General features: G+C 42.9%; 3 protein-coding genes across 8 annotated transcripts in view; 1 reads left to right on the plus strand and 2 right to left on the minus strand.

Moving 5' to 3' along the window:
* Positions 1–2392: 2392 nt before the first annotated feature.
* On the plus strand, positions 2393–25344 carry TMPRSS2 (transmembrane serine protease 2). 2 transcript variants are annotated; one of them, XM_054221255.1, is made up of 15 exons: positions 2393–2512; positions 8183–8339; positions 9600–9670; positions 10537–10732; positions 11046–11129; positions 13141–13260; positions 14594–14723; positions 15819–15929; positions 16785–16828; positions 17547–17721; positions 19310–19485; positions 20532–20627; positions 21525–21667; positions 22268–22420; positions 22615–25344. In XM_054221255.1, exons 3-15 carry the CDS (start codon positions 9656–9658, stop codon positions 22624–22626), a joined length of 1455 nt encoding a protein of 484 aa, XP_054077230.1. In that variant the 5' UTR covers positions 2393–2512; positions 8183–8339; positions 9600–9655; the 3' UTR covers positions 22627–25344. The 2 variants fall into 2 exon arrangements, with proteins under 2 accessions (XP_054077230.1, XP_054077239.1); XM_054221264.1 differs by lacking the exon at positions 2393–2512 and having other exon boundaries at positions 2781–8339.
* Positions 25345–25366: 22 nt separating this feature from the next.
* On the minus strand, positions 25367–50655 carry LOC128917774 (interferon-induced GTP-binding protein Mx-like). 4 transcript variants are annotated; one of them, XM_054221230.1, is made up of 15 exons: positions 50578–50594; positions 49561–49701; positions 44314–44615; positions 42224–42416; positions 40616–40753; positions 39190–39344; positions 37424–37562; positions 36709–36907; positions 35864–35942; positions 34193–34315; positions 33276–33417; positions 30854–31012; positions 29855–29931; positions 28422–28664; positions 25367–25874 (listed from the first exon to the last, which is right to left on the minus strand). In XM_054221230.1, exons 3-15 carry the CDS (start codon positions 44518–44520, stop codon positions 25641–25643), a joined length of 2088 nt encoding a protein of 695 aa, XP_054077205.1. In that variant the 5' UTR covers positions 44521–44615; positions 49561–49701; positions 50578–50594; the 3' UTR covers positions 25367–25640. The 4 variants fall into 4 exon arrangements, with proteins under 4 accessions (XP_054077205.1, XP_054077216.1, XP_054077185.1 ...); XM_054221241.1 differs by having other exon boundaries at positions 28494–28664; positions 42224–42419; XM_054221210.1 differs by having other exon boundaries at positions 42224–42419.
* A 14315-nt stretch (positions 50656–64970) lies between these two features.
* Positions 64971–70465, minus strand: part of FAM3B (FAM3 metabolism regulating signaling molecule B) — an 11651-nt gene continuing 6156 nt past the window's right edge. Inside the window, exons 5-8 of one of the 2 annotated variants that reach the window (XM_054223335.1) lie at positions 68543–68593; positions 67235–67322; positions 66366–66498; positions 64971–65454 (exon numbers count right to left, since the gene is read on the minus strand). In XM_054223335.1, coding sequence (XP_054079310.1) covers positions 65368–65454; positions 66366–66498; positions 67235–67322; positions 68543–68593 — 359 coding nt within the window. In that variant the 3' untranslated portion in view covers positions 64971–65367. The remainder of the gene's footprint in view (positions 65455–66365; positions 66499–67234; positions 67323–68542; positions 68594–70465) is intronic. The other variant, XM_054223345.1, reaches the window with a different exon arrangement.

Genomic DNA, 70465 nt, shown 5'->3' on the forward strand with positions numbered 1-70465 from the left:
ACCTTGGGGAATATTAACCCAGTTAAAAAAAGAAAAAAGGAAAAAAAAAAAAAAGGAAAGCTTTTACCACGTTGGAGATCTGAAAGGCCAACCCTTTAGTGAGCCAGGCACCGGCCTGAAGGAAGGGAGGGAAGAACTGGGGGAAAGAGGGTGGGAATGCACTGTTCACTGGACCAACTCAGCCCTCTCTGAGAAGAAAAGGTGTTAACAGGGGTAATCAACGAGCTGCTGGCTTGTGCCCAGATCTTCAAGTCTGTAACTAGGCAGAGCGCCTTTCGCTTTAATGGAGCTGCACTGAGCACTCCCCCCACCCCCCACCCCCCTCTTGTAAAGAGTTTAAAACGTCTCTGGCAGGGCATAACACAGCTCCTGAGCACAGCATATTTTTTACCTGTTACTGTGTCTTTCTGAACAATTTTGTTTATAACACCTGAATTGATGTAATACCTTAGAAGTGGCTACATATAGACAAGAACAACTTACAAAGCAATCAGCCTGTGTATTTTACATCTCCCTTTCTCCTTATCTGTAGCCATCATGCAAGACATTTGCACAAATCCAAAGTCAGATCCAGGATATACTTAAGCTCAAAAGAAATACCTTTTTGAAACACAAATTATTAGGTATCCTAATGACTAAGTGAGCTTTGTCTTGAGAGAGGAACTAGACATCATCAGTACAGGAATATGTAGCCTTTAAATGACTTTCAAAGAAAAAAAAGATGTGAATTCCTAAAGTAGAGAAATGTTCATGTTCTGTAGAGCAGAATAGATCTTGAGGGATCTCTCCTTGTGGCCATGATGCCAAGTGACAATTTGAAGGGCCCTTTCCCTCTGTCTTTGTAAGGAAACTTGACAGGGAAACCTGATGACTAGATGTCCTGCTTCAAACCTGAAATATCTCTAAGCTCTGAAGGCCACTGACAGTTACTGTAGATTAAAGACAGGGACATGCCACACAGGTGGACACATTGGAGAACCACAGAAGGTGACAATGCAGTGCATTTTGGTTGTGACTTAGGATGATTTTACGTTTTACTTCAGCTGAAATTTGAGGTCTAATTCCTGCAACTGAATCCATACTGGAAAATCACTGAATCTCACTGATTCATTTTGGGAGAGCATGAGCAGAAACAGCCTTACAGAAAGGTTCAGCTGAAAATCCTAAACTGAAGTTTAAAGATGTTTCAGCTAATACTCCCTGTGTTTTTGTACTAAAGGGTCTGAAGATACATAGTTCTCTTTAAATAAATACATAGAGCTGGAAAAATACTGAAGGTATGATCTTGGCCTCTTGGTGCACTTGATGTAATTCCTTGATATGCATTTGAAAATATAAACAAACCCCAAACACTTGTCATGCCAAACTTGGGTACTTTGCCTTATCTGTACTCTCTGTACAGAGATGGTAAGTATACCAAGCAGCAATATTGAGGATAATTTGGAGCTGTTACTAAAAGTGAGTGGAATTTCTTCAAACACTTATGCACTTTTCCAGTTGTACTCTGAGGTTTTGGGATATAAGTGGATTTTTTTGCAGCAGAGCTCAGCTTTGGCAGAGAAAATCCTCACTCATTTGTAGATCTGCTTTACAGGAGAGTTACCACAAGTGACTAGAGCGTTATAAGTAAAGTGACAATTGAGATTACAGTCATTTTTCAGAGTGCGCCTCTATTAAAAGGCCCTAGAAGGCAAAAGAAAAAGGAAATAATACCCCGGGCTGGGTATTTTATGATCAAACTTTATCGGCTCCTGACCTGCCCTGTTCAGGGAAGCGTTGTGGCTTGTTATTTGCGTGCAACACCTTGAAACGCAGCCTAATGACGACTGATGTGTAAGTCAAAAAAAAAAAAAAAAAAAAAGGCTCGGGCCACTCACCCCAGAAGGCTGAGGCTGCAGCAGCAAAAGCAGCCCCTGGGGCAGCCCGCCCGGAGGATTCGCGACACCTCTGCCCCCTGGGGGGCGGGGGGGGATGTCCTTACACCGGGAGGGAACCCTCGGTGCCGCGGTCTGGGGTAGGAGCGGGGGGGATGCGGGCCCTTCCCGCGGCTCCCTTTGCTTCCCTCCGGCTTGTTTGTTTCGCAAAAGTCCGTGGGGGGAAGAGGAGGAGGAGGGCTGGGGGAAAGGGGGGCCCCGGTCCGGTGCGGGCCCTATCGGCCAGGAAGGTCCTCCCGTGCCCCCCGCCGGCGGCGACACGGCACAGCCGGAACCCACCCCCCCCGCCCCCGGAGGGCTGGTGGGCGCCGTCCCCCCGCCGCCGCCGCCGCCGCCCTCGGTGGGGACCCGCGTCGTCTCCCAGCGGCGGCGGGGGAGCGAGGCGGGCTGCGGGCAGGAAGGGAGGAGGAAGGGGCCGGGCAGCGCATCCACCTGGCGGCACCTGCCCCTTCCCCGCCGCTCCCCCCGTCCGGTGACTCCTCCCCGGCCGCGGCGGCTGCTCCCGGCTCACTGCGCCCGCGTCCCATCCCGTCCCGGCAGGTCTACCCTCCGCTCCACTCCGGCGGGGGCAGTCCCAGGTAGGCGCGGAGCTTCCCACCGCCCGGCCCGGCCGCGGTCCCTTCGCCCCGCACCGGCTCTTCCCTGAGGCGAGCGGAGCCACCACCGGGGCCGGGAGGCTGCCGCGGGCCGGGGGGCGCCGCCGCTCCCGGGGGGTGGTGGTGGGGGGTTGCTCCTGCGGTTTTTGGCTTTTAATTAAGAAACTTCGGCTTTGCTTTTGTGTGTGTGTGGCGGGGGGGGGGGGGGGGAGGGCGGTGCGGATGGGACCGTGGAGGCACCTGAAAATCCCCCGTCCGGCGGGAGGTGGGTGCGGAGAGCCCCGCGGGCGCTCCCGGGGCTGGCGGCGTCGTCTCCCGGGAGCGAGAAAAGGAGGCGCCGGTTGATAAAATCGAGGGGGCGCGTAGGCTCGCCCCGTTCAGCCGTGTTTCCTTCTTCTTCACCCGGTCGCCCCCTTTCCCCAGCCGGTTTCTCCGCTGGTAGGTGCAGGGCGAAAAAGTTGTGCGTCCCCGCGGCCCGGTGGGTAAGGCAGGACGAGAGGTAAGCGGGCACGGAGAAAGTGGCCGGCTGTTGAGAAGTGACTAACACCAACCTATTGTCGGATCCTCGTACTTCTCGAGGTGGGGGCTGTCCACTTTTTTCCGTTGTGTTGAAGGGACACGAGACTGCGACATCAGGCAGCTTTTTTCCAAGGTCACCGAGCGAGTAGTCAATCATACGGAGAATAAACTAGAGCAGCATCTAGTTCTGGGGCCTCTTCGTTGTGTATTAATGTCGCCACTGCTTTGGTTTCTTGCAAAAGCGCTAATTTCTGATTACAGTTGTCACAACTTGTCAAGTAATTTTGGAAGCGTAACTTTGTTGATAGAGTGCCTTCCCGCGGGAGCCATATCATTGAAATTTCTGGGCCAAAGCTTTGAATGCTGAAATCAACCCTGCTCCGCACCTCCCCTCAGGTGGCTTTACTGATGGTCATAGCTTACCAGGACCTCGAATTTCACCTCAGGTTTCTGGGTGGGTGGGTGGGTGTCAGTGAGTTTAAGAGACCATTCTCACATTGCGCCTTTGTCATTTTGCCCTGTTTGCAAAAAAAAGTAAAGTGACACTAATGCCTTTAGTCTTTTATAAAGATCCAAAGGAAGCAGCTTCACCTCTGAAGAATGATTTGCATCAACTAAGGAAGTGTTAGATGGGGGGAAGAGATGGAAGTTGTGTGTGGCACAGATCAATGAAACTGGGAAATGATTGCACTTGTGGCTGTTACTTATGGGTATCGACGTAAATGTAAAGCCAGAAGACCTGTGGACTAAGATAAAATTTGATATCAAAGTAGGACTTAACTTGTCTTTTTTCCTCTTTCCTTTCATTCTTAAATTGTCAAAACCTATACCGGTACATAGGAAAGTCAGCCTAGAGCAAATCTATCAGGGTGGTTTAGCCTGAAAATGGAAATAAGTTGAAACTATGTTCCTGGATGTTGATGGAAAAACAAAGTGAAACAGTATTCTAGAATGCTGGTCAAAATATTTCTCTTGGAGTTTCTCTGGAGATATGGGCTCTTCCTCCTGGCTCAGTCAAGGGTTGGTCCACACTGAGTAGTTCCAGTGCTGTGACTGTAGCTCAGCTGTGTCCGTGCTACTATGTCAGTACTCCTCCCATGTCTTTGATCCCTCAATCTGTCAATATGAGCCTCTCCGTGGAGTGAATTCAGACCTCCTGCCAGCGGGCTTGCTTTTCTTTCTCATTTGCCATAATCCCCTTGGAAGTGATTTACAGCTCCTCAGGATCTGTAGTTCACAGACTGAAAGCAGCTGATCTGGACAAATATCTGAATAAGTCTGATCTGTTAATATTGGTAGTTTTTATTTTTCTGCGGAGTGGGTACTTACTGGTACCATATTCATACAATGTTAATTTGCAACTTGGATATGGTAAACGAGTGTTCTTGAGAGCTCTTCTGCTGTCAAGAGCTTGCCAGAGACTTTTAGTGCCGTAGAGAGACTTGAATTTTACTGCCAAAAGATGAGGTTATATTTACTTCTGCCATGGAAGGAGAAAGGCAGAGGCAGAACCAGGGATGTAATGTAGGGGAAGAAAGCATCCAAATGCCAGGTTGGCTGTTGCTGCATCCTCTAGCAACGCTGTGATCTGTACACATGGGGTGGTGGGTGCTGTGAGCAATGGCTGCCTCTGCAGTTGTTGCCTGACCAATAGGTCTATCTCCTACCACATCGATAAATCTGGTTCTTCTGGGCTTTTTGACTTTTCTATTCCAGAAATGGCTTTTTTTTTTTTTTTGATAGGGTCTTCTGCCACTCATCATCCATATAGCTACACAACAGCTTTTCAGCCTCCTTTCCCACCTCGCCTTTCCTAAGAAAAGCATGTGATGTTTGATTGTTGGACTTTATGATCTTAAAGGTCCCTTCCAGCCTAGATGATTCTATGTACTTTCTATGGGCTGAGTTTCATGGTAACATTTGTTTTCAGAGAAGACAAATAGATGGTTATTCATAGTATGAATACAGTGTCATACAACTGTTTAAAAGAGACTGCTATGCTCAGGGCTTTTTAATGCCTTTTTTTTGTTTTGTTTTTGCATGTGGAAGTTGTATTAATCTTGGTTTGCTAGCCTTGGGAATACTGTGGACTTTATTTGAGTTGCTGGTAGTGCTTATCAAGAGGCACTGTTCTTTGACACCTGTTGATAAGTAGTTCTACAGTTTAATGATATTTTATGAGCTAATCTAGAACAGCTTCAAAGCTATTTCTTAGGAGATCTAAGAATGCTGAAAGCCTATTTGTGCCAATCTTTTATATAAATATTTACACAGTCTCCTATAGTTCTCTGCAAGATGTGTAATGTTACTGCGTAGGCATGCTGAGTAGAGCTTGCCTCTATTGAGAAGGTTATGTGAAAGGTCAGAACGTTGGAAGAAACTGATTTTGACGACTTTGAGACGTTCAGTTGCTTGCCGATTTGTCTTTGGCCACTTCCAGAGGATAAATTTTACCCTGTGGAGTAAATTATATTCATCTTTTTTGATCATGGCAATAAAAATATTCAGTACTACTTCCTGAAGAAGTATCAAGGAAATCTTGATAATGAAATGAGATGAAAATTCTTACTTAGTTCTTTTCTTTTTTTATACATAACTTTTTTTTTTAACCTTTCTATGCTTTATTTGCAAGTTACGATAATTTTTATTGCTGCTTGTTAAACAGGAATCTTGGCCACGTTTCTTTTTGCTTGTCCAGGTAGCAGAGGCAGGAGTCACCCAGTGTGTGAAAAGATCACGTAAAGGGGTCTGAAATCACCTCTTTGTTTTCTCCTTTCTTATTTTTTTATTGTCACTCCTCCCTTTCCTTCCCCCCTCTTTGTATCACGGTTATATTATTTTTAAGGTTATGATGCTGAAACTCCTAGGTGGTCATAAAACGGTTGGGAATCAAAAAAAAAAAATAAAAGCATACTTCCTTACTAGCATCATCAACAAAAGCCGTGATTTGTTGGCTTACCCTTTTCTGAAGTTGAGCTTTGCACTGGAATGACTCCTCTGCTATCTTAATGAGTTTTGCCAGTTTGCTCATTTGCATGTGCTGTATTTCTTTGTCTGGATAAAGGAAACTGTTAATTTTTTGGATGTGACACTATGTTAGTCAGTGTTCATGTAGAGTGTTTGGATGCTTTTATTCTTCCTCATTTTAGAAGCTGAACTTGATTTCATACACTTGTTTTTTAACTGGTCAGTCCTCTCCTTTCTTCCTTGTTTGGCTCTGTTTGTTTTTACGTAGGTCTAACTGTGAAGAAGTAGTTTGGTTTTTTTTTGGTTGTTGTTTTTTCAATTGTTGATACCTATCGTAGAACTTAGCAAACAGCTAATGATGTTTCCATTTCAGGAAGTGGCAAAAAATATGTATTGAAGGAATACGTAAATGCAGGGAGTCCACTGTTGCCAATATAACTCAGGCTTGATTGGCCAAGTTGAATTTACAGTGTTGTATTAGGATATATGAAGGTAATTTTTCCATCTGGTTGACTTAGGGGTCTAGGCACAGAAACAGCATATAGTGATCTCTATATAAAAGCTCGTGGAAACTGATACAGCTAATGGTACTTGTGGAACTCTATGTCTCCAAAGCATGGTACTGCTCTTAATTAACAATTACAACATGGTGTGTACTAAGGAAGTGCCATTGTTATTTCTTGCATGGAGAACTAGGCCAGCAAGTCTGTTTTCATTAACACAATCATGGTTAAATCTTTAGGGTTTTTTTGCCTTTTTGTTCTTTCTCTTGTCTTTTCGGGGTGTTGCCTCCTGGCTAGTGAAGGGCACAAATGGTATAAAGGAGTCATGACCTGATACTGCTGTAAGGAGGCAAAAGCTAAGATATTTCAGGTAATAGCTGCGAGCTGTGAGGCAGTACGTTTCACTGTATTCATCAGTATACCATGCCAGTGCTAGAAACAGTAGCGTTATTTTTTTACTTTCAGAGCTAGGAAACAAAAGCACACTTGATTTTGGACCTTCTGTGTTGCTGGAGGTCCAAATGCTGGTTCTGCTTCATCTATACTGGAGTAAACCGAAGTTTTTGGAATTCAAGGTCTTGGCTGCATACGTGTGATGGGTCCCTTTCGTTATTCAGGCCTACTTTTTCCAAAGCTAGAAGGTATTAACAAGCTGACCGGCAAGGCTCTGGCTCCCTGGGCCCTGTCTCTTTATACCTTCAAGCCTGCTGTGGGGGTGAGCTCCATCCCTGTTTTCTTGCCTAAGGATCTCTGTACGCTTTAACTCCACCAGCTCACTTTAAAGGGCTCTTGAGGTTGGTTTCTCCAGATGTACCCAGTTAAGTGCTGTTATAACTCGGCAGACATCAGGAACAATGACTGGCAGTGGGGGGGAAGGATAGTTGTGCGTTCCCACTAAACTCTTCTGCACCGGAGTGGGTTTATGATACTTTTATGTGGGATCTATTTAAATCTGGCTGACGTGTGAGGTGAGTTAGAGACCAAAGTGTTGGACTGAGATAAGACGGACCAGTTTCTTCTAGCTCTATAGTTGTTGGGATGGGGAACGTTTGACAGGTCAGTTTGTTTCTCCATGACCCAGCTTCTTTATCTGTGAAGTTGTTGCAGTACCCTTGGTGTATGTAAATGTAAAACATTTTGAAGTGTCAGTGATGTATGTTTAAGAAAAAATAGATTATATCATTATTGGATGCTACCCATCGATTTTTGCCTTAAATGTTTGCAAACTAACGGGAACTCACTGAGTTTGCTTTAATCTGTTTCTAATAAACTGGCAAATATGTATGTGTAATACCATGGAAATTTGTATGTACCTATAACTTTCCTGTGTTTTGTGGTGTGATAGTGGAGAACTGTTTTTAATCAGAAGCTGGATGGGAAATAGATTAACAAGAACTAAATTTGGAGTGATGGTTGAAAGCCAGTTAAGCAACAGAGATATTTTTTCCTTAGTTCATTTAAAACAAACAAACAAACAAAAATAAAAGAATGATGAAGACTGTCATCTGCCAATTTGCAAAGCCTCTCAAATTGTAATGTCAAAAATATTTGAGTTTTCCTTTGGTCATAGTACCTGTTGGCTTATGTCAGAATCACCACCTAGCATTTTTCTGCCTGCTGTCACTAAACTTCCTAATCCCCTTTTTTCCCCCCTCCTTTTCAGAGAACAAAACCAACAGTATCTTCCCGTGAGTTGTTACTTGTCCTCTAAGTCTGGGCAGAGCTGCACTTCCTGAGTCTGCTGTCAAGAGCTGAGTAAGAATGGACGAGACATAAAGCAGGAGTCCTGAAGCCTTAGTCACCAATCTGATGGACTTACTGTAAGTAGGAATAAGGCTTGTTTTTCACCTGTCAGTTATGCAAATAAGAGTTCAACAGTGCATTATTATTTACTTTTTTTTTGCTAGCAGATACCAGAATCAGCCTTCCCAAACTGTCACGAAGTATTGGCACGCTCGAGGTGCCAAGCTGCTGTTGAAATCTGCTTCAAAGACATTTGCAGTTTAGTTTTGGGTGAGGCGACATCTTGGTACAGGTTCTAAAACATAACCTTATACTTTGGGCTGAATTATGCTGTATCTTAATGTGACTGCTCTTTATGGTCCTGGCTTTTGACAGGGATCATGCCAATGTGCCTGTGTGCAGGGTACGGCTCTGGAAGCTGGAGAAAAATACTTCTCAGTGCATGACTGAGGCACTGCCTAGGGTTTTGTTTTTTTGTTTTTTTTTTCATGTAGAGTAACATTATGAGAGGAATCAATAGATTAAGTTATTTATTTAAATGATTGCTTGTGGAGGTGTATAGCTGTTTTAGAACTGCGGCAGCAAGCATTTTGTTTCTTGTGTCTTTGCTAATCTGTGGTTTTACTTAATGTTAATGTTTAACTTTAAAATAAACAGCTATATGCTTGAAACTTTGGATGTAGCTCCTCTCTTTTACTCTATTTCTAAAACTTTTGGATTGGTGTGGCATATTGTTTCCCTGCTGTGTTCTCTCCCTATTTTTGGTGTGTTTGCTACAACATAAACCCAAGAAAGCAACTCTTGGCAACACGGGAAAGTGAAAAAGATGTGGCTTGTGGGGCTGCTAGCCGTGGCATTATCAAATGAGTTAGTTGAATTTGTATTTTCTGATGCTTTGTTCATGTTCTCGTTTCTGTGTCATAAACCTCAGAGCGATACATGAGTAAGTGTTGAGAGAGGCAGGAGGACCTGAACTTGGTACTGACACCGTGTGGGTTGTTGCCAGGATATTCTTTAACTCTCATTCTGTCAGCGAGAGTGAGCACTAACTTAATCTTCTCGGTTTGTGTGGCGCTCGTGTTAATGAATAGTTGCCACTGTATAATCCTCAAGGTTGTATTGAGAGGCTATTGAGATCCTATTTCATGCTGCTCCTTAATTTGTACCCTCTTTTGAAGTACTTCCGTATTACCCACCCCCCCACCCCCCCAGATTGGAATTTTTCCAAAGGAAAAACCAATAAGAAAGGTGAACAAAGCTTCTGGTTGTGATTGTTTTTTCTTTTTTGGGTTTTTTTTTTTGTTTGTTTGGTTTTTAATATTTTTTTTTTAATATAGGTTCACACTCTACTTCCAAACACTTGAATTGTTTCAGTACTGCTGACAAAGGGAAGATGACCTCTACTGTAGTAAGTAAACAAAATATTAAAAATATTCCTCTCTGATGTTTTGGGTTTTTTCTTAAGTGAGTTTTTATTCTTCACAAGTAACAGCCTATTGAGTGATGTCCTGGTTGGCAAGTCTTTTAAAATGTGGAGTACTTGTTGTGCTTTCTTTTCTGCAAGAAGGGAAAGATGTAAGAGGCTGGAATTAGCTAGCATTTCAAGTGCTCAGACAGTCCTGGGAGAGATTTATTCTTTTAAAGCTTATTTCAGAGGGATAGATTGGAATGGCTTCTAACTAGTTCTTAAAGCTCTTCCAGGATAAATATTCCACAACCTGTTGTAGGCCAGTGCATTTCAGTAATAGCTTAGGTATACCTGGTGGTGTCATAGCACAAAATGGATCAGTAAGCATTTGTCCTAGGCCTGGACGACTGCACACACAAAGGCTGTTACTTGTCAGCATTTCTTTCAATGCCAGTACTGCCTAAAACTGTCCGTGCTGCTTATTTCTACCTTGTCAGGTGTTCCAGTGCAATGGTTTGTGAGGCCAGCTGGACGGCTGGGCTTAAGAATCCTTCTTAGGTTGAATTACTTTAGATCAGGAAACTGATCTCTTCATATGCCTTCCAGCCTCACTCTCTGTTATTTTTATTATTCAAAGTGTGAGGTATTAGGCATGTACTGTAAATCTCTCTCTCTGTGTAAATTGGAGTCATGGTGAATTTCTGCCTTGGCAGAATGAATTAGTATGGTGAATTTCTGCCTTGGCAGAATGAATTAGTAGGGTTCTGAATGTATATGGCATCTGAAACTTATTTTGTCCTAATTGCAGTCTTGCCGCATGTTTTTCATTTTTCTCCCATTTCCTTCCCCTCAATATTACCATTTAGGGTCCACGGCCATACTATGAAAATCATGGCTTTCAGCCAGAAAACTTGTATTCTGCCAGGCAGCCAGTAGGTGCTAACCCAAATCCACAGTACTTCTCAACAAATGCTCCGTCAGTGCCAAGCTACGTCCCAACGGTTGCAACCCATCAGTCGAGTAGTCCAGTAGCAGGTTCATCGGGGAGAACATGTGCATTGAGTAAGTTTTGTCGGGGTTTCATTACAATTTTAGACTTAAGGTGTTCCAAAGTAAGATAACAAATAAAAGGCGTCTTCCCTTCCAACTCCTTGAAGGCGCCACTTCCCAGTGGATGAAGAAGTAGTAGCTGGGTGGGATGCTGATGCAACTGGACAGGAACCTGGGCGATTTGCAAGAAGGGTGGTGGAATGGAGAAAAGTCTGTCTGGCAAAAAATGTCTGATTTTAATGTCAAGGAAACAGATAGTGCTGGTGGCTGGAAATTACCTTATTTGTGAATCTAATTTCTCCTTTTCTTCTTGCTTTCATTTCAGGTGTAAGGAAAACCATAATCATGGTATTATCCATTTTAATAGTCATTTGTTGTGCAATTGCTGCTTTCTTCATCTGGTATTTTGGTAAGACTTTTTTTGTGTGTTCTGATAGAAAAGATGTATTAAACTTTTAAAGTTAGAAATACACATTCTTACCTTCCATTTTATGCTGAATTAAGGACAGCAAAGCCTTTGTTCCCTATCTCCAAAGAGTTAGACTAATGTTGCTACCTTACGGCTCAGTTTTGGTTGTTGTTTTTTTTTTTTATTCTTTTTAATAAACAGTGCTGCTGTCATTTTCCTTTCCTTTCATCAAGTAAGTATGTTTTGGACATGAAGTGATGTCATCAGCTTTTTGACTCTTCTGGAGCAGCTTGTTCAGTTAGCTTTTCTGGAAAGCTCCAATCTGTCTGGCAAAAGATGGTGCGGTACAACTGTTCAGTGCAGTAGGTTTTAGTAAAGGGTAGTTTGATCTCTTGCAAGGGTTTATGCACTGGGGGATAGCTGGCATGCGACTATGCATAGACAACTCATTCGGAGTGCGCTTCATTAGGAAATCACTGCTGTGCAATTAAATGAAACTTGTTCCAAATTCTGGCTTCACTTAAGTAAGGAAGGAGATTGAAATAATTTTGTATAACTTAAACACAAGAGTGTAAATGGTCCAGATACCCGGCAATGTGCGCCTGCATCCCAGAAAACCAACCATATTCTGGGCTGCATCAAAAGCAGCGTGGCCAGGAGGTCAAAGGAGGTGATTCTGTCCCTCTACTCCACTCTGGTGAGACCCCACCTGGAGTACTGCGTCCAGCTCTGGGGCCCCCAACATAAGAAGGACATCGACCTGTTGGAGCAAGTCCAGTGGAGGGCCATGAAGATGATCCGAGGGCTGGAGCACCTCTCCTAGGAGGACAGACTGAGAGAGTTGGGGTTGTTCAGCCTGGAGAAGAGAAGGCTCCGGGGAGACCTTATAGTGGCCTCAGTACCTAACGGGGAGGGACTCTTTATCAGGGAGTGTAGTGATGGGACAAATGATAACAGTTTTAAACTGAAAGAGGGGAGATTTAGATTAGATATTAGGAAGAAATTCTTTACTGTGAAGGTGGTGAGACTGGAACAGGTTGCCCAGAGAAGCTGTGGATGCTCCATCCCTGGAAGTGTTCAAGAGCAGGCTGGATGGGACTTTTGAGTAAACTGGCAGGTGTCCCTGCCCAGGGCAGGGGGGTTGGAACTAGATGAACTTTAAGGTCCCTTCCAACTCTAACCATTCTATGAGTCTATGGTAAAATGGGATCTCTCTCGGAGCAGGAGTAATTCACATCTGTTTGTTTGTTTCTGTGATGCATTTACTTTGAAAGTATGTTGATGCTGTGTGAGCTCATCCTGTCTCACCACTGTAAGCCGTACCACAGATGATATGTTTGCCTTGGAAGTCATCCCCAATTGGGGTGTCTGAGTTCTGAAGCTGGGCTACAGCAATTCTGTTTGGCTTAGGTGAAATTTGTCTTGTGCTATCTTAATTTCTCTTTCAATGAAAGCCACTTTTCAAAGGAAACTAAAAAACAATTTGCTTTGTTTTTAGGAACATCTTCTTTCTGCTCTGCAGGAAAAGAAAGGAAGAGAAAAGGGAGTTCATTTAAAACTATTAGGATGACACTTTGTGTTCTTAGGGCTTTTTTTTACTCACTTTGATTTATACAGGGTGAATGTAATCTTGTTTTAAATGGCAGTGAAAACACAAGGATGTAATTGGAATAATTGCTTTCTTCCTCCTTTGCTGTTTATAAGTGTTATGCTTTGTCAGTGTAAAGCTGACTCCTTTTAGACAACTTAATGGTGCTTGCTTGTTCAGGGGAGGCAGTGGACAAAATCCAATCAGCTGCATCAGTGACTTAATCTGACAAGCGATGTAAAGGACAGAGCAATACATCTGCTGTTGTGTCAGGCTAGGTCTCCTCCCACCTCTGAGTTTAAGAGCTGTTTCTGATGTTCTGCTCTGTCGAAGTGGAATACTCCTTATGATGAGTGTTGGCAGTAGTTGCCTGAGGCTAAGCTGATGTTCAGCCTAAGGGCTGTGTTATTCTCTCTCCTGCAGTATGCAATCGTTGTGTCAGCTCCTTAATAGAGTGTGGCTCTTCAGGAGTGTGCATCCCGGCCTCGCAGTGGTGTGATGGAAGGAACGACTGCCCCAACGGGGAGGACGAAACACGGTGCGGTGAGTGCCGGCAGTCAAGTGGCAGGGGCCAGGGGGCCTTCACCCAATTGCAAGGGTTCTTGAGCAAATCGCCTTGTCCAAAGCTTGCCTAAGTTACATTAGGGCCATTTTAGCTTAAGTTATATCTCTAAAAAGGTTTAGGATGTGTGAGCACTTTGAAACCACATCTAGGTACTCAATTTTTTTGCAGTCCGATTGAAAAGTTGAAACAAAATAACTGATGCTGGGATTTGAGCTGTCTTAACTCTGAATCAGTTTTAAAAATATTACCTTTTAATTTGAAGGGGGTTTGTGCAAAACTGAGTGTAACATTGTCTCCGGAATGAACAGTCATCATTGACTTCTTAGTAGAACTTCAGGTGATAATATAAATCTGGGGGTCTTCAGTCAGGCTTGTCTTTTTCCGCATATTTTGCATTCCTCATTCTCCCAATAATGCTTCAACTACTTCATAACTCCTTTGCGTAAGCCTGATCTGATCAGTGTTTCCAACTGAAAAGATGCTAAGGGAATTTTTAGTGCAGATCTGAAGATGGAAGTTGGAAAGATCCATTTGTCTATTCCAAAGGTGTCGCACCTTGTTTCTAACACCTGTGTTGTGCTAGTGCCACTCTGGAAAATTCTGGTTGTACTCTTATGCTATCTCTTGGAACTTTTATTTTGCACGTGCCTCATGCAGGGTTAGCATTTACTGGCATATGCTTTAAAGCTGTTCCTCTCCATTTGGTTGAATAATGGGCTTTTGGAGAAGCTTGTTCAATCTGTTCTTTTGCTTGAACTATTTGATATTAAATTCTTGTGCAAATAAATACATAATGGAGCATGGAATGTCAGAGGTAATTGTTCATTGTTACATTCTTGCCTTACAAGCGCTTCTCTGAGGAAATTTGGTGTATTAAGATATAATGTAAAACATATTAAAATAGATTATATTTTATTTATACACAATATATGATATATTAAGAGATACATGGTTGTGTAGCTAAAAGGTAAGAAGAGGCTGGCTATTGCAATCTTTCTCAGTGGCAGAATGTGAAAGAGAATTTTAAGCATAAAAGCTGAAATTGAAAAGATGAATGCTATCTTGTACACTTGCATTTTTAAAATGGTAGTTCTTTGAAATTGCCTTACACAAAAGAATTAAGTTATTGTGATATTTCTGTCTACTAGATATTTACTCAGAATCTGAGTAGAGGGCAGCATTAAATTAGCACCATTTCATACATACAAGCAAATGTTATGGGTAATAATACTTTTAAGTAGAGAAAGAGCAGTAACATAACGTGTGGTGTTCTTTGTTTCTTTTTTTTTTTCCTTCTTCCTTTTCTGGCAGTTAGACTTTTTGGACCAAATTTTATCCTGGAAGTTTATTCACCTGTCAGCAAATCCTGGTATCCTGTTTGTCAAGATGGCTGGAATGACGATTATGGGAGGACTGCATGTAAAGATATGGGCTACAGCGTGTAAGTCTAACCTTCGTCAGCCTTTGTACGTACATAGGAAGGTTAAAATTTCTCACTTGCTGTTTTGAAGAACGTGTATCTGAAACAAAAAGCAGTTGTCAATCAACTTCTTGTGAACCCAGGTGGGTTTGATTTTTAACAACGGTACCTGTTACAGGATCAAAATGAAACATTGCCCCAACAAGTAACGGGGTCTCATGTGCGTGCAGTAGTTACTTGGTGGGGACACTTGTATCCAGTTCATTCACTTACAACCATCTTCCAGAGCTTGCTTCAGATCATTCTGATTGCTCAATGACATCGGCTCTGACTTAAGCTGTCATCACGAGTATTACACGGAAAGCCTTCATCTTCTGAGGGCACAAGTAGCGCCGGCTCGTGTGGAAGATCTCCATAAACGTTTGTGGCCCTGAGCACAGCCCAGGGCCTCCACATGTAACGCTGTAGCCTACGTTCTTCTGCGGTTGAAATACTTGATGTTGCCTCTCTTTGATGCAGTTGGCAAATATTGTCTTCAGTTGTGCGTGGAGTGAAGGAGTGAATTTATCACCCAGGCAGGCAGAACCTGTGTGTGCCCACACTGTGTTGTAGTGCATGGAATTCAGGTCTCTGAACCAGCAATGACCCCAGTTGTTCCAACTCCAGTAAGACAGCCAAGCAGCAACCACACAGAGCTGGTCCTCAGCTAGAAATCCCAGCAGAACAGCAGTGCTTGCTGCCTGTCGTTGTCTCACAGAAACATGGCTGTCATGACTTACTGGACCCGAACTCTGCTGTGCTGTGTGAAAGTACCGTCAAAGGCATCTCTTCATCTTGCCCTGTTTCATGAGGCTGAAGATTCCTACCGTGCATGCTAATTAGATAAAAGTATTATTTTATTCTGTTTGATGGGAAACAGAACTTGACAAATATTTAAAGAATCTGAGTCTCTGGCACTGTGCTACACCACCCGCGTTCTGCGTTTAATTTAAAAAAAAATAACAAAAATCATATTTTTAGTGTTATTCATGTCAGGAGCTATAGCTTGGCGCAGTTGATTGTTACTGTTTGAAAACTGAAACTTCTGGGTTTCATAATGGCTTTTCTGTTTTGCAGAGATACGTATTACTATAGTCGAGGAGTAGTAACTGAAGTCAGCTTTAAAAACTACATGAAGGTGAACACAAGTGCTGGGAATGTAGACTTGTACAAAAAGCTGTATAGCAGGTATCTTTGTTTAATGCAAACTTCTTTCCTTTTATCAGCAGTCTTCTTAGCTGTTTTAAGAGGTCTAGTTTCCGCCCATAGCATAACGCAACCACTTGTTTCAGGGGGGTTTGTTGGTGGGAAGGAGACTTTGTTTTTAATCTGATTGCAGCAACTGCTCTCCCTTCTATTTAAAAACACAGCTGCCATTTTTCCATCCTTCCCCTCCTCTTTTAAAAGAGAAGATGTCCCATTGTGCTCCCTCCATGCTGTCTAGAAGGCTGCCGTGTCAAAGACACTTTTCTAAGGCTCTTTGACCATCAGCAGGAGTTTCTGTACAGTGACAATAGCTACCAGCTATAACACATTCACAGCAGCTGGTACAGCTTTTTTTTTTCCAGTCACGTGAACAGAGAGCATGCAAAATGGATCTTTCACTGTGGAAAGTATCACTTTTATTCTCATTAAACACCTTCGAAGTGTCTAGTTTCTAAACCTGTAGACTACTGTGCCTGCAAAGCTCCTGTGGCTCCCTTGCTTAGGTTCTTCTACAACTACTTCATAAATCAGCTCAACTTTTTCTTATGCTGTTCTTCATCTTGCTCCTCAATAGGCTTACAAACCCTTTGTACTGGCGGCTGCGGTCTTCCACATGACAGTTCTGGTGAATGCAAGAAGTGGTGGAGGCCAGGTGGCTGCTGGTAGGGTAGTTGGAGAGAGTGAAGAAAGGAGGGAACCCTGAGCAGGAAGAGGAGGGGAAGGCAGGGCACATAGCTGGAACGGGTAGGCAGCAGCCGGAGGGTGGACTTTACCCACCATTTGCTTCACTGTGTGCCTGAAGTTCTGTTTGTTTTTTTCTTTTTATTTCTATTGCAGTGATTCCTGTGCATCAGGAAGTGTGGTTTCTCTGCGCTGCATACGTAAGTGACCGTGTTCCTCAAACTTTTGCTTGCTCATGCTTTGAAATGCTCTGGTTGGTGAATCTTTTTGAATCTGCATGAATAATTGCTGTCTTCTGATGGGCAGATGATTTAACTGTGGTTCCCAAGTTTCAAATGGTGCTGTTTAAGCAGCAGGGTGGGAAAGGAGACAAGGAGGATGTTGGATCCCCAGTTGCTTTTGTCTTTGCTGCCACCAGTTCCTTTAAATGATTTGCCTGTGGTGACGCTCTGTAGCCTTTGCCTGGCAGCTGTGGTGGGACATCTATGGCGAGTTCGCTCTCCGACACGTGCCGTCGGGTAGGCAGTGCATTCCTGAGGGTGATGGCCACCATGAGGCGGCTCCTGGCTGTTGTCTGTTCTGTTGCACAGCACCAAGGCCTGCGTCTGTGGGGCTCACCAAAGACGCCTGAATACCACACTCAAAGGTGTAATGAACCACTGGTTTATGGTTTGTGGTGAACCGAGGGCAGCAGCTACCAAATACTCATCTTGACGTTTGCAATGTGAAGAGGGTCTAGGCTACGGGAGTGTCCTGGTTTGAGGGACAGTCAGCCTTGGGATCTTGGTGTCCAGGCCAGCAAGAGCAGAGGTCGGATGTGGTCTGTGTTCCCCTCTGCTAGCAAAGTCTGAGCTGCAGAAGCGTCTTCCAGACCACCTTCCTCTTTAACTAACGTTTGTGTTGTGTTTGACTCCTTAGAGTGCGGCCTGTCCACAAAAAGCGTGAACATGATGAACAGAATCGTGGGTGGCAGCGGGGCGGTGCTGGGGCAGTGGCCGTGGCAGGTCAGCCTCCACGTGCAGGGCACCCATGTCTGCGGGGGCTCCATCATCACCCACCAGTGGATAGTGACAGCCGCACACTGCGTGGAAGGGTGGGTCTCATCTGTGCTCGCTCCTCTGTCTCTCGAATGGCAATTTTTGTTGCTTCAGGCTGAAATGCGCAAATTTCCTTAAACCTTCCGACTTTCTGCTTTAAAATGGAATTAAATACTGTTCCCTTCACCACCTTGAATGCAGGTGCTAGGTGCAGTGTTTTGGCTATGTAGCAGTATGGTTTTCAAGTATTAAGGCAAAAATTTGTTCTGCTGGCTGCAGATCATCTGTCTGTTTTCTACAGGGAGAAAATCTTGTTTTACTTGTTAAAGGTGGAAATTAACACGGTGGTGTTGGGCGCAGGTACTCGCCCAACTCTAAACACCAAACTTATGCCAGGCATACAATGTTATCATGAAGACGTTAAATTGCACTTTGAGGAAAAACAAAAGGAAAAAAAAAATCCCAAACCCTCAAATATCACACAACTGTAGAAATCATAAATTAAAAGATGCTTGTACCGTTTATTTCCTCGTATTTTCATGCCACAACGTAGTAAAGCCCAAGTCAGTATTAAAAGTAGATTTATACCTATCCAAGATGTAAATCCTATCCAAGGTTCCTATCCAAGGAACACTTTACATAGGCATCAACAAGAAAAACAGCTGGTGCTTTTCCATTTTTAACCTATGAAGATAGAAGCTTAGAGGAGAGTTGGGGGTGTTATGGTACCTTGTGTACAGTGGCAGAATATGTTTAAAAGGTGGCTGCTTCCGTTGGAGGGAAAACCCACTGAGCAAAAACATTTTAACGGTTGGTTGGCTGGATCACAGTTTGAGACTAAGCCAAGGAAAAATGACTTTGTCCTTAACCTTGAGAAAGGAATGCAAGTGTTTATTTTTATGTGATGATCTTATCCGTCCTTTATTTTCTGATTTGAGCTCTGCAAAAGCTTTAGTAATGGTAACCAAACTGTAGCTAGCACAAAACTGGTTTTTAGTCTTGATTTTTTTTTTTTTTTGAGGGGAAACAACTTGCAAGCACTACTGCCTTGGCAGTTCTCACAGAGGGAGTTTTAACACTTGTGGAAAGTTTTTTATTGAGCATTTGTAAACTGTGCTGAAGCATAAGAGGCTACTTAAATTACATCTAGTGAGCATGCTTAACATTTAAAAAAAAAACCAGCAAAACCAAACAAAAAAACCCCTGGCATTTTCAAGATAGTGAAATTCCTTCACTAGATCATGTTTTTACTAATTCTGGCTTCTGCTGCCCTTGCATGCTTTGGATAGTACACAAGAGTGATACCACTGACATGTGAGACTTCAGAAATAACTGCTTGATCCCTCAGCCATGGAAATCAATAGACTTCAGTGTTGCAGTCTCGGACTATAATTTGCTGTGCTGAGTGACCAAGGGGATAGACAGCGATACTTGACCCATTTCAAAGATTTTTTTGATTTATTTATGAAATTAAAGTCAAGCTTTCCCAAAGTTAGATGTCTTGCAATTTGTTTACCTCTGTCGTCTTTGTTCTTGGTCACACATGCGTTTGACTACCGTTTCTGAAGACAATTTTTTTGAAGGTCATAATCTGTGAGTCATTACCAGAGAAGCAAATCTTCACATCTTTCTTTTTTTCTGTAGACGACTTTCTGACCCATACATCTGGAGGGTTTATGCTGGGATTCTGAACCAGGACGAGATGTTTTTACAAAATGGGTACAGAGTGCAACAGATCATTTCCCATCCGGAATATGATACAGACTCTAAAGACAATGATGTTGCCCTTATGAAGTTAGAGTCATCGCTGACTTTTTCTGGTACGTATTCTGCTCCTGCTAAGGCAAAAATCCAATGACATTGAGCACACCTTCTAAAGCTTCTGAAGTTCATCAAGCAATCATTGTAGATACTTGCGAGAAGAACACGAAATGTGGGTAGAGACACCTTAGAGACACAGACAGGGTAGAAGCAGAGACAAAGGGCACACCCTCTGATTTTTCTAAGTAGGATTTGTTTAAATATAATCCATGGTAAGAGAATTTGGGCTCATCTCAATAGTGTACTTTTGCTCCAGAATGCTCTATGGTGCTTAAGCAGTGCCACTCCTGTGTGTGCAGACTCCGGATGCAGTGGTGGAGCAGCTGACTGAACCCTAAACCAAGTTATGTCAGATAACAATTGGGGGACAAAACAAAACCAACAAAAAACCCAACAAACCGAAAAACCAAACCCAAATGTTAGAAGTTCCTTTCCTAAAAGTGGATGTAGGTTGTTTGTAAGCAAGCGGTAAAAGCGGGCAGACAAAACATTATTTAAACTTGATATGCTTTGTGTGTACAGGTGCTATCTGTGCAGGTCCTTTGTGTTTCAGTGCGTCTGCTTAAAGCTACTATAAGTAATCTGGAGGGGCTCTTCTGCTGCTGGGAGTGAGGAGGTTGGCCGGTTTTGTGTTTCACGCCTCTTGTATACAGGCTTCGAATCCTGCTCGCGTTATTTTCAGCAGGGTTTTGCAAAGGGAATGCAGAGAGGTACTTGTTGGAAATTTTTCTTCTTCTTTGCCCTCTACTGATCAGAAGAGCTGGTGTTATTTGTTCTAGTTAGCCTGATGAATTGAGCTAGAACCATTAACTGTGCTTGTTCCTCACTTTGCGGTGAAGATTAGGTAGCCATCTGGGAAAGGACAGCTGGTAAGCTTGCTGCTGCATTGGACAGGATTGCTTGCGTGCAAGGAGGGTGAAGTACGTAGACAACCCGTGGTGTGTGTGTATTTAAGCGGTGGTCATGCTGAGGTATTTCATACATGCTCATTTTGAATCGTGCCTGGACATCTGGGATTACAGATGTTACTGTGTTTGTTTTGTAGGTAGTGTACAGCCAGTTTGTCTGCCTAATCCAGGAATGATGTTCCAGCCTGATCAGCAGTGCTGGATATCTGGGTGGGGAGCAGAGTACCAAGGAGGTAAGAGTGGCTCTCGAATATTTTGGTCTTCTATGTAAACCAGTGCTCTCCAGCCTACAAATAACTGTTACATGGGCTGATTGGGCGGTTTGGGCCAGATCTGTTGATATGCTATTTTTTTCACCTATTTTAAATAGCTCCTGTGTATTTACACAGGGCATTCTGTCTCAAAGCAAATTGGGATGTGTTGCATTCAGCAGACTGCAAAGGAGCCTCAAATCAGTACTGGGGGCCAAAAACACTCACACAGGAAAAAAATTCTCTGCCCCTGCTAGCAGGGCCACTTCAGTGCCCATATACCCCCTCCTGTAACAGGGGTAGCTGTGTGCCAAGTCCTCTGTGGGCATGAGAAAGGGCAGGAGCCTCTCCTTTCCTCCGCCCTGAGCTAAAAGAGCGTGATGCAAGTAAACTTGTAAGACACGAGAGGGAAAGGGAGGGAAGGTTTCCTCTTTCAGTATGAGAATGTACTGGGCAGGGAGCAGGGTGTTGGGGAAGATGGACCCTGACTAAGGGAATTGCTGGCTGCTTGGGCTGGACCGTGAAACCTCCCTGTGGGAAGGTCCTCTTCACCTCTTGCAGGTTTCACGTGCTTTTCATGGCCCTGTAGATAACGCAGTTTATCTGGGGCTGGAGCAGGCAGGTAGTGCCATGTTCTCTTGCCTTACGGTACACCGACAGCAATGCAGGGTAACTCACTGACCTCTTGGAAGGGAGTTCTAATGACACAGATGTCTCTGTGTGGTGGACCATACATCTTAAGTGTCCATCCTGATGTTTCTAGTAAGTTTATTTCATCTTGAAGAGTGCTAGCTGCTGGGATTTGTAATTGCAACGTAATATGATGCTTGTTCTAATTTTGTCTTTGTATGTTTTTTTGTGTGCGTGTTTCAATTTTAGGTAAAACATCAAATAACTTGAATTATGTTTCGGTGCCCTTAATAGAACGTTCTAGGTGTAATTCTGTCTATATCTATAGTGGCATGATTTTGCCTACAATGATCTGTGCCGGGTATCTAGAAGGAGGATTTGATTCCTGTCAGGTAATTATTCCTAATTAACACCTAATAATGATCTGATTGTTTTTGTGGTCTTAATAGTAGGTTTTTTTAATCATCCATTAATTGCAAGCAGATTCCTCTTTCCCCCTGCCCCCCAGCCAAAAAAAAAAAATTAAAAAAATTCAGTAGCATTTTGGTTGGGCTTCTAGTTCCTCTTGTGGTGCATCCCTTTAAAAGGGAGCATTTTTGTTTCATCTTCTGAATGGCTGCCAGCGCTGAGTTCTTGCTCTGTTCCCAGAGAGGGTGCAGCAATCCTTTTTAATGCTTCAAGGATGTTTTGTTACCTGGTACTCGAAAGTGAAAAGCTCTTCATAATCATGGTGATACCCTAGCATTATGCTTCTGGACAAGAAAGTCAATAACGCCTATCTCGTTTAGTGCTTTGAACAAACAATTTTCATGCCTAATGCAAGCAGTCATCATTTAATACTGTAATTGCCATCGCATTTTGTTTCAGTGACTGCCTTAAAATGGTGATTACCTTTTTTTTTTTTTTGAAAACTGAGATGTATTCCTGAAGTGAAATGGCTTGTGTCTTTCCTGGTGGCCGGGTCACTAACAATATGCTTATGTTTTGCACAGGGTGACAGTGGGGGTCCTCTAGTAACTATCAAAAACTCCGTGTGGTGGCTGGTTGGAGATACCAGCTGGGGAACTGGCTGTGCTAGTCCCAATAGACCTGGAGTGTATGGGAATATGACTGTGTTTACAGACTGGATTTATAAAAATATGCAGGTAATATATTTGGGTGTTTTCAATAATTTTAAATGTTCCTGAAACTTGATTTTATTAATAAAAATAAATAAATGTGGCTCGTCTGATAATGAAGCTATTCTGTTGGGAATCATCCAAGTAATTGATAAGATATTCTGTCAGCCTATCTGTCAGCAGAACTTGAACTTTTGTTTTTTGTTTTGTTTTTCAAACAGGCAAACAGATGACAACGCTGTCTGTCCTTCTTGCTGATCAAGATTTCTGAGAACAAGAATAAATTAAGCCATGGGTGCCTGGGATATTTATTAGATTTGCAAATGATTTTTTTTTTCCCCTCTTCAAATTCTCTTTTTAAAAATAGCATGAAGGATTGCACACTCGGTTCTGTGCTGGCTACAGTGACTGATCTTAATCAGTGAAGGATTATCACAATGAGCACCTTTCTTCTTGTGGTGCCTGGAAGAAAGTCATTCTTTCAACTGCTTGTTGAAATGTCTCTCTTTAATTGAGTAACTTTCACTTGATAATCAGGTACAGGCTTATAATGGCAATTTTAATCAGAATTTAAGTTAAGATTTTCGTCTGAGACCGCTGCTTTAGTAGTGTTTTAAACTAAATGTGAAGTAATGTGAAGGTTGAATCTCTGAGCTGCTGGTTGGCATTTTAAATGAATCTTTTTTAGTATATATGAAGGGAAGTTTTCATGCACTACGGTAGAGGCACAGGAAAAAAAATACTGTATATTCAGGTAGTTAACAATCCTCAGGATCTCGACACAGCAGTCATCCAAGTCAGATTGTTTGAAGTGAGACCAGTCTGAATGTTTTAGTAGTTAAAAGTTCTGTTCTGCCTTAAGCCACTCTGAATCCAAAAAGCGTAAGACCTGCCATCGCTCTTGATGTCGGCTACAGAGAAGGATGCTCTGTAGCTGCAGCAGGAAGCAGGGAGTTAATTGTCCCGATGGCGACATCCCTGGCTGTGCACATGGAGGTTGACTCTTGAACTCTCCCTGCTTTAAAAGGCAAAAGGCAAAGTTTTTCAGTAAGGCTGTGTTGCAAGCGATAGGTCTCCCATTGCAGGCACACGTACAGAGGCTGGATGTTTTATACAAGGAAACACAAATCTGTGTTTCTGCGTAACCAGATGAACTACCTCATTTATAAAACTTGGCTTTTAATTCACTAGAGCTCTCCTCTATGTACCTGCATGTATGTTTTTAGCAAAATGTAATTAATATCGGAGTGCCACCTCAACTAGGATTTTGAAAATAACTTATAATCATAGTACAGAGGATCAAAAAGCCATATCAAGACACTTTTGTTAAGAAGGATAAATCTTTTGAATTAAATGACTCTGCTAGTCTTGTTTTCTCTTTTGGTACTGAAATACAATGTAAACATTGCACCAAATAAATATTATTTTTTTTTTTACAAATAGTTTTCCTTAGTAGTGGTTTATATCTGTTTGCTTGGATTTTTTTGGAACCAGTTGCTAGATTCAGTGTCTGAAGTGCTTTGAGAATCTGATTAAAAAAACCCAACCCCCCAAAAAACCCCAAAAAGACAAAGCAAAGGAAAAACAACACAAGAGGGCGATCCAAGCGATTGTTTTAATTCCAATATTTTAAGTCCTTGAACAAACCCAGGGAAAGAGAGCTGGATGTCCAGGAACATTGGATGTCTTTAGTGACTATGTCTGATGAAATCACTCTGACTTGTGAAATTGAATTAAATAAGGAAGTTTAGCCTAAAGGCAGTGGGCCGAGGAAGTCGCACCCTATTTTGTTATTACATCTCACGCTGCCTGAAGCAATGTGTACCTGCTTCTCTTCTCTTGGTGTGAGACAGAGTGTTTGCAATAGCACATGAGCATCAAGTGCGTCTTGGGGGATACCATGAAGTAGTGAACAAATTTTAAAGTACTTTCAAAATAGAAGTTAAGTAAATTAAGTTGTTATGGTGTCAGGCTTTTTTATGGCTTCTGACCTGCAGCACTGCGAGTCGATAGTAGCAAACCAGCATACTGAAATGTGGAAAATTGGCTGTAGTGCTAAAAAGCGTTAAGAAATCTGTATGCTGTACTGGGGTGAATGCTGTGCCACAGAAGTCAGCCATCTGCTGCTCCAGTTTCACGTCAGAGGGTCCAACACCTTGTGTCATTTCTAGCCTGAACAGAAGACTTTTCTTGTAAGCACCTTGGAAATTACTGCCTGGCACACTGGTACAAGCACATTTTTTTTTTAGCTGAATGCAGACATTACTTTTGCTACATAAAGCACAGCTTTGCCTGTTAAAATAAATCCTCCACATGAAAGATGTCACGAATACAGTGTGCAGTATTACATAGTAACTGGCAAAATGAAAGAGCTTGTGGAAAAGTTCTCCTTGCCCTCGGGAGGGGAAGGAGAAAGGCAGCAAGCCACATGCTGAGACACCTTTCTAATGTATAACACCCTGGCTGTTTTAATTCTTTTTGGACATCCGAATCCTGCCATCTGTTGAATTGCCCATCAGTCCCAAAATTTCAGACGATGCTCCAGGCATCCCAAAGAAAGAGCCTTTTAACCTTTCTCAACAAATCAGGGAACTGAGAAAGGAAAAACAGAGCCAACGGCATCCTGTGGATGTACCGCTCGGATGAAGTTTATTTTCTTTTCCGCATAGGCTGGAACTGTTTCATGCCCACCATTTGCACCCTCTCTGCCTACTGGGGTGGGACTTAAAACTGGTGACACCTTGTGCCGTCAGTCATCTTTCAGACGATGGCAGGAAAGACAGCAACCACAGCAAGGCAAAAACACAAAGGGAAGTGAGGGATCACTACGGTTGTGCAGTAAGCTTCCTCTCGGAAAGTTAGTGAGATAATTTGAGTTCTACAGTTTGTGAGTTATACAGCTGACAAATCAGCTAACCTCATTCTCATAAAAAAAATCAACAACAACAAAAAACCCACAACAAAACACAACTCTTAGAGCTCTAGCTTTTTAATAATTATTTTAATGGTTGTACAGAGCTCATAAAGAAAATGTTTAAAAAATGGGGTAACATTTTGTCACGACTTCCCCAGTGGAGCACTTTACAGGTGTTTCTGTACAACCGATTATGGAAAATAAAGCAAAACTGACCGGTGGAAATGAGTGTTAAAGGCCTGTGCTGACATTACATTTTTAGTAGATTTTACAAAGTTCTCCAGTAATGCTAGAAAACAAAAGTAGAAATATACTCCTGAAAAATGAAGAAATCTACAATGTGGTGAAGTCTCTCAGGTATTGGCAGGCTTTGGTGAGACGATTAACTCGTTGACTGAGGTAGTTCCTATGTTTAGCAGCTTCACTGTCCTCCTGAAGGAGATGGCTTAACTTGTCTTTTTCTTGCAGAAGATGCAACATAGTGGTCTGTAAGGTATCCCCGAAGTCATGAAGGGCAGAAGAGAGGATGATCAGAGGTATCTGATTGCAGAGGCGTCTACTTGCTCCCTGCAAGAGGGGGAAAAAAGGCAAAAGACTTGTTTCCCAAAAAGAGCTAAAAAAGGAAGGGGCTATAGATAAGCTGGTAAGAAGTGACAGCACGGTTTTAAAATGTTGTATTGGGTTACTGTTCAAGAAGTGAGTGCTTCTAGGGACTAAATAATGTTTGTCGTTAGTCTCCTTCATGCCTAAAGATCTAAGAGTTACAGGAATGTCAGCTGTGACTCTTTTCCCTCGGAAACAAACCCAAGGCAGGCTGTTCCCTGCTTAGCTCTGCCAGCTATCATTGGTAAGAGTTATACAAGGACACACCTGATGAATAGTACTTGTGAACAATTTCTGGCATCATACCCGTCTTCTCTGAACACGACCAATTTTTATGGAACAGGAAATCAAAGTGATTTTTCCAAAGGTGGTATATTTCTGTCTTTAGATGGTATTTCTGATGTGGCTGTCCTTTTAAGTGTAAGACAGCTTTGGAGTAAGCTTTAGCCTTAAGGGAAAATGTTTTCAGCAATAGCGAGACTACACTGTGCCTACGTTACATCTATTGATATCTCAATGAGATTATTTTCTGCTTAACCTGACAAACTGCCTGGTCTAGTTATTTATGCAAATTGAACCAGATTGACCTAGAAGAGGTTGTGGGGCCCTTTCCCCAGAGACACCTGCAGGGCTTGGGGGCTTAGCTGGTGCTCTTGGGTGATAGGAGGTTCAAAACCTCCCCAATGCTGGTGCCAGGTGAGTACTTTGGCCTGAGTGACTGGCTACAATTGAGAGAGGTGCCGTCTCGCTTTCTTTTCTGTGGCATCTGACTTGAAAATGGCAGTGGGAAGCCCTAGCTTCAGATACCTGGAGCTCAGTGGCTGCAAATCTTATGCGTACAAGGATGAGTCTGAGCTCAAGGTGAAAAATACCTAAGAGTAGATGTTTAGTTTTAATTTCCGGTTTGCAGAGATCTAGTGAATAGCAAGCAATTCATCCGAGTCAGCTAAAGAACTTACTGAGCCTATTTGTTCTCTAAGCACTACTGACTGTGGCAGGAGGGACTGTAGGTGCTTTAAATATGGGTTTTTTTCTGGAGCCAAACTCTACACAGAACCTTGAGAGTCCTGTCATAGGTGAACACAGATTCATGCATGCCATTTCCAAAGGACATGGACACTTCCATCTCTTTCAAAGTGTATTTGGCCTTGCGTAAGTCCCATGGAGATATGATGCCCTGGCATTTGTTATTGCTGAAAATGGCACTTAGGGCATTTACAAAAATCTATAACAATCATCTAAGACTTTTGTGTTACAGCAGAGAGTATAGTAAGGAGGCAGGGAAGAGCTTATGCAGTTCTGCCTTTGTCTCTTGTTCTCTGAAAGCTGATGGTTTTCTCTCCATCAGCCTGGACATTTAATTGTAAGAATTTGTCAAATCCTGACTATTGAAATTCAACGTGAGTTGCAACCTACCTTACTGCATTAGTAATATTGAACTTGTTGCTTTCTGAGGGGGTTTTATGAAACAAAAATCAAAAGCAAATCCTGATACTGCATGTTCTCTTTGCTGTCTGTCTTTGCTAAAACATTTTTCTGCAGAGACTTAACTTCTATGGAGCTATCTGCAATACAGCATATGCACTCTGATTTCTACAGATAGCTGAATCCATTTTAACTTAACGTTTTATTATTGCTCCCCCTGCCACCTTAGTTCAGGATCTGACTGCGAGCCACTGTTACCACTTTCTGCTGCCAGCAGGAATACGCAGAGGGGCTTGTGGCTGCCCGGAGCTCTCAGATGCTGTGCCAAATGCCAAAGTGCTGTACATAATGTTGTTAAGCTTGTGGAAACTAACATCATTTGAAAACTGCGAGATGAGCTTGCAGTGGGGAAAACAATCTGCTTCCTTTGCTAGAAGAGGGTGACTTGCCATCAACTGAATATCAATAACTTCTAATTACAGGGCCAAGGGCTCTTCCCCATCCTATCCTCTCCTCCATGCTGGTAAGTCACTGTCCTTTCCCCCTCCCACCCTGACACTTGTCCCAATAGGAAAGCCAGCAAGAGAGCATCGTACTGGTGTGGGGCTGTGTAAGCAGCAGGGAGTCACCCTCTTCCCTGTGAAAGGCTGTAGGAAGGTGAGAAGAGGACTCACTTGCCGATGCCATATTCCCCGAGCGAGCGGCAGCCACGGCAGGGAGGCCTGCCAGGCTGGAGGGTAGCTAACAAGTGGTTTAGGAGCCGTCTGTCACTTTAACAGCCTGTAGGCTTTTCTAATCACCAGACCCCGCAGTGTGCAACTGCTTCTCCCCAGAAACTGTGCTGGCACAGGCCATCAGACCAACTTTGTCCTGGCGTTTTCATCACTGGTCAGAAGCTCCAATTAATTCGTATAGAAACTGTGGGTGTACCTGGACGAGACACTTATACCCTCTGGCTACTATTCCCTGCATAGTAGTACTATTTCATGACAGACTTATATTGACTACAGCGAGATCTGGGAGAGGAATCTATGCAATAGCATTCAGGGTGCAGAAGAGCTGCTGTATCATAGTCTGTAAACTTACATCAAAATAGGCCTTCGTGTGACAAACCATTTCCTGGACAAAGGAGGGCTCTTGATTCGAAACAGATCTAACCTGCAACTCTTTCTCATTGACACCTTTGGTAGCATTTTCTCTCTTAACAGACTGTAAATCCTTAATGTAAGCGTCATCCTGGCAGTATACGATTCTCTCCATTTTAAACTGGGTCCGGATGTGTCTTTCAGCCTCCGCTGCTTGTTTCTCTCTGATGTCTTCAATTCTGATCTAGGAAAGAAAAAATCAACAAGTTTTCAGACATTTGTTTCCTTTGCAAAGGTGCTGGTGCTTAGCAGTGTCCCCAGGGAATGGCAAGGTGGGCATGGGGTTCAACAGTCCTCGCTGCAGCGCTGTCTAATCCCAGACCAGCTCTTGGGAACAGGGAGTAACGCTTTAGATTCTGGTTCCCCTGTTGTGAAACAGCAGGAAAACGTAGCAGTTTTGTCCCCTCCTTTACACGAGTGGGATCAGCCAAAACCTGGTGCTTGGACCTCGAATGAAAATACAAGGTTGGTGGGAACAAGCAGCACCGGCCAGCTGCGAGTTCAGCCTGCAGCCTGTCCTTGGGTTTTGCATGCATTTTGTTTGTGTGTCCCTCTCACAGTAGGCAGTGACAGTAGGCAACGGTGTGAACTCCATTGCCCCTCCTGCCCTTCTCAAAAACTGCAGACTCCTGTTTGTTATCAGCAAACCATCCCTGTCTCACCCTTCACTGTCTGGGATTTTTATTGCAGCGATCTGATGCTTTCTGGCCTTTTTGATACTTCCACCTAAAAGTCTGTGGCGGGTGCAAAGTTCCCTCAGTCATCCTCAAATTCCCTTCAAATGCTTTCCTAGCATCCCTAAGAAAGCATTACGTCTTTTTTCTCATCTTCAGTGTCTACCAGAACTTCCTCCTTCGTCATTCCTCTCAGGTTATGCCTAAAGGCCCTCCCTAAACACCTTTGTATTTGGCTGAAATAGCTTATTTGCTTGCTGCATGGTTGGCCCGGGAGCTCAGTAGGGTTTGGCCATGCAAGTCAAATAGCAAACCATCTCTTTAACTCATATTTTCCTTTGAGTTACTTTTTTAAGCAGTACCCTGTGAATGGACTCTGCTTCCCGGCTGCCCAGCATTGTTTCTCATCTCTTCCTCAAAGCTCTTTTTTGAGAAAAGGTCTTCAATGACATCCATACCATTTAACTCCACCCCAAAACATGCAAACCCCCAGACTGTGAACAATCATCTTCTGACTCTCTCATAGTTGAATGATTCTTGGCTTGTCTGCTGCTGCTCCCTTTTATGCAAGATGAGATTGCTGCACCGGCTAGCGCCCTGGCTTGCCTTTCAGAGGGGTAGGTACTGTAAGCATGGCTGCATTTGCAAGTGCCATTGCATCTTGCTCTTGTCTTATCTCAAGTTATAGGTAGTCTCTCACCTTAGCAGCTCTGTTTAGATTGTGAAAATTAGCAAAATGCCTTTTAGAGAGCTCCACAAATTTCTCTTCAACCAGGCCTAAGGGAAGAACAGACAGACAAAAACAAAGTCAGCAAGTGAGTTTTTTAAGCTATTGTTAATATAAGACTTGCGAGACCCACTCATTTTCTATATTCATCCAGAAAGAGCTGAGCAGCTATACTGATGTGCTATGCTTTTGAAACCAATACAAAGTAGGAATTTAGATTTCCAGGTCCGAGAGTGTGAGCATTAAAGACTTCCTGTGATCACTTACCACCTGAGAGACTGAACGTCACTGAGATTTCTTTGATAAAGCAAAGATTTCTGTGCTTACAGCTGTGTTTGACCAGATGTGTCATCACTTGGCCATGTAAGCACATCTGCATCTTACCCTCTGAGTGGCCTCCCCAGGAAGAGGGGCCAGCACATATCATACAGAGCACTGAGTCTGGCACAGATGCTGTAGTTGCCTTCTAAGGCAAACATAGAAGAGACAGGATCACGACATACTTTTTGCTTGGGTGCTTTTTACTGGATGAATTATGTACCCTTTCCCCCAGCCCCAGCAGACACTGTGTAATACACACAACGTCGTGCAAAGAATTGGCAAAGAATGTGGGTTTCCAGTTCAGGTTTGTGAATGCCACTCCCCAGGCTTGGGAATACCAAGCCACTTGGCTGGCACCTGCTACTTCTACTATACTATTTCTTTACTGTGTTATTTTTTGTAGTGGCTTTCTAACTCCCTCCCACCAGCCACTGGGAAAAGTATTAACAAATGGCTGGAGGCCACGCATAGAGATTGGAGGCTCTGGAGCAGAGGCAAGCCCCCAGCTTGAATCAGGTTCACTTCCCCATTCTGAAGTATCCTGTCTGGAGCTCTTGCTTCAGCAGTGAGACCGTTGACTTATCCTGGAAAAAAATGTCAGGCACACCAGTGTCTCCCACACGACAGCCTCATGCGGCCTGCGAGACGTACCGATCACGTTGTTCAGTATGCTGACAGCTGGCTCCTCCAGTTCTATAATTTGCTCTTTTATAATGTCCTCAAATGTCCTGTAATTGGTAAAGCCTGGAAACTCCCGTCCACGATACTGGTCTTCATATTTCCACACTTTACTGGGTACATTTTTTTTAACTGTAATGTTAAAATAACATTGCTTTACTACTAAATCCCTCAATTTATAAATTTCAGATTTAAGAAGGAAGTCTATTTCTCCTCTTTGAAATGCTCTTGAGAAGAACAACTACTGAGACAGTCTTTTGAGCAATACCATTACTGTAGAACTGAGCTAACACAAGTTATTGCTCAGTAAATGAGCCATCTCACACACTGGATCAAGCATCTAACTGACAGAAAGCAATCCAGAAATGATGATGGGGCTCAAAAATGCCAGTTCGTCTTGGAATTCTACGCTCACAGAAGTGGCTGTTACCAGTCATTTCTGAGTTTTAGAAAACCTAGAACAAAACAAAACCCCAAAGTTGCTAAACAGTCCAGGGAATCTACTGTTGACTAGCTATTTTTATTTAAGATATCACAGCCTATATTTCTATGTTGATGTTATATCCCTTTGAATTGGTTTATATATTCAAGCAAAGATGTGTTTCTAAGTGTTTTGAAAGGTTTTGATATTGCCCTGTTGTGGGGTCCAATTTGTGAATCATGGATCAAGTGCACATGTGGAAGTAGAAGTCAAGCCATGGATGCATTTGGTTCTGACATTCAGCTATACAAGTCTATGGTTGGATAATGAAAAAGAAAAAAGGAAAAAGAAAAGGAAAAAGAAAAGACAGAAGTAGATGCGGAGTATCTGGTTCAGAGTCTGAAAACATACCCGTGCAGTTAAGGTAGTACAAACATGGCCACAAGAACATCTATCAGCTTTTCAATATCCATCAGCTTCAAGTATTCAAAGTATCTGATATTTTTAATACTTTCATTCATCATAAGAAAGCTGAAGTTAAACTGAATCATTTGACATGCAAAGATGTACCTTCAGAAATCCTAACGGTGGCTGATGACAATGCTTTTCATTGAGGAAGGGCTCGCTAAAGCCACCTCTAGTTTTCAAGCTATGTAAGTGAATTTACTCTGCAGCACGTGTAAATACTTCACCTGAGCATACGTACACATGATTTTGGGGTAGCATATTGTCAGCAAGACCTGTGCTGTTGAAAGAGCTGCTGTGTGCTCCTACCCTGATCCTGTTGTGAAGTCAGATATATTAGTTTAAATCGATGGGGGTAACCTGAAAGTGCCCAGAGGATTCCCCACTGTGGTTCAGCTTGTGATGCCTTGCGTATCTTCTGCGACTCAGTTGCTCTTTGTCCTCTGAAGAAGCTGCATCCTTCTGCTAGTGCTTTGTGCTGTTTTAACATCTATTTATTCATCCCTTCATTGTCTTACTCTTTTATTCCTCCCCATAAAATCATGTTGATTGGCTTGGTACTTCATGGATGGGACATAAGAGACATTGACATACACCAATGTCTGTCTATCTGTCTCTCTTCACATATATGCATATATATACATATATTTGTCTCTGGCTGACAGCACCGTTGCAGCGTATTCGTAGCTATAATTTTAGAGATACTGGTGATGTTGACATAGATGTACATCAAAAACTAAAATAACTTGTTTCAAGAACTATTGCTTGACTGGCAGCTGATGCTATTTCATCTCTAAGAGCAAATGATGGGGTCTCTGAAAGATGCGTAAAAGACGCTGCAAAAGATGTTGAGTGTACAGCAGAGTTCAGTCTGCATGTGTCACCCTATGCCTCGGTTTACAACTGAGTTCACTTAAGCAATTAGCAAGGTGGGTGATGCACAGAAAGGGGTGCTCTTTACAAGGTTGTGGTTATTTCAGACTCAGAATTTTTCTCCACACCTTAAACCAGAGCTAAAGTAGAACAAAAAAGACCAAAAACTCCCAAACATTCATAATAATAATAATAACAACAACGACAACATCAACAACAACAATAACAACAGTAATGGAATTATAACAATTATATCGTTTAAATACATTGTTGTTGTTGTTGCTATTATTATTAATATTAATATTAGTGTTGGTATTGGTGTTGGTTTTGTTGCTGTTATTTAAAAGAACGTTTCAGAGAACCAGCAACCGATCCTGTGCCACAGACTTGGTTTTATTGCTTTGCTGGAAGAAGAGAGAGATCCACTGATCTCTCCGTAATGACAGCCTTTAATGCAAGCCAGGTCTTTGTCCCCAAAGACCAAAGCATAACTTGCCTAACACTACAACAGATGAATGCTCCTAGCTTCTTTTTTACACTTTCTTGAAAACAACCCTTTGGTGATGCAGTGTCATGATTTAAAAGCAAGGGAATGGAATGTCAGGTCAGCCGCAAGTGACGGTTTTCTATGCTTACCCTTTGCAGCACACTCTAGGAGAATCAATTCCCATGTTCGAAACTCTCTGCGGATTTTTGTAAATAGTCTGATTTCATTTCCAAACAACTGTTCCTCTCCACGTATTACCTGAGAGATGTCTTGATTGTAGAGTTTGATCATCTGTAATGAATTGAAGAATAAGCAAGCAATGTAGTGAAGTTCCATTTCTTCAGACTAACTCGCACATGTTAAGTAAACCTGTGATTATTTGATGTTAAAGCAGGTTCACACCCTTACACCTTTTATGCTCTTAGCTCCTGTTGGATTTTGGCTTTGTTTTTGTTTTCAAAACCAACACAGCTAAAGGAGAACAATTTTGATACTCTTTTGTTTTGTTTTCTTTTTCTCTGGACTCTTAGAGCCATTTACTCAATTCAAATTGACTAGACTTGTATGAAGTCTTTGAAGGCTGTTGAGCCTTCATAAGCACCTCTCCTGGCCTGCCGAAAGCTTACTGTGAGGGATTATCTCCCCCCATCTGAGACACTCAGATGGATTTGCAAACCATATTTTGATAACAGGAATGCATTTGATCTTATGAATGCTGTAAACAATGGAAACCCTTCAAAATGTCAGGCAGGCAGGAGTGTAAGTTTTCCCTCTCTGAGATGCTTGATTTTGACCAATCAACTGAGTTGTTGTTCAGCTCCTTGTCACACAATCACAGGAAAAAAATTGCTAGAAGGGGCCACGAGCTCCTGTGGTCTGTTATTTTTGCAGGTACGATGTATTCCTGCCAGAGGTTTGTGTATGTTACTCTCAAAACATATCAGTGACAGATACCATAAGCTTCCTTGTGGTCCATGCTGATGGTTTGCTAACTTTACATGGTTTCTTTTTCTCCCACGTTTACCAGCTTGCTCTGCTCTGTGACCAAAACAATATTGATACTTACGTCTGTGAGGAAAATCAGCTTCTCAGACTCGGCTTTGGGTGTGCCTCTTCTATACATTTGTAGATCCTGTAACGTTTTTTGGAGCACCTCACGTATTTGGTTCTGTAGTGTTGGCAAAGTTTTCTGAGGGGTAGACAGTAAAGAAGGACATTTAGGTAGGTTGATCGTGTCTGGTTCTGGAAGAAAAACAAAATCCCTCCAAGAGTGACCTACACCTGCGCATGATCTTTGCTGCTTTTAGGAGTCCAAGAGCTCGTTGTCCTTGCATCCCATGTGTGATAGTGGGATAGCATGGAAGTGCAAATATGGCCTTCATTGAGAGAAGGCAGGGGCTAGGATCTCCCTGAGACATCAGGCTGGACCTCACTGCAAGGTGGGCAGAGTAGCTGTAGTCTAAGGCAACATTTCATCTACAGTGAAGCAAAAACTCTGTCCTGACAGGCTCTGCCAGGGAGGTGGTGATGTGGGGAATGCACTGACCCCTCCAGTCCTGAAAAATACCTGATTGACCATGGCTGCTTAGTTGCCTATTTTATGTAAAGTTACATAAATACTTTTTTTTTTCTCCTTCAGGACTGAATTTAGAGATTCCCTGTATTTTAGCGTTTTACCTTAATGGAATAATTAAAGAGATATATATATTTTAAAAAAAATTAAAACCCCAATATACTTATATTAGCGTAGTAATATAATAAAAAAATTAGATATGACTTGAGATTTTGAACACATCTTTCAGTTAAATAGAAATTACTGTGTTTTAGTAAGCTCATAGCAGTAACGTGTCACCCAGCTGATCAACACTCTTCACAAAAAAAAGAAATACAATGGCTGCCATTGAAAAGGCAGGAGTTATGAGTCATAAGCAGATGAAATGATTTGCCTATTGTCTATCTTCATCTTAAAGACAAATCTGAGGACAAAGCAAATAAAAAGAAATACAATGTCTGCCATAGAAAAGGCAGGAGTTCTGAGTCACAAGTAGTCGACTTGGTCTGCAGACCAGGTCATATGAGGAGAGGCTGAGGGAGCTGGGCATGTTTAGCTTGGAGAAGAGGAGGCTGAGGGGAGACCTCATTGCCCTCTACAACTACCTGAAAGGAGGTTGTAGAGAGGTGGGTGTTGGCCTCTCCTCCCATGTGAATAATGACAGGACCAGAGGAAATGGTCTGAAGTTGCGGCAGGGGAGGTTTAGATTAGATATTAGGAAGAATTACTTTACTGAAAGAGTGGTCAGGCACTGGAACAGCCTACCCAGGGAGGTGGTTGAGTCACCGTCCCTAGAGGTATTTAAGAAATGTGTAGATTTGGCACTTCAGGGCATGCTCTGGTGGCAGAGATTGTAGGGTTTTTTTTGTTGTTTGGGTTTTTTTTGTGTGTGTGTGTATGGTTGGACTCGATGATCTCAAAGGTCCTTTCCAACCAGAAGATTCTATGAAACCATTTGCCTATTGTCAATCTTCATCTTAAAGGCAAATCTGAGGACAGAGCATGGGTTTCTTTACCTTTAACTTAGTTCAATTTGTTCTTGGATTGAAGGATAATTAAGTATGCTCTATGCATATAAAGATGCAATTCCAATTGCAATGGATTGCAATCCAAGGTTGAAGGGCTTACCTTATTTTTAAACAGTAGCTAATAAAAACAGCTTAGTATGACACCTCTGTTACTTACAATAATATGTCTCACAAGTTCATTTGTGAGCTTCTCTGCCAGGTGAGGGATAGTAGCCCTTCTTTCTTCCAGAAGAATGCTGCGAAAAGGAGGAAAAGTGGGTTTTATATAGACCACGTGTGCAGGGCAAGGAGGTAGCACTGATGGTCTGCTCTGTTTTCATTACTTCTACTACACAAATTGAGTAAAGCAAGGGCTATCTGGGGAGTGCTAGTACAGATGCGGCAGCAGCCCAGGACTCTCTGGGTACCATGGCTTTTGTGCAAGGTTTGTTCGACAGCTACTGCTCCTGGCTAAGCAAAGAGAAACAGAGAAGAGACTGAAAATATCAAATTCTAACAGCAGATTAATGTGCTGCTGCACTATTTCTGCATGTGTGAAGTACACTGATTCAAAACCCTTTTCACCTGCCATTCTCTATATTATCATCAATTTGCTGCTGAGTCATATTCTGGGGAAATCTGTGCCCTCAGCACAGGCAGTATCCTTTCTCATGCTGTTTCACCTTGTTTTCCATTGAATAGAAATACATCAGTGGTTGACTTGAAGCACTCAGATACTGAACTTGAATTCTTTGGGACTATTCTGAACTTCTGAAGTTCATTGCACTTCTCCCAGGTGTAAGGAGAGATATATATCAAACTTGCATCCAAAATACATTTTACAAGTTCATTTGACATGTAAAATTCTTCCGGCTTACTGGAATGCAACAGAACATAGGCAATGAGAAATAGTGAGTATAATTAATACCTGTTTGTAACCCTAATTTAAAACTCAGCAAGTCAACAGGAAGCTTTGAAGTGACTTTAGTATGTTTCTGATTAGGTCTTTTCTGCAAGAAGTACCTGAAATGTTTGTGATTCTCGAAGAATTTTCTCTCCTGCTGGATTGCAGCAGCCAAGGCCAGTTTGTTGTGGATGTCCTGCTGCCCACGACACTTCACAATCATGTAACCTTTTTTGAGGGGGATGACTTGGTTGCGTAGTATGTTAAGAATAGACTCCTCAGTTCCTCTGTCCACCAGGTCAGGTTTCGTGAGGATCCCTGTGAAGTTACCCAAGTGAAATTTAGTCAAGCACAGGAGTTAAAGGTAGGAGAGGTACAGTAGGACACCCCACCAGCACAGCAGGAACATGCTGTGCCGTGTTTTATAAACCAACTTCTCTTCATTTTGTTTCTTCTCTCATAGAAAGCTCTCAGCTCCTGGGCTTTGCACTGTAAAACATGCACTACAGTTGGCCTCCCACCATGCCTTTTTGCCTTGCAAACCCTTTTTAACAGGCAGCAGCAAAGTTTTCCCGCCACTAATTCTGACATTTTCAATTTACAATTATTCATAAGATGAATACCAGCAAGACTCAAAACCGAGGGATTCTTAGAGCTACTGGATCATCTCAAGCTTTGTAAATAATTTATTTAGGCTGGTTTTTTTGTTTTTTTTTTTTTCCCTTCTTCTGGTGGCTAATTTCACAGATCTAGTGTGGAATACAAAGCGCCAGACCTTCATGGAAAAAAAGATTTGCACTTCTCTTCAACATGTAGCTTAAAAAAATTTCTCACCTAGTGTCCTTTCTCCACTGGGGTCCACCTCTAGAGCCATTTTCAGTGCTTCTGTTGTTGCAATATCCACATTACATGGCACCACTACCAAATTGAGTGTCTCTTTGTAGGTGATAATTCTTTTAAGTAGCATTTTGATCTGCAATGCAATACAGCAGTAATGAAGTTCAGTGAAATCAGATGCCTGCATATAGGATGTGAGCATTTCTAGCAATATGAGCCACTGTCTCTTGGCATTAAATGTCACATACACTGAGGATAGTATTACATGCTAAAGGATGGCATGGAAATGGGTCAGCAGAAGAATGCAGCCTCTTTTCCTATGTGAAGATTAATCCAAACATCTAGCGTGAGTGAGACCAGATTGTTGTTATGTCTGTCCTGAAAGCTATGTAAAGTTTAACTTCTCAGGCATATAATCTTCCATTATGGAAATATTAGAGATATTTCATAAATAATCACATGTAAGAAAAACAAGTTCTGATGTCTAGGTACACACTTACGGAAAGAAAGGAAGCTAGATTATGATGATAAATCTCAGATTTGTGTCTCTGAAAGGAGAGCGAATGTCTTTGGCTTGTGTTTCAGTGGAGTATTTGTGAAAAAAACCAACAAGTTGCACATGACATCTAATTGGTTTCTATGTTTCAATGCCAACTAAAAGGGTTTCTCGTAGTTTGTGTTGTATTGTAAAAGGTTTACAGAGCTCTACTGTGCTTATACCAAAGTAAGTTAACTCTTTTTTTTCCTGAGTTTTGGTAAAGGTGCCTCTCTTTTCTACGTTCCATCCATCCCAATTTCTGACATGCTACAATGCTATAGCCTCCATCTCTGAAGCCTGCAGGCAGCTGTGGACAATGGAAACGTGTGGATCATGTCACACCTGCTGCTTTCTTCTGAATACAATAGAAATATTACTATCTAATTATGAAGTGAAATTGCTCTTCTCCCACAGAATAAAGCCCAGACAATCCAGTCTTGTCACATTTTTGTTGATATGCCTAGCTAACTTCGGGCTACTCTTATTCCAAGTTCCTATTTAAAGGTATTTTAGGAGAAAAAAATACACCCAGTTCCTGCACATCATCCTCACAGCTGGCCTTGTCCAACTAGAGTTTTATTTGCATTCCCCAGCATTTCTTCTAAAAGCAGCCAGAGGAAGAGTAAAGACCCCCTCCACTATAATGCATATTCTCTTTAATTCAAAAAGCATCTTCCGGGATCCCTTAAGGGATGAGAAAAACCAGGACGGGTCTGATTCTGATGTGCTCTGTAAGGAAGGGATGACAGAGCAATGAATCTGTAAGAAGGCAAATTTGCCACCCTGCTCCAGAAGAGCTTGCAAGAACTCAGATCCTTTGACAAATACATCCACAGATCTAGTGAAGGACAACTCATTTTGAGATGCATCTATCTTGCAGACTGCGGTCTAGGCAAGGGACACAGGGGCAGCACTGTGTTCAGGGTCCATATAGCCTGGTTACTGCATGCTGCCATGGGTAGGCTTGTCAAGGCACCCGAGTGGCTCCTTCACAGCTAGCATGGGCAGCTCCCTCCTGCACGACAGGGCAGACAGGAGATCCTCGACCTCACTCTTCCTATTGGCAATTCCTTGCCAAAAAACAAGCCTGTTTGTTAGCGTAGCTCTATTGCTGGCTCAAAAAGCCCAGCATAATAACTCCAGCGTCCTACAGCAAAGGCTTGCATGTGAGGTAGGTTACGGAAGTGACACTGTGCACAGATTGGCATATGGGACTGAGTTTTACCTGTTCCCCAATGTCTTTTGGCTGATCCCCCACGGCCACTCTGGCAATTCCAGGAAGATCAATTAGTGTCAGATCTGGGACATCTGGGGACCAAATTTCCAGGGAAATTAGTTCTCCGCTAATGGCACCTCTGTTACCAGCCACCACATTCTGGGCTGCAAGAAGAAAAGAGCAAGGCAATGAATGCAAGCTTCAAACAATGCATCAAAGCGAAGCTAAACACAAAGACTTCAAAAAGTACCTACTAGAACCTATGGTTCTTTGAGGCTTGGCTTTTTTTCGGATCCAGCCACACATGGAAACTCATTTATGCAAAAATCTAAGGAAATTATTACGTAATACATGGATACGTGGAGTCCTTTTGGAATGTGAACTGCAATATTTTACATAGCATATACTTATGAACTCTCATATATGCAGGCAAAATAAATATAAATAAACCACAATGAAAGAGATTGGATAAGACACTGGTCGGTTGTAGAAATACTTCCTCAACATCAAGACACTTTGTAGGTATCAATTAATCCCTTGCTGCCTTTAAAGAGAAATAGATGTTTTTTTCTATTCTTCACTTTTTCACAGAGAGGTTGAGAGATCAAGTAATTTGTTGCGTATCTTATAAAGCAATAATTCTTGAACTGCGAACAGCACAGAACAGCAAGGAAATCCCGTAGTCATTCTCATGAGAGATTTTTCAGCTCTGTAATTAGTTTAATTAGTTCATACCTCTGGCCTTGCCAGTTTTGGAAGGATATATTGAAAATATCCAAATAATGTACTGAAAAGCTAATGAAAAAACATTAGGACAAATAAGTATGTTGCAGAGCTGTGCTAGTCAAGGATATAAGGACAATCCAACCTTCACATTTAGGGCAAGTGCTTACTGCCCTTTGGGTAAGAAAAATGTTTCCTTACACAGCATGAAATAACATAAAAACAAAACTATGACATGGGAAGGGCAATGATTGAGGCTGTGGTCACACTAGCTGGCAGAAGCTCTATATGCCTTCCACTCTTCCTTCTTGCAATTTTCTCCAAAGTCATTAAGATTTCCAGCCACAGACACCTCAAGCATTCCCTGAGCTTTTGGACTGACGACAGGAACCATTTAGGGCTTTGCATGTTTACAATTTGACAGACAACCTCCCCAAACCAGGCAGACAGCAAGCCAGCTGAGAACATAGCCTGAGCTTTTATGGGGCACCATGGATCATCCTCACCACTGAAATAGTAAGTAGTACAACTTTCTTGAGAGAGCTATATTATGTTACCCCACTTCCTTCTGCTCTGAATTCAGCTCTTGGTGTTACTCATGGCTACAATCACTGTGTCAGTCTGGGGACTGCTGCTCAGCCTAAGCAAAGCGGAGCAAGGATTCGAAGGAGACTGAGCAAACTAAATCGTATGGGAATAGGTTACAACTCACCTTCTCTTATTGCTTTCTCCACCTCAGAGGCATCCTGGAGGTCTATGTTGGTGTTGCGGTAACACATTTTCCCTTTCCATGCCTGAGTAGCAGGTATTCTTTTCAGTTTAAGTTCCAAGGGGCATCGAGTAACAATACCTGCAGCAGTTCCAAAGACAGAGGTAACTCTCTCAGCAGTTATTATGCATGATACGCAGCCATGGACTGCATGGCATAGGCAGGGTGGCCTAATACTTCACACAGAGACACAGAAATGTTCCAAGGGACATTGCCAAAGGGCTCTCTGACTTCCCGCTCGCTTCACCTCTCCAAGGATGGTGATTTGCACCTCTCTGGGTGACCTGTTCCAATGCTACACCTACATCTTATGAAAGACCAGATAGTATTTTCAGCTTATCCACCCTGAAAGACCAGATAGTATTTTCAGCTCATACAGAACTTGCAGAACTCATATAGTGTGTGCATACACACCCACACCCACACATACACAGAGCTGGAAAGTGAATCTTCTTGAGCTGCAAAGTCTTCCAGCAATCTTTTCTGACTTAAATAACATTCAAGGCACATGTTTGTAAGTAAAGATCTTTGTACATTTTTTGCCAAAAAGGGTATCTGTAAGAAAATCTTGTTAGAAAATTGCAAACCAACCCCAAAAGCAAATTTCAAAACTAGTATTCCATGTGAAACTTGTATCTGCTGCGCTACTCTTCGCTGGGAAATACACAGTCAGCTGATGGTATGTTCCAGTCTGTCCACACTTTGGTCTCTTGACCACCCAGAACGTATGCCTTGTTGGAGTTACCCTGCAGTGCCCCACCTGGACATCCATTTCTTCTACCAGAAACCAGAGCTGAGAATCACAGAATCACAGAATGATAGAGGGTGGAAGGGACCTCTGGAGATCATCTAGTCCAACCCCCCTGACAGAGCAGCGTCACCTAGAGCAGGTTGCACAGGAGCGCGTCCAGGTGGGTTTGGAATGTCCCCAGAGACAGAGACTCCACCACCTCTCTGGGCAGCCTGTGCCACTGCTCTGCCACCCTCAAAGTACAGAAGTTCCTCCTCATGTTTAGATGGAATTTCCTACGTTAAAGCTTGTGCCTGTTACCTCCTGCCCTGTCCATGGGCACCACTGAGCAGAGCCTGGCCCCATCCTCCTGACACCCACCCTTTAAGTATTTATAAGCATTGATAAGATCCCCCCTCAGTCATCTTTTTTCCAGACTAAAAATATGCAAATCCCTGCCATCTCACAATCTAGATATATTCTCAGTCATTATTCACTCCTTGACAAAAAAAAAAGAAAAAAAAAAAAGAGGAAGGGAAGGGAAGGGAAGGGAAGGGAAGGGAAGGGAAGGGAAGGGAAGGGAAGGGAAGGGAGGAGAGGAGAGGAGAGGAGAGGAGAGGAGAGGAGAGGAGAGGAGAGGAGAGGAGAGGAGAGGAGAGGAGAGGAGAGGAGAGGAGAGAAGAGAAGAGAAGAGAAGAGAAGAGAAGAGAAGAGAAGAGAAGAGAAGAGAAGAGAAGAGAAGAGAAGAGAAGAGGAGAAGGAAGCCTTTCCATCTCATCAAAGTTAAATTCAACTGAAAACCTGAGAAGGTGAATTCTTACCATTGCCCCTAGGAAGAGCAATACCAGACAGGGCTTCTAGGACGGAGCTTTTCCCAGAGCTCTGGTCTCCAATCACTGCAATCGCAGGCAAAGCCAGGTCTTTTTCTATTCCAAGAGCTCTCAGACTGTCGATGAGATCAATGCAGGGTCGAATCTTTTCCTCATATTGGTTGTACAAGGTATGTTCTGCTGCCTGCTGGAGTTAAACTTGCAATGAATTTTCCATATTTTTCAAATAAGTTGTTTCTACCAAAAAAAATCCCCTTTTAGACATCTTCTTCAGATTATCATTCTCTAGTAAACCTTATGTACTGGCAATCAAGCCGTACCTCACATCACTGTGCACCCTTGCATCTCCATGTTATACACAGATGTCTGTAAATAGGACAAATTCAGTTGAGGCTAGCTCAATGACCATCCTTAGCAAAAATACCAAACTTTGTAAGCTCTCCTGAGAAGGTAAAGAGTAAAAGGAGACCTCATTACTAAGTGAGCTTTGTTAATTTGTTCTTTTTAATAACTGCCATTTTCTTCCACTCATCTACAGGTGTACTGAAGTAAGTGTATGCAAATGAAGACTAGTCTCAGTAATAAGAGAATTTAGTGCAGGATACCTTATTAAATCTTTATTTTGAAGTTTGAAGATTTAGTTTGTGCGAAGACGCCAAAAGTGTTCTGCTATACTGTCCTTAATAGGTGGCTAAAATCTTTTAGATCATCATGGCCCTTCTTTCTTTGCCTCATTTTGGCTAGGGTAATGGATGAATATGAGTTATTTGCTTCAAATGGCTGATTATTGTCATTTTTTGATTTTGATACACATGTCAGATTTTAACACAGGCACTTCATTTTCATGAAAACAAACTGACTACTTTCCAGCCCTTTACAAAACTGGTCCATCTGCTGTTAAATATGCCCAGCTAAAGTGTATAAAGATCAGATTGGTCTCTTCTCCTGGTTCCTCTCTCCATGTTGCAGTCTGATTGCTGCATTTAGAAATGCAATTTTGAGAGCACCAATATTTACAGACCCTAACGGGTCTGTCACATTCATACCTGATTTTTTGAAAGGAAAAAATCGAAGTTTCCCACCATCACTTTTGTCTAAGAAAGCCACCTCTGAAAATAGGTCTATCAATCAGATGTAATCAAACAGAGAAGATTTTCCTTTCAAGATGAGAAAGACAGCACACATTACTGGAGGCAGGTATTTTAAAACCTCACTGTAACCCCTCCCCACTATCTTCCTTATGATCACAGAATCACAGAAACACAGAATGGCTTGCGTTGGAAGGTACCTTAAAGATGATCTAGTTCCAACCCCCCTGCCATGGGCAGGGACACTTCCCACTAGACCAGGCTGCCCAAAGCCCCATCCAGCCTGGTCTTGGACAGTTCCAGGGATGGGGCATCCACAGCTTCCCTGGGAAACCTGTTCCAGTGTCTCACCACCCTCACAGTAAAGAATTTCTTCCTAATACCTAATCTAAATCTCCCCTCTTTCGTTTTAAAACTGTTATTCGTCCTATCACTACATGCCCTTGTAAAAAGTCCCTTTTCAGCTTTCTTGTAGGCCCCCTTCAGATACTGGACGGCTGCAATTATGTCTCCCCAGAGCCTTCTCTTCTCCAGGCTGAAATGGAGATGTTTACTAGCTAATAATTCCTAACCGTTCTCAAGAACTTCATGAACTACGACACAGACTTAAAACCAATCTGTTTTCAGTGTCAAATATTCAACACAGGTTTTTATTAACCTTTCTTCATATTTCTGTTGAAGGTAGCAGTGCATCAAGTAAAAAACATCCCAGATTTCAGCATTTCTGATACATGTTGCACATTAAATTGGCCGCTAGGCTACTGCTGCCCTGTGTTCTACGCCTGCATTTTTTATGCCTGCAGATTAATTGCAGGTACTTATCGTCCCAGTTACACAAATGGCTGCTGGGCCCTGCTGCCAGAAGTACTCCTCTGCTTAGACCTAACAAGCACAGATTGCCCAAAGAGACAAGGGGATTCATTTTGGGGCACAAAGTGAAACACAGAAGTAAGAGTGGGGAGGATCTATGCCTTCTTCTAGTACCTGCCTTACCTTGTCCTGTTCTCCATAATATTGTTTCTTCAGCTCATAGTTAGGCTTTCCCTCAGTCGTGTTCTCTGACATCAGAAGACCTTCATCTTCTAACTCTGGTGGGAGAGGTATTGAAAAAGCTTCTGCAGATGGTTGGAACAAAGGTGGTGCAGGACTAGCAAGTTTGGTTCTTCCAGAATGTTTGGACGCTCCACTCTTATTATTCATGGCCCGTTGATTTTTTGGCGTGCCACTTAGGTTGTCTGTAAGTCCTTCACTGAATAGTGATTACTGTCTGGTCCAACCACACTTTCGTACAGCTTCTGAAATCAAACATGGGGCACTGAGTGACTCGAGCTTGCAACAGTGATCATAGCAGAGAAAATCAAACACCAGTTTTATTTACTGATTCAAACTCTCAGTACGTATTAAGTGCCACAGGTCTTTTCAACTCACTAAAATTGCTCTCCAGAGGTTAGACTTGAAACTCTTCTCCCTACCTCTCTTAGCTTTTTTAATGTTTTTTTAAAAAAAGAAGTTGCCACAAAGTAAATGAGATTTGGCGGGGGTGGGGGTGGGGGTGGGGGGTGTGGGGGCAGGGGGAAAAAAAGTTACAGCAGTTTTTGTGAAAAACCAGTTCTCCTCAATTAAAATTTCGCTGAAAGGTGTTTTGAGACTCTCAGTCAGTATGGCAACGGCTGGGGATGGTTGGAAACTGCACAAATGCTTAGCTCCAGTCACCTGGTCAGGAGTACAGGGCTGTGTGTCTGCACAAGGAGGGAATCATAGAATCATAGAATTGTCTAGATTGGAAGTTGTAAGGGACGGACTGTAAATTCCCTGACGAGGGGCAGAAGGCCCTCCAAGCCTTCAATGGAACGCCTCTCAAACACTCACAAGGAAATAAATAATGCAGGCCTGGCCTTCAAAGGACTGATAAGGCCAACATTTCTGGTGCCTGAAAGTGTGGGAGCACTGTCTTGTGAAGACAGGATAGTTCTGCCACTCGTGCGGTGAGCTTGCTAGTTCTCAGTTCTCAAGGCCATTGCGTCCGATGAGTGACCTTTGCTTCATATGCATATGAAAGCGCACACCCTGCATATGCTAATGAAGATTACAGAGATCATGCTAAACATGTATGACTATGGCACTCGTCTCTCCACCCATATCATGCTACACATCACCTGGGAGAAGGGAGAAACCTGAGATGAGGCTGTCCTCAGCAAAGGGGGTGGACCATGCTAATGCAGCAAATATAAAAGGGGAAAATAAGTGCCCCTAGGGGGGAACAAAGAGGAAACAATAGAAGAAGATACTGCCTGGCAAGATTCTTTCCAAGAAAGAAGATTGTGCCTGGGAAGATTCTTCCCAAGAAAGACGACCATCCCTGGGAAGACTTTTCCAAGAAAGAAGAAGATCATGCCTGGGAAGATTCCCTGAAAAAGATGCTGGAACCAGGACCAGTGATCTCTTTATCTCTGTCTTTTTCTCTGTCTTTTCCTTTCTCTATCCCTCAGTTTGTCTTTTCTCTTAGGATTGTTAAGTAACAGAGTTGTTAATTAACAACCTTAAGTACGACCTTAAGTACCGCTTGCCATAAGTTGTCCTATACCTGTTGTTAAGTAACACAATGCATACCTCACCATTTGCCATAATTTGTTATGTAGCTAACCAATTATCGTGGACTCGTTAAGACCTATACTAACCATTTTGGGAAGCTAATAAATTTATCTCACCTTAGTCATTGAGAATTTATGAATCTGAAGTCATTTACCCCCCTTCTTTACTGAGAGTGGGACATGACAGAAGGGACCTTTCAGATCATCAAGTCCAACCATCAACCTGACACTGACAAAAACCATCGCTAAACCATGTCGCTAAGCACCATGTCTACCCCTCCAGGGATGACGATTCCACCACTTTCCTCAGCATCCTTTTCTCTAGGCTAAACAATCCCAGTTCCCTCAGCCACTTCTCATAAGATTTGTGCTCTAGACCCCTCACCAGTTTTGTTGCCCTTCTCTGGACATGCTCCAGTACCTCCATGTCCCTCCTCTAGTGAGGGGCCCAAAACTGAATGCAGTATTCAAGCTGCAGCCTCACTGGTGCCAAGTACGGGGAGACGATCACTTAGTCCTGCTGTCCTAGTACTGATACAGGCCAAGATGCTGTTGGCCTTCTTGGCCACCTGGGCCCACTGCTGGCTCATATTCACTTGGCAGTCAACCAACACCCCCAGGTCCTTTTCTGCCGGGCAGCTTTCCAGACACTCTTCCCCAAGCCTGTAGCGCTGCATGGGGTTGTTGTGACCCAAGGGCAGGACCCGGCACTTGGCCTTGTTGAACCTCACACCATTGGCCTTGGCCCATCGATCCAACTTGTCCACATGCCTCTGCAGAGCCTTTCTACATTCAAGCAGGTCGACACTCCCACCTAACTTGGTGTCATCTGCAAATTTACTGAGGGTGCACTTGATCCCCTTGTCCAGATCATTGATAAAGATATTAAACAGAACTGGCCCCAATACTGAGCCCTGGTGAACACCACTCGTGATGGGCCACCAGCTGGATTTAACTCTAATCACCAGTCTCTGGGCCCAGCCCTCCAGCCATTTTTTTATCCAGTGGAGAGTACTCCCACCCAACCTATGGGCAGCTAGTTTCTCCAGGAGAATGCTGTGGAAAACCGTGTCAAATGCTTTACTTAAGTCCAGGTAAACAACATCCACAGCCTTTCCCTCATTCACCAAGGGGGTCACCTTGTCATAGAAAGAGATCAGGTTAGTCAAGCAGGATGTGCCTTTCATGAACCAATGCTGACTGAGCCTGGTTGCCTGGTTGTCCTTCATGTGCTGCATAATGGCATTCATGATGATCTGTTCCATGACCTTCCCAGGCACCGAAGTCAGACTGACAGGTCTGTAGTTCCCCAGATCATCCTTCCAGCCCTTCTTGTGGATGGGCATCACATTTGTTAGCTGCCAGTCAACTGGGACCTCCCCGGTTACCCAGGACTGCTGATACATGATGGAAAGTGGCTTGCTGAGCACTTCTGCCAGCTCCCTCAGTACCCTCAGGTGTATCCCATTGGGCCTATAGACTTGTGAATGTCTAGGTGTTGTAGCAGGTCCCTCACCATTTCCCCTTGGATTACGGGGGCTTCGTTCTGCTCCCTGCCCCTATCTACTAGCTCAGGGGTCTGGCTACTCAGGGAACAACTGGTCCTACTACTAAAGACTGAGGCAAAGGAGGCATTAAGTACCTCAGTCTTTTCCTCATCCTTTGTTACCATGTTACTGCCCCCATCTAATAAAGGATGGAGATTCTCTTTGGTCCTCATTTTATTACTAATGTATTTATAGAAACTTTTTTTTATTGTCCTTAACATCCAAAGTCAGGTTAAGTTTTAGTTGGGCTTTGGCCCTTCTAATTTTCTCCCTACATAGCCTTACAACATCTTTGTAGTCTTCCTGAATGGCCTAGCCCTTCTTCCAAAGGTCATAAACTCCTTTTTTCCCTGAGTTGTATCCATATCTCTCTGTTCACCCAGGCTGGTCTTTTTCCTGAGGGCTCATTTTTCGGCACATGGGGATGGCCTGCTCCTGTGCCTTTAAGAGTTCCTTCTTGAAAAACATCCAGCCTTCCCGGATTTCTTTACCCTTTGGGACTGCATCCCAAGGGACCCTGTCAAGCAGGCTCCTGAAAAGACCAAAATCTGCCCTCCAGAAGTTCAAGGTGGCAGTTCTGCTGACCTCCCTCCTTGATTCTCTAGGAATACATGGGTGGGCCACCAGCAATGAGAGTAGGACACACCAAGCCATAGTGTGCTATGTGGCCAGTTTGCCTTTCTCGCAATGGAAACATTTGTCAGAGGCAAGTGTTACACCTATTTTAGAAGCACAGTATCTTAATCCTTCCCTTTATAGCTTAAAACCCTCTCCAAAAAGCAGACTTTGCTTGACATGATGTTAGAAAAAGCAGAACTGGGAGACTTTTTAATTTCTTGTTCAGCTTTTCTTTATGTAAAAGTTTTGTTGAGATATTTTCTATGGGTGATTGAAGAAACTGGAGGCTTTTGATGTGACATTTTCCAGGGAAAGTGATTTCTAGAGAGAATGATTTAAAGAAAAAAACCCCAATAGTATTTTTTCAAAGCTAGATTTTTTTTAACCTCCCCCTGTCAAAAGCAAGATCTGTTTAACTCAAACACTTGGGAGAATGAATTAGGGGAAACACATTTTGCTTGAAATAACTTCCTGTTCTTTTAATTTTTTGGTGGAACTAAGTTTATGGGTTTTCTAATTTCAGCAGATGTCAAAGTAGGATGCACAATGTAAGTTATACTTTCAATGTGTAAAACAAGTTTAGAAAAAAACAGATTAATTCTACACTTGCTATTCAGTCTTCTTTTTTTATAAAGCAATATAAAATTTTTAATAGATATTCCTGTCTCCTTTTATCAAAATAAAAAATAAATTACTATGAGGAAACTTCTCAATTTTGTCCAGCAATAAAAGATGACCGAACTACTTTAATTTATTTTTAAGTATTCATTTTACTATTCCTTCATCTTTCTGCACGTCCCCTTTCTTTAATATTTCAGTATGAACTTTTTTCTCTTTCTATTAATGATTTCTAAGATTTTTCTTTCTTGAATGAGGACTTGGTGCTTTATCTGCAACAAACATACATTCCACATTCACTGGCCACCAGATTAGTTTATGATTTTCTATTGCTACAGGAAATAATTTACTGATAACAATGTCCCTAGCAGTAATCCCTTCTATTACCTCTCCCATTCTCTACATGCCTTTCAATTTAGTGGAACGAATGCTTCCTACAAATTTTTAATTTAATGTAAATATTACCCAGAAACAAATTTCTGACCCCTTTACATTATTATTATTCATTGGGCTGCTTTCGGAGTTATTCATGTACTGGTTTTAGCACATGGCCCCCTAAATGTGGATGTATTTCCTTCAGAAAGAGGTTACACAGGAAGCTTTAGAGTCCTTATAATGAATCAGAAGAAATGCAAAAATAGTAAGGCCACCAGGAAAAAACAAAACAAAAAGGAAGATCTTGGAAGATAAAGTCGTGACATCTGGGAAACCGAGACTTAAGGAGTCTGACAAAAAAAAGTGACAACTTTGAAATGTTTTAGTGCAAGGGCTATATCTGACCGCATACCTAGAACAGTTTTTAGCTGGGTCTACAGTGCAGACCACAGCGTGCACACACAGATGCACAGGCTAACAAAGGTACCTACAGTGAGCAGCAGAGTCAATCAGCATGCGTGGATTTCTGGGACTACCTGGCTGTTCTCCACCTGAACCTGAAAAAGGTTGGGTAGGTCTGCGCAACCCTTCACCATGCACTGCGGGCATAGCGATGTCGTTATGTGCTGAGCCTTGACAACATCAGACGAAAGAGAGAAAGGAGGAGAAGACAAAAAGAGCTGCAATTTTTAAGTGCCTTTCTGAAACTGGCCAGAATCCACCCGCAAAACGTGACACCTGGATGACGTGATGATAATGAAAGTCTGATAACAAACCCCTCACCTGAGCTGCCCCTGCCTCCATTACTGGGACAATATTGGTTTCCTTGAACCTTACCTTTAGATGTTTGCCTGCCTGTGTGATGGCAAGTCCATCTCCACCGCCCGGCACAACACTACACAACCACATCTGCAGGAAGCCCCCCAACCTTGCCTCGTTTTCCTCTAATGATCCTGGCTTTGCCTCTCAAGGGGTAATAACAAAATCCCCTATCAAACCCAAAGCGCAAAGCTGCGGCGCTGAATCCACGCAGCTCTTGCATTTATTCACCGTGTCCAGCCAGGGGACCACACGGACTTCTGTCTGACATATCCTGTGACTTCAGGATATTTGGGTAATCTCCACGGTCTCTGGATTGTAGGTTTATTAATTCTAGCTGTCTTCTCAGAAGAGAAATGAAGCAATGCAAAGCATATGATGCTACAAATGAATACTGCCAGCTAGACTGTGTTACTGAACACTGCCCCCACACAGTACGTATTTTAAAAAAATGTGTTCCAATTTAAATGCCATCTCTCAGTCATCTCCCTTTAAAGACGAAACAATACAAATGTCTTCTCTTTTTCCCCACCCCAGAAAACAACAGACCCTACTCCTGGAAACTTTATTTAACTATATTTACTTTAGACACTTATGCAGCCTTCTCACATGGAACTATTAAAAGGAATTAAGATAACAGTAAAAAATTGCATGATTATTTTTAGAAGAAGGAAAAGAGAAAATTCTACCTGTGTAGTGTCCTGTAGCAAGGAGAAGGAGTAACTTTTTTTTCAGCTTCTCCTGGTGCTTTTTTATTTGCAGGCTCCACCTACACACTGTGACAGAAATCAGGAGAAACGAAAGCAGTCCTGAGATGAAACGGGACTAGATTCATGATAGCCCTGGAAGCAATAACACAATGCATTGGGGTTTTTTTTCCTTTCGTTTCCTTATACGCCAGCCAACTTTCCTCCTGTTGTTTCACTGATGACAGAAACGAAACTCCTCACAGGCACAGCTGGCCGTCACCTCTCTCGGCTGTACTGCGCAGGGGGGTGATGGGGGCAAATGGAGAGGAACTTGGAGAGATTGCCCATAAGCAACTACACCCCCCACCCCCCCATTTTTCTCCCCCCAAAAGTCAGCTCACTGAGTCGGCTCACTTGCATGTGGGGTGAAACTGGCCAGATTGGGCAGAGACGGGGCGAGTTGCCGTGCCCCGCCCCAACCCGGGCTGCTTGCTGGGGGTGCTGGTCCCGCTCCATCCGGGGAACCCTTTCAGCCTCCTCACCCCTCATGACAAAAGCAACTGGGTGAGGGCCCCCTCCGCCGGAGAGGGAGTATTTTTTCCACCTCACAGCGAGACTTCCCAGCCCAGCCACTGTGACAAGACGTGACACCGTGCATCTGGGCTGCGCCTTTGCTCTCGGAGGCTGCAGGGTATGGCTGAGGCTGCTGGAGATGGCCGACAAGCAAGCAAAGAGACACACGGTGGGATTTATCAGCTTTGTGCACTGCTTGGGGGCAGTTGAGGTCTCGAGCTCCTCCTCTGGTCCTTTTGCTGTTTTCTCCCGACGTTACTGGACCAGGATGCTCCCTCTTCTGCTGCCTTTGCTGTCCTGCCCTGATTTTTCGTGTTTTTATAGGCTATAAGCTGTTAAGCAAAATCAGTTTTCTTTGTCCATTTGGGGGCTCTGCAAGTATGATGCAAGATCAGCCCTTATTTCTCACTCCTGCTGGTTTTGACCGTTGCCTCAATCAGCTGCTCTCAGTTTCTGGTGGTTTTGGAAGGTTACTCTAGTCCATGGGCCCGACTGAACAGCAGGCCCAGAGTTCATTACAGCCAGCCCTTCCTCCTACTTCCTCATCCAGCAGTGACTCAGAGGGCTTGTTTCTGAGCTGTGGCTGCAGGCAGGTGGCAGGCAGTGACACCGAGCCAGCGCTGCACGGGCAGCATGGCCACTCGGCACGGGCCATGGCAGGGGACCCCAGCTGCAAGCTCTCCTGGCCTCTGCCACCATCCCTCTTCTTGCTTGCAAGCATACAGGAGACCTATCTGATGGGCTTCTAAGTCCTACTGTCGATTGGCTTATTAATTTTCAGCAGTGCCTTTGTTATGTGATTGATTTGGTTATGGGGTTTTGTTTAATCACAGGACTATGTTTCAAAGAAAAAGAGAAGCTCTGGGCAGTTTCAACTTTCTGTGACGAGAGCAATCAAGGTTCTCCTTTTTCCGAGTGTCAAGATTTTGGTTCTCTTATTTTCTCCTGAATCAGCAAAATAAAATCTTTACCCCGTTACTGGGAAATATTTTAGTGTAATGCATTGAAAACAGTTTTAATGTTTATATAATGACTTATAACAGCATTTCATTGACAATACAGCTCTACAGATTAAGACAACACAATAAAAGATGTTTAAAAACAGATTAAGTAGAATTTTGTTTAAATCTCAGAAGTGTAGAGTATGTTTTGAAATAATTTTAATGAACAGAAAAATGGGACACAATGTAAAAGATGAAAGGCCAAGCATTTGTCAAAGCAAATTCAGATTATACTTTAAAAAAGGAATATCAAAATGCAATGTAAATCCACTAGTTGGCAGGATCACTATGTGACATAAATCATTAGGTAAAATCCTTAATCATAAAATTATTCAGGCAGGAAGGGGGTGGCAGATATCATCTAGACAAACCTTATAACTCAAAAAGTGATTCACACGTGTTGTCTCATTGAGTCTTGAAAGCCCCAAGGATAGACATTCCACAGCCTCACTGGGAAATTCATTTAAATGATTAAATAGCCTTTGGGTGATTTTCTTTTTCTTCTTTATATCCATCCAGATATATCCCCACAGTTTCCGTGTATGCCCCCTGTCTCTCATTCCCCCACTGTGCATTTCTGCAAAGGGCCCAGCGCCATTCTCTCAGACATAGGTGCTGGAGGGTGCTACAAATCCACCCCTCCCAGCCACCCCTTCCTTGGGTTGAGCAAACCATGGGGCCACTGCTTCTGCCCCGACCTCCCTCAAACTTGCCGTTCTGGCCATGTCTTTCCCATACTGGGACCTCTAACCAGGAGGCCATGTCTAGATGAGGTCTAACAAGTGCCAAGCAGAGGGCGACAGTCATAGAATCATAGAATCACAGAATGTGTTGGGTTGGAAGGGACGTTTAAAGGTCATCTAGTTCAACCCCCCTGCAGCAAGCAGGGACATCTTCAACTAGATCAGGTTGCTCAGAGCCTCATCAAGCCTGGCCTTCAATGTCTCCAGGGATGGGGCCTCCACCACCTCACTGGGCAACCTGTTCCAGTGTCTCACCTCCCTCACAGTAAAGAACTTCATGCTAATGTCCAATCTAAACCTACCCTGCTCTAGTTTTAAACCATCGCCCCTCGTCCTATTGCTACATGCCCTTGCAAACAGTCCCTCCCCAGCTTTCCTGTAGGCCCCCTTCAGGTACTGGAAGGCTGCTATAAGGTCTCCCCAGAGCCTTCTCTTCTCCAGGCTGAACAACCCCAACTCTCTCAGCCCGTCTCCATAGGAGAGGTGCTCCAGCCCTCGGGTCATCTTTGTGGCCATTCTCTGGACTCGCTCCAACAGGTCCATGTCCTTCTTGTGCTGAGGGCTCCAGAGCTGGACGTAGTACTCCAGGTGGGGTCTCACAAGAGCAGAGTAGAGGGGCAGAATCACCTCTCTGGATCTGCTGGCCACAATTCATTTGATGCAGCCCAGGATGCGATTGGCCTTCTAGGTTGCAAGCACACATTGTTGGCTCACGTCCAGCTTTTCATCCATGAGTACCCCCAAATCCTTTTCCACAGGGTTGCTCTCTGTCACATTGTCCCCCAGCCCGTATAGATAGTGAGGGTTGTCCCGACCCAAGTGTAGGACCTTGCACTTGGCCTTGTTGGACTTCATAAGGTTTGCTCAGGCCCACCTCTCTAGCTTGTCCAGGTCCCACCCCTCCATCTCCCACCTGCTCCTGTCCACAAGGCACAGGGTGCTGCCAGCTTTCATTGCTGCCAGGACGTGCTGCTGCCTCATGTGGAAGAGGTAGATTTAGATCAGATATTAGGAAGACAGACTTCACTGTGAGGGTTGTGAGACACTGGAACAGGTTGCCCAGAGAAGCTGTGGATGCCCCATCCCTGGAAATGTTCAAGGCCAGGATGGATGTGGCTGGTCTAGTGGGAAGTGTCCCTGCCCATGGCAGGGGGGTTGGAACCAGATAATCTTTAAGGTCCCTTCCAACCTAAGCTATTCTATGATGCTAATGTCCACCATGACCTCCAGGGTCCTTTCCAGGAGAGGTGCTCCCCAGCCAGCCAGTCACCAGTTCATGTCACTGCAGGGGTTTATTCTGCCCCAGGAACAGGATTTTGCACCTGTCCTTGCTGAGTGGATAAGAACCTTCAAAAAAACTCCAAATACATTAACATCCTCAGACAACTGTTAAGAAAAACACTGACAAAAAAAAAAGAAAGCCAAAAATCCCTACAAAAACAATCCCTCCCTAAATAAATAAACAGAAGTCCCACAAACAAGCCAGGACAAAAATTAAGCCAGCAGTAAAGAAACAAATCCTACAAAAAACTACTAGGAAAAAGAACACACACCCCAAAAAATGATGCACAATAAAACATCCTGCCAAAATAAATGAAATAACCCCAGCAAACAGAAGCTACCAAAAAATAAGTGGAAAAAGGAAAAATTGAAGAAAAATATCCAAACTGGTATAAAACGAAAAGGAAAACCAAACCCTTAAACAGCTTAAAAATTGCTTGACGTAGGAAGAGAAACATAAATTGTCAAGGGAAGGGCACTCAGCAGCATCAGCTGGAGCTGTATGTGGACGTGGGTTTTGTGACAGGGAAGCCCATCAGGACCTGAACTTGCTGTGCTCCTGGCCCATTTTCGTTTACAAGTATCTAAAGGGTGGGTTTAAGGAGGACGGAGCCAGGCTCTTTTCAATGGTTCCCAGCAACAGGACAAGGGGCAATGGGCACAAGCTAGAACATAGGAAGTTCCGTTCAAATACACGGAAAAACTTCTTTACAGTGAGGGTGACAGAGCACTGGAACAGGCTGCCCAGGGAGGTTGTGGAGTCCCCTACTCTGGAGATTTTCAAGACCCACCTGGATGCAGCCCTGAGGGATGTGCTTTAGGCAATCCTGCTCTAGCAGGGGAGTTGGACTAGATGATCTCTAGAGATCCCTTCCAACTCTGAAGATTCCGTGATTCCGTGATTCTGAAATGACGTGAAACAGGACCCCAGGACTCTAGAGAAGAGCCCTCACAGATTGTTCATATGAGCTGTCAGTGGGGGGGATGTCAGTAGAGCAGAAGAGATCACTCCAAAGCAGTTGCTGGGTGTGTGCAGAGGTGCCCTCAGGCCGGGGCTGTAGTTGTTGAAGTGAACAGGGATGTGTGGAGCCCAGGCAAATTATGAGGTTCAGACACTTTTCGTGTTTCTCAAAATCATCACTTGTTTAGTTGTGTGGAAGAAGCTTTGAGTCTACAGGACTTTTTGGCCAATGAAATCACCACAACAGGCCTGACCAAGCCTTTGCAACCCTCTTGTGATGACTAGAGAACAGTATAGCTTATGTACTTGATATCAAAAGCTACCTCAGAGTGTAACTAACAACAACCACTCAGGAAGAACTCCTCATTCAGCACAGGTATGACCCCTGCAAGAGGTCCTTTCTTCTTCTGCGACAGTGAGCCTTTCAACACACTCAAAAGATCAATAGATTAGCCCTAATTTTAGTTCAAACATGCACAGTCCCCAGAGAAGTGGCCCTCAGAAAAAGTCCTGTGGTCAAACCCTTTTCTGCCCCAGGTGGAGGCATCTGCTGCTTCTACATGTCTGAGCCATCAGCTCTTTGCACTGTGCATTGAATATCCTGATCTTCTCCTACAGGATATACTGGACTATCCCTGAAAGCAAGTGCCAATGCAAGTGGTGCTCTACTGGTACAGAATTACAAATGTTGTATTGGGCTGTAATAGCTGTTTGCTAAACAACTCCTCCTCAGCCAACACTGTGTACTGTGGTGGCAGTCCTGCGCATAGGGCGACTGGCTACTGGGAGCAGTAGTTAAGCTCCTGCTTTTACCAATAGGGGATGATTTTTCTTTTTAATATCAGAAAGCAGAAATCACCTTGAGCTGTGAATGAAAGGAGAAGACCTGGCCCTGCTTTGAACTCATCAACAGCTTGAGAGCCCTCAGAGCAGAAGAGGGCCTGGCTTTGCCAGCAATTGCATGAGCCGGAGATGGTTGTTGGGCAAAAGCTCAGTCCCCAAAGCCCTGTCTGTATTGCTTTTCCTAGAGACTGCAGGAAGGGTTCACTTTACCAGCCTTCCACCCCAATTCTCCAGCGGTACTGAGGCACACAGAAGCAGCGTTGTTTTGTCCAAGGCTGCATTTTGCTCCTGACTTGCTTTTGAAGCAATTCTTGGGGTCATCCCCAGCTACAGCATTTTGCCTCACGTCAAAGGGGAGATTCAACGGATCCAAACTGGATTGCTTTTGGCTGAGAGCCAGCCAACAGATGTGCACCTAATGCACCTCGGTCTGTCTCAGGTGTACAGTCCCTGAAAGCAAACAAAACGTCATCCGAAGCAAACTCCTCCTCCTCCCCGAGGTGCTGTGTACAGTGAGGCCAAGGAGGCCTTGGCAGGGAGTATTTTGCCCCACAGATCTGCCTCCCTTGGTCCATGCTGAAGGAGACAGACACCTCCTGAGTGAGTTGGAGGGGAACCAGGGCAGTACCTGTGATCCCAGGGACAGGAGAACCTGAGTCAGGGTCTCAGCCATGCCAGCCCGTGGGTAGCTCTGCCCCCCAACCCTGCCTGTCAAACTGAGCTACCAGTTTGTAAAAAAGGTTTAACCATAACATACTTGCACATGCGCTTATATGATGATAAAGAGCTCTGTGCATTTCAAGTGAAGGGGATTAAAAGCCAGATCAGAAAATCCTCCGTGTCAGGATAAAGCACTTACCACAATAAATGTCAGATTGCTTGATCTTTAATACTGGTCAACAGCAGAGTAATTATGGGCAGTGTCTTTGATTATAAAAGACAGAAGCATGAGGAGTCACGGGGCAGTGGTCTCCAAAGGGGAGGCAAACGTTTGTTTTCCATTCTTTCTGCAGAAGGGGTTTGCTTTCGTTTTGCTTTGAACCCGTCGGCTACAGCAGCAAAGTGAGTGAAAGGTTATTTTCCATTCTGACTTTTTTTCTAGCTCGCCTGAATAAATACCCCTCTAGATACACTGAGTGTTGGGTCTCCTGTCTCTAGACCAGGATTTAATGGCTGCTAGCGGGAAGTGTATTTAGCCAAGCATGAATAGCCATTGAAATCATGTCCCTCACCTCCCAGTTGCCAGGGACATGAGATCAGCTGTGGGAGACCAGCCGCAAGATGCTGGATGCAGTGAGAGACACAAAAGGCTCTGTTTGGGAAGCCGGTATATTTATAAAAGTTAAAGCGTCCTGGTCTTTGAAGAGCTCTTCTGTGCCATGGGGGCTGTCCCTGCAGCGGCACTGAACAGAGCTGCAATTTGTTTCGTGGAGAACAGTGGAGAGCGAGCAAATGAGGGCTGCGGGGTTGGCGCCGAGAAAATCTACTGTATGCCGTCATCTCTGAGTGGAGGGAAAAAACTTAGTTCTGTAGACAGGGCTGTTATTCCGGGAACAAGGAGACTTTGATTAAGCTTGCCTGAAAGGATTTTCTTCTGAATGTGGGCTTGGGTTTTGCAGCTCCAGAGGCTCTTATTTTAGGGCTCGCTCTGCGTTTTTTCTTTCTTGGCTCCTTTTAACCTCTCAAACTTTTGTCATTCCCTTTCCCTCCCTTACTGTCGAAAGAAGGAGTGGGAGAGGTCGCTTTCTTGCTTATAGTATCCCAGGGATGGTGCCATCATCAGGTGAAAGCCTCTGATCACTGAGAGGGTCCTGAATTCCTGTGCTCGTGTGCAGCAGAGCGAGACGGGACCCTGGCTCCCCTGACAGAGAGCGGCAGTCTATGCCGAAGTGAGCTTTGGGCAAACATGGGCCAAGCCACGAGGCCCGCCCATCTCAGCAGCAGCCTGCTCTCCCTTCCTCCTACCACTTCTCTGTCTCCTGCTCAATGGGGATCATTTTCCTCAGTGCTGCTTCCACACAGCTGCTTGGAAAAACCCTTGGGCAATTCGCTCATTCTTCCATGCAAACATGGGGGAAATCAGCGAGGTTTAGTTGTGTATGTGAGACCCTGTGAGCCATTTGCCATTTCTAAATGATTCACACACTGGAAAATGTTGAAAATCCCCCAGCATTTCTGGCTATCCTTACAGAACAAAAGAACTTGGACAAAGAGGGTTACAGACCATCCTGCATTTGGGAGAGGAGTGAGGAAAGGTCTAGACTGCAATAGTTAGGAAACTGAAAAGGATGGTATCTGGGCTGCCAAAATGACCCTCAGGGCCTTGTTGTCATTATTTTCTCCAAGAAAGGGGAGTGTTGTAAGGGGGGTGAGGAATGAACGGCGAGGCTCCTCAAACAGCCTCTGAATGGCATTTGCCAAGTAATGCCTCTAAATAAACCAGCAGGTAACATAGCCATCTGAACATGGAGAAGGTGCGTAGTCAGGGCATGCATATACACCCATGATCCTGAGGGCAGTCACTTATATAGACACAGGCACCCTGTATAAAATAGAGTGCTTCCAAATCTGTAAATAAATTGGTTTATTTGGCTCCACGTTTGAATGAAGGCAAATACCTGTAGGGCCATTTTGTGCATCCTCATGTTCTGCTCCCACAGCTTACCTGAAGAACAGGCAAGATATTGTCATAGGCAAGAGGCTCAGTTCACTCAAAGAGCAGGGGGAAGAATACCTCAGTCGGGAAGTGGAAAGGGATACACGATAAAAGGGTCTGAGAAGTTGTCTCTTGCAGTTCTTGGCTGGTAGTAGAGGAGGCACAAATTTCCATTCCTGCTGGGTCACCAGGGAGAAAGTGCGCTGCAAGCAGGAGCTGGAGCGCTCTTACATTCAAAGCCTTGTTTATAGACAAAGAGGAAGTACACCATAGATATATATATGTGTGTGTGTGTGTGTGTATGTGTGTATATATATTTAGACGCTAATCTATTGTTAGTATAATGCAAATAATAGTCTAACTCAAGAATCACTGTTACATTATCTGATTATTACAGAGAAGCAAAGAACGATAGCGCAGGTAGAGTGCTTCTAGACAGGAAAAGCCACAATAATAGGAATAATACAAGTAAAATTGTAACACACTTCTTAGGTCATTCCTCTGCTGCTCCTCTGGTTCCTAAGGTCAGTGGTTTCATGCTGGTGGTGGTGGTGGGATATTACAGTGTTGTAAGCACCTGGAGTCCTTCAATAGGAAGAACACGATGCTCGTGTTGGTGGTTTCTTCCTTCGCTCCTCTTTCTCCCCGCCCCCCCCCCCCCCCCCTTACTTCTTGCACTTAGGCTCACGTACATATGTTTTCTAACACATGTTTACACCTTTCTCCATTTGTCTGCAGCTCCAGGTTACTTCTCAATTTACCGTATGCAGTGCTATTTACACGTTAGATACTATTTCCGTGTTCTCTTTGCCTCCTCTAAAACCAGTTCTGTTCAGCTCCGGGTCTGCAGGTTGGGTTTTTTTGGTTTGCTTGTTTTTTTTTTAACTGACCATTAGTGAGTTGGCTGGGGAACATGTTCCTGTTTGTCACCTCTCCAACAGAACCAGGCAAGCTCAATGGAGGGTACAACTGATGGTGCCAGGGATTATAAACGGTGGGATTCTCAGCACTTTTTGTTCAGACCTCAACTATTTTTGAGTAACTTGGAAAAAATTAATTACATTTTTAATCAGAGCACAGTGAAACATGTGAAGAGCTTTTATATCGCTATACTATTTCCTGTAGCAGATAATAATTAGGGCTAAAACTTGTACCAGCTGGGGCAGCAGTGCTTCTGTGTGCTTAAATGCTTTTTCAGATGGAGTAATATTGGGACTGGTATATTTCCAGTATTTCAATTTTTTTTTAAATGACAAAGCATAATTATAGGCATAAAAAGGAAACAAGAGGCAAGAACTACAATGACGATCAACGAACAAGTCATACAAGAAGAAATTATTTACTGCTAGGACAATGCTTACCAAGAACTAGTTAAAAAAAATGAGGGAAAAGCCTTTTATTTTTTGTGTTCTCAAGATCAGTGCTTCTCCAGGACTGATTCAGGCTCAAGTTCTTCAGTGAACTGCAGAGCTAATTGCATGGTGCTGTGTAAGTGCTATTGCTAGGAGCTTTGCTGTGCTGCAATGCCAGAAAGCCACAAGCAGATGAGAACATTCAGGGGTTGGCTCGAAACCAATGTTGGCAGCAGTGCAGCAGAAGCAGCGTGAGGCTCAACGTTGCCTGCATTAGTCTGCTGAGCTCCACATTGCTACGGCGAGTTCCCGTGACCTGCCCAAATCAGCTAGCTTAGAGCTGAAACTAAATGGATAGCAGTAGTTTATCTTTGTTAACCATGCTTTTATATCTTCAACCAATGGCTTGAAAAGTTTCTAAGTAAGTGGAAATTCATTTGTGAATCGCAGAATTCCTTTTCTTATATGTCCCTTGCCTTTTACTTGAAAATTACTGATTGTGTTTCTAGATTTTCTTCTCAAGGAAATTACTGAGTCCCCAGCAGAGCAGGCAATAATTTACAGCAGAAGTGACTTACGCTTAGGCCTGAAGGTTTCTTGCAAAAGGACCGAATCCATTCAAGGCACCTTGTGCCTGCAGGGGACAGGAATACCTCACACCGCACAGAAATCTCCCTCATGAATGTGCAGGATGTGAGGACAGAGGAGGAGTGGTCTTTCTCTTCCATTTTTGTTACAATGGGGATTTTCGACAATCAGCAGTCAAAAGACTGCTGATTTGGGACTGTTGAGCTCCTGTTGGTCTCCTGCGAGGAATGCTTGCTTAGCTGGTGAGTGGCAATGTGGCAAGTAGAGACTTCAGCAACCAGCCAGCCATCCAGACATGTGGATCACTGTGATAGACACAAGTCTCACAGAAAGTGGAATTTTGCTCATAGGCTCCAGTTCTATCCTGTAAATTATCAGAAGGAAAATCAGAAACTAGCTGTGAATGGTGTTTTCTGTCCTGGCTGCAAAATCCAGAGATACACAAGGTCTAATTCTTCCACTTCTAGTCCTTGCAGGCAATAAAATCTGATCAGGTAGCACAATGCTATTCAGTGAGCCAGGGTGGGACTAAAACTGGAATTTATAGTCAGATGTGACCTCAAAGCACTAACAACCCTTTGGAAAGTCTTACTTCAAGACCTCATTCCTCTTTTACATGTCCAGGTTGTTACAGACCTCCTGGTGTGTGGGAGAGGGTAGAAGCTCAGTCTCGTGACTGAGAACTCTGGTGGGGAATGCCCAGGAGATAGAAAGCAGCTATAAAAGCATAATCACGTAAGATTTATATCAGAAGTTCAAGCCTGAAATGCATATTGCTTTTGGCTGAAATAAAACTATTAAAAAATTATTTTTTAAAATTCTTAATGAGACCTGCAATGGGGACTGGGCCAACCTAAAGCATCTCTCTCTATACTCTCGTCTTTGTAAGGGGGAAAAAGTCACGTTAGAGCTGCTTGTGTAAAGTTTGCATTTGAAAGGGGAGAATCTACATTTTTGAAGCTGCTGAAAATCTCCGCTGGAAAGAAAAAAAACCCAACACAAAGAAACCAGCAGAGAAGTGAAATCAAAACTTCAGAGACCCAGGAAATGAGGAACTGCTGTTGCTCAAACTTTATTAAAACCACACATCTTAATCCCCTGGATTCTAGTCATTGCTCAGCATTTCACTTGCAGCTAAGAAGAGATCAGAGATATGACACTCATATATTACTTCCCACCAGGCATTATGTGTAAGTAGAAGCATCAGCTTCTTTTTTGCCCTTCAGAGTGGATTGCAGTCAGTGGGAGTTTTGCTTTAAGCACAGTCTGCCTGCAAAAGGGCATCTTTCACTGAAGAACTTTTCCTTTCTTGTATTTTTCTTTTAAATATAATGGAAACGTCGTCCCACTTTGAGGCAGATAACATTGCACAAAGAACTAAAGCAACAGTTACTGCTGAGAAACTGAAAATGTTACCTATTATCTGATCAATATTTCCTACCACTGCCATCAAATTGGACTGCCAGGGATCCAGGGATTTTTAAGAGACATACCAAGACCCTGAAATACTTTTCATTTTCTTAAAAGGAGAGATAAGGAAGGGCTTCTGTCCAGGTACTTATTTTTTTATGGGACTGGTTATGTCACGTTCACACTGGAGGGAAAAGTGGGACTGATAGCTACTTTTTCTAATCGCTTCTATCTAAAATGTGTAATTGATCAGGGGATACAAGGGGCCTACCTGAACTTTCTTGTGAGGAATGCCGACTGGTAGGCTGGTGGGGATATTTGAAATGGGAGCATGCTACTGGCAAAGCTCAGGAAAGGAAGGTCTGGCACGTTAAGAGGCCACGTTAAGCTGCTGCCTCCTCTCCCAGCTGCAGGCGAAAGGCAGGGTGACCTCCACCCCTGTCTGTGGCTTCCAGTGTGTCTGTCTGGGACAGGTAACTGCAGAGAGGTCGCGTACTTCTACGACGGATGCAGAGGCTCTGGAAAGACACTGCTGCCACCTGCTGTGCCGTTTGGCTCTTAAATACACAAACCCCAGGCCCAGGTAATGCTACTGCCTAAAGTTCCCGTTTTCCCATTGGGTTTGCCGCCTGGGGTTTAGAAAAAGATGAATTGCTCTGCAGGTGTTAACCTCATTTCGTGGTGGTGATCCTGCATGCTGTACTAGCCACCCAGAAGTATTCCACAAGGCGTGGTGAAGACCACCGCACCTACCTTACCCAGGAGAGCACGGCAATTTGCTTTCTACTGGTTGCTTGTGGTTGGCAGTGTCACCTGGCATTGACAGCACTGACCTCCACCACTGGAGTTTGCCTGTGGTCTAGAGCCAGAGAAGGTAAAGAAGGACATCTGCATTAGGGATCCTACACACTGTGGCCTTACCCCCAACTAAAATTAAATGTTTAACTTGCTGGTCTTTTAATTATTTTTAAATCCAAAGCTATTTAGCATTTCCTTAGGTTTTTTTTTTTCAGAATTACAGGTCCATGAAAAAGCTTTCCTCTTCCACTCACAAGGCAGTTAGTTTAAAAGTGCTCAAGTTGTGTGTGCCAAGTCAAAATCCCAGTTTCAAACCAACGCTCTGTAAGATTGCTTCTATTCTGAAAAGAGATTGAAAACGTGGTGACCACTTTTCCATGATTTCTTGAGATCAGCGTGTTATCAACATCCTTGAGGCTCCTCTGCCTACCATATTTAAACACTGCGTCACAAGCAAAGAAAAACGAAGCTGACGATAGCTACTCAGCATTGCAGATTATTAACACTCGTCTAGATGACTCAACTGCACCTCTGAAAAAGTGAACACACAACGGAGTTAGAGAACATTTTGCAGGGACTTGTGCTGCAAAAAGTTCTTTGTGGTTTGATCTGTGATTCAGATTACAGGCATGGACCTTTTACTGTTGACCATTTGTAAAGAATGGAGTACTTGCACAGGGTATGAAGAATGGAGCAAATGTAAAGAATGTAAAGAACGGAGTACTTGCAGAGAATGGAGTGCTTGGAGTACTTGTACACTTCACAGTAACTGCTAAAAAGAAATTGATGTAAAAATTAATTGTAATTGATGCAAGATTAATTATGGCCTGGAGTAGAAGGCAATGACTGTCAGACTGCATGGAGTTTGAGGACTGTCTCAGAGCTTGGCACTCTGAGGACTGCTGACCATTAGTACAGTAATTAAGTTATTTTTATATTTCATGCATGTAAGAAAGGGTGTTTGCAATGTAAAGGAATAAGCGTTTTGCCAGTAACATGAACACTGCTTGGGTAAATTATTGGTGACACAAATCTGTACATTTGAGAAAATGAACCTACAAAAGCCATATATATCTTGGCATTGATCTGGATGACAGGAGTGCTAAAGTGCAATTGGCTAGGTCACAATTGGCAGCATCCCTGGGCTATGGAGCAGTTTGCAAACTGGTAGCAAGCAACTTTAGAGGCTGGTGGGGGACACAATGCTAGAAAGCTGCTGGGAACACAACAGTGACTACAACTAGGTAGTGGCAGCTGGCCAGGGAAGTTGGGGATGCCCCATCCCTGGAGGTGTTCAAGGCCAGGCTGGATGGGGCTTTGGGCAGCCTGGTCTAGTGGGAGGTGTCCCTGCCCATGGCAGGGGGGTTGGAACTAGATCATCTTTAAGGTCCCTTCCAACCTAAACCGTTCTATGACTCTATGAAACTTACAGGAAGAAAAAATAATTAAAATAAACCATAGAATCATAGAATTGCTGAGGTTGGAAGGGACCTTTAAGATCATCAAGTCCAACCATTAACCTACCCTGACAAAAGCCACTTCTAAACCATGTCCCTAAGTACCACATCTACCCTTTTTTTAAACGCCTCCAGGGATGGTGAATCCACCACCTCCCTGGGCAGCCTATTCCAATGTTTAATAACCCTTTCAGTGAAAAAATGTTTCCTAATATCCAGTCTAAACCTCCCCTGACATAACTTGAACCCATTTCCTCTCGTCCTATCACTTGTCACCAGGGAGAAGAGGTCAGCCCCCATCTCTCTACAACCTCCTTTCAGGTAGTTGTAGAGGGTGATAAGGTCTCCCCTCAGCCTCCTCTTCTCCAGGCTAAACAACCCCAGCTCCCTCAGTTGTTCCTCATAAGGTTTGTCCTCCAGACCCCTCACCAGCTTTGTAGCCCTTCTCTGGACATGCTCCAACACCTCAATGTCCTTCTTGTAGTGAGGGGCCCAAACGCAGTACTCGAGGTGGGGCCTCACCAGTGCCGAGTACAGGGGGCCATGTAGATTTGCAGCTTAAATTTAGTAAAATAATTCAAGTAACTTGATGTTTACATTGCTATTCCATGCTGTCAAAATCACTAAAACCAGCTCAAGAAATGTTAACTGCTATTTCCATACTTTTTCTGACGAGAAGCAACGTTACTAATAAAGTAACATCAAAACAATTTGCTTTATTGCTAGCAGTTTTATATTACAATTTAGACTAAGTTCTATTTGCATATTAGTCTTTAAAGAGAACCAAAAGAAAAGCCTTATTACATTAAAAACAAACAAACGAAAAAACCAACCCCCTAAAATTACTAATGACAAAGTATACTCACTTTCAAAAATCATGGTATTTTACGACTGACTTCCTGAACATGGTAATTCCAAAACAAAGTATTTTATTTCCACTTGTCATCAAAATACCTATTTGTTTTTGGATAGGAGTAAAGCCTCACAGACGAAAGAAAGGTTAAAAACTGTGTCAGTGACTTATTTTACAACTAGTGTTCAGATGCTTATTGGGTTTTGGAGGCAATTTACTACAGTGATTGATATAAAAATATAGAATCGTCTTTATTAATGAGGTATGCATTTTTTCAGATCAGGTTTCTTGGTATACAGCCTTCTATTTGGATTTCAGCTGGCCAGCCACCATATCTGTTGTTCTTGTCAGAGTGGTTTATCTGTTAAAAAAAAAAATAAAATAAAAAAAAAAATCACTATTTGGTTCTTCATTTACAAATTAGATTGTCAAACTTCATACAACAGAAAGGGGTAATGGGATGCGACTGGGAAGCCAAGTAGCACTTTGCATATCTTGCTTGACATAATAGGTAAAGATTCCACCAGTTTCTCTCTAACACAGAGTGCTTTATTTATTTCCCAGATGGCTGTCATAACATACACTAAATTGAATACCTTTTTCCTGCAGAAGCTCTGTAATGTGAAGAAGATTGCAACAATATTCTGGGAAAAAAACCAAACCTATGGAAGTTTCACAGGCCTTTGGAGTCAGTATCATCAAAGGAACTGACCTCTGCATTCGGTTTCTCATTTCTGTCTGCCTCTCTGTCATACAGATGAGCACTACTGGGCTTATAGAAAGCGAATACAACAAGGTCACAGATGCAAACAGAAATTTGATATAAAAATGGTATCTTTTGTCCTCCTGAAGCCTGCGGGCAAGCTATTCAGAAAAGTTTCATGATGCAACCATTGCTGTATTTGCACAACCAACTTGAGACAGCCCAATTTTCATATAAAAACAGTCTTTATTTTTAGCAAGTCCTTGGAATTTGTCCTTCCAGAAGAAAATGTAAGTCTCTGTACAGCATGTTAGGTTGGACGTTTCAAAACTGAGACTCTCTAGAATCGCCGGTCACTTCTGAAATTTGTCTACAGATGATTTAGGGCTGGTGTGGTAGGAGTCAGGACTGTACATCCAAACATTAGAGACACATTAGAGAACTTGCTTTGTACAACTGAGGCTTGCTGAATAGAGACTACAGCTATTATAGCTAACACACAAAATCTGCACCTGAAGGTTATACCTGATATGCAGGCAAATATAAAGTGAAAATAAAATGAACCTGACCTTTTCTTTTTGGATATCGTCTGGGAGTTTGAAGCCTTTGGCAGCTATAAAAGCCCAGCTTGACCTGAACTTCATGTTCTGTATTTCTTTACTTCCCAGCTCTTCTACTAATTTTTTGGCACCATCTTTCAGCCTAGGATAAATTTAGTGAAAAAAAGTGTTAAAAATTCCGGATGTGAAAAATCCTGAAGAAGAACACAGCTGATTCACACCTCACATTAGCAGGTCAGCAGAAACAACAATGAGAAGTTTAAAAAATCCTGAGAGATGTCTTAGTAGCCATTAAACTCAGAGAGCAAAATTCTTTTTTTATCTTCTCCACATTCCTGATGTTAATACACCCTGTTTGTAACAGCACAGCAGAAAGAAAAATGTATCTAAAATACTATTTGATATCTCAACCCTTCTTAAATAAGGACAAGGGCATCAAATGCTTATCATGTTATCATTATGAAATTATCCAGTCTTTCCCTTACCATATCGTGAATTCAAATAAAAGAACTCCAGATATGAAAGCACTTGAATCAGGTGAAGATGCAAGAAGGAATGCAAACTAGATACATTATAATTGGAGGTGTGGATACCTTCTTAATAGAAGGTCGTGACCCAGTGGTAACTGCAGTGCCCTTTATGAGCAAAACCGGTGCTTTTAAACAAATACAACACTATCTATCTATCTTTGTAAGCATCAAAATACAGGATATGGGCAAGCACTGAATGGACATGGAATCAAAACCTTTTAGGCAGGAAAGGAGAGAACAACCCTGACTACAGAATGAAATTTACCATTCCTGTACACCATTATGCAATGGCGATTTTCAAGCTATTCATTGCTCTGTTCCGTAGCCTGTCATGAATAACTTGCTTACCGGGTGCTTCCATCATCATGAGTCACCATCAAAAGGAGGGACCCTTCTGGTGCGTTTTTAATGAAAGTCACCATCTCGTCTGAGTGGTCTGTTGAATCCAACACAATTGATTATTCATTACACACATACCACATTCCACCTACTTTCAACTTGTTTTCATTTTTTGGCCTTGCCTATTCAAAGTGAGACCTAATTAGGCAATTCTTCTGTTTACAGGCAGAGGGCCTAATCCTGAAAAGTGCAGAAAGCTGCTAGCTCTCACTGAAGGCTAGGAAAGCATGGGTTTATCTGCATTTCCCAGTAGTAAACATAGATAATTCTGACTTCTACAAAAGCCTGTTACACCCAAGGTAAGTATATAGATGGTTTTTTATGTTTAGCTCACATAATATTATACACACAAGGAAAGCATGGAATAGCCCAGGAGAAGACATTGCTATTCCGTGAGCTTCCTACTACCACACTAACTGCAGAGCTGAATTACACACCCCACTGTACACCCACTTTCAGTAAGTGGCAGCCTATATGCAGCACTAAGCTATTTATTGGTTTTGTGATTGCTAAACATACACAAGACACTTGTTTTCCATACAAAAAAAAAAAGTAACATTACAGACATTACAGTCTACATACTGTATATAAAATTGTAGCCCCATAATTAGTCCCAATGTGATTTCTATTCATGCATATAAGGTCAGTCACAAGCATTCTTAAGTGGTCAGAGAATCAGCTTCCAATGCCTCATAGCATTCTGTTTCTCCTTACTAATAGGTAAGGAAACTGTTATGGTTCAAAGTTTGGAAAATGTGTTAAAAGCTACTCTTAAAGAAGGTCATCTTTCTAGCTAGGTGAAGGGATGTTAAAAGACAGACTACTATATTTCCAATGATGATCTTACAACTAAACCAGAACAAAATATGCCTGGAAAAGGAATTTTGCTAAGTGAAGTATACGGATGCGGTACCTGGTTAAGTGCTATTCCTGCTATTCCTTACCAAACTGAAATAATGGAGAAAAAAAAGAGACAATTTAAAAATGACAATTTGACAATAAAAAAAAAAATCAGCAAGATCATTAAAAAAAAAAAAAGACAACTAATTTCTTAACCAACAGGAGAAATTCACCTTTTCAGGCAAAATTTGTCATGAGATCTGACCAGAGCATATTTTATGAAGAAAACAGCTGTTTGTTTCTAGCTAATCCCCTTCGATAATAAAATTATAGTCATTTGAAAGAGCAGGATAATTATATAAGTCCTTTCTTAATGCTGAAATACTAACAAAACCTCTATCACACTCTTTTCCCTACCTCCTTTCCACATGTCAAAAAATTGCGCTGATGTAACTTTTCCTGTTTTATCTGTAATTAAAAAAAAAAGTTGTGTAAATGTAAGCAAAAATTGTTACATTCAATCGGCATACACAGTGTTTTCAGCTAAAGCTAGGCATCTCTAACTTTGCGTATCATTGTGATTCTGAGGTTTCTTTTGTTTAAGTTTTTAAATCGGAAGGAATATGGAATAACATAAATTTAAGATTTGGGCAGGATATTTTCTTTCATGTAATCTCTGAATCATCAAATGTGACTAAATCATTTTTTATTATTTCATATTTTAAAGAAGGAATTCAGTTTACTGTATGCTTCCATGTTTTTATATTTATATATACTACACTAGGTCACAACCATAAATAGGAAAATTAGTTCAGCCTAAAACTATTTGAATGAGTTTAATACTATTCTGCACAATGTTTCAGATGTGCAAGCTTTCATACCACTTGAATCTCAGTGGACAGAAACTCAACACTCATCATTACCCTATCACAAATTGGGCATGCAAACAATTAGTCATTCCAAAACATTTTGGTCAATATTCATCATTACACAGAGTCACAGAATGGTAGGACTTCAGAGATCTTCTAGACCAACTCCCCTGCCAAAGCACATTGACTTAGACAGGAACGCATCCTGCTTAGACGGCTATCTTTGTTTAAACAAACATGTACAATTGGAAATACTTTTCAAATTTCTACATCTATGCCAACTGAATTAATTGATTTTCGTTATCCTAGACCCATACCCCTGCTACGTGAGAGGGTCTTTTCCATTTAGAATGCATCAACTCATTTCTAGTGAGAAGTTCCTGATTCATTTCTGCCTTATCTTTGATCCATATACGATAAAATCACGAAGGCAAATTCTTCTGAACATAGGATTCAAACCATTCTATGATTCTAAATGGCAGGTTTATCATGCTGATGAGAAGAAAAGGTGGCAAAAATCTGTCTGTGGTAAAACAGCATTCTAGAACTGGTCTGCTTATGAGCAGAGATCATAAAAAAATGCAGAAAGCTGTAGGCCGTGGAAATCCACACAATTCTTTCACTTTTCCTCTGTGTTGTTAGCTTGGCCTTAATAGTTCTGTCTTCCTTCTTACAAAAGACCATATTTGTTCAGAGAAGGAAGAGTTACTACGGAATAAAATACAAGTGTGATGCCACAGGAAACTTATTGAGCACAGTCATTAGCTTGACTGATTTAATTAGAGGACATGTAGAAAATATGTCTCTCTACAAATTGCTTCACGATAATGGACAGATTTACCTGCAGATGGAGATTAAAGTGTAGCTAAAACAACTATATGTGTGATGAAGGAAATGGCTGTTTAAAAATGTGTAAAATTTGATATATCACTTCTCTTTCCCCACTAATGTCAGATGCAAAGACAATGCTAGTTCCCTGCTCCTATTTGCTATAACCTTACTTATGCATTCAGGATGAGTATTTGCCCTCTTACTCTACAGATCCATGCTGAAAACTCTTTTTTTTACTGTTTACCTATTACAAACAGTAAAGTTTTTATGATTCCTTATTGGAAAAAAAATGCAGTAGGTAACTGGGAAAAAAAATTTTGGATCAGATTCTTGTCTATGGTAATTTAACCCAATGACTTCAATAAAATCATGCAAGTTTAGACAAGGTCAAGATCTTGCTTAGCAATACTGAGACAAAAAAAACTGGAACATAAGTGTTTTGTGATCAAAGTCAACTTGACCGTGCATCTGAACTCCCTTTCTTCCCCTCCCCCATGACATTTAGGCATGCATTTCTCTCAGGATCCATTACTGAATACACTGCACTTCATCACCATTCCTATTCATCTAAATTAAAATGGTGCCTCCAGATCGGGAATAAACTGTACCTTCTGCTTTCCAATAGCTCCTACTATAAGCA

The sequence above is a fragment of the Rissa tridactyla genome, chromosome 1, assembly GCF_028500815.1.
Source record: "Rissa tridactyla isolate bRisTri1 chromosome 1, bRisTri1.patW.cur.20221130, whole genome shotgun sequence".
Classification (NCBI taxonomy): Eukaryota; Metazoa; Chordata; class Aves; order Charadriiformes; family Laridae; genus Rissa; species Rissa tridactyla.

What these genes read in the sequence shown, in the direction of transcription:
- TMPRSS2 (XM_054221255.1), top strand. An exon ending in GGGGAGAACATGTGCATTGA is followed by an intron (nt 10,733 to 11,045) that starts GTAAGTTTTGTC and finishes CTTTCATTTCAG; the next exon opens with GTGTAAGGAAAACCATAATC. An exon ending in GTCATCGCTGACTTTTTCTG is followed by an intron (nt 19,486 to 20,531) that starts GTACGTATTCTG and finishes TTTGTTTTGTAG; the next exon opens with GTAGTGTACAGCCAGTTTGT.
- LOC128917774 (XM_054221220.1), bottom strand. Translation starts at nt 44,520, where the DNA reads ATGAATAATAAGAGTGGAGCGTCCAAACATTCTGGAAGAACCAAACTT. An exon ending in CAGTGGAGAAAGGACACTAG is followed by an intron (nt 36,908 to 37,423) that starts GTGAGAAATTTT and finishes GTAACTTCACAG; the next exon opens with GGATCCTCACGAAACCTGAC. An exon ending in AACTTGTGAGACATATTATT is followed by an intron (nt 34,316 to 35,863) that starts GTAAGTAACAGA and finishes TCTACCCCTCAG; the next exon opens with AAAACTTTGCCAACACTACA.